This window comes from Balaenoptera ricei, chromosome 8 (genome assembly GCF_028023285.1).
Source record: "Balaenoptera ricei isolate mBalRic1 chromosome 8, mBalRic1.hap2, whole genome shotgun sequence".
Lineage (NCBI taxonomy): Eukaryota > Metazoa > Chordata > Mammalia > Artiodactyla > Balaenopteridae > Balaenoptera > Balaenoptera ricei.
The window spans coordinates 107,019,998-107,079,821 of NC_082646.1; the positions used below are offsets into that span (position 1 = coordinate 107,019,998).

The following is a 59,824-nucleotide window of genomic DNA, read 5'->3' on the forward strand; positions in this document are numbered from 1 at the left end:
TTTTAGAGCAGTTTTAAGTTTACAGAAAAACTGCTCAGAAAGTGTAGAGAATTCCCATATCCCTTTTCCCACCCGCACACAGTTTCTCCTATTAACATTTTGCATTAGTGTGGTATATTTGTTACAATTGATGAACCAATATTGATACATTGTTATTAAAGTCCATAGTTTACTTTAGGGTTCACTCTTAGTGTTGTACATTCTATGGGTTTTGCATAATGTTATGTATCCACCACTACAGTATCACACAGAAGAGTTTCACTGCCCTAAAAATGCCCTGTGCTCCCTTCCCCCACCTTCCCTGAAACCTTGGCCATCACTGATCTCTTTACTGCCTCTAGTTTTACCTTTTCCAGAATGTCATATAGTTGGAATCATACAGTATATAGTTTTCTTTTTTTTTTAAAATTAATTAATTTATTTATTTTTGGCTGTGTTGGGTCTTTGTTGCTGCACGCGGGCTTTCTCTAGTTGCGGTGAGCGGGGGCTACTCTTCGTTGCCGTGCGCGGGCTTCTCATTGCGGTGGCTTCTCTTGGTGCGGAGCACGGGCTCTAGGCGCACGGGCTTCACTAGTTGCAGCACGTGGGCTCAGTAGTTGTGGCTCACGGGCTCTAGAGCGCAGGCTCAGTAGTTGTGGCGCACGGATTTGGTTGCTCCGCGGCATGTGGGATCTTCCCGGACCAGGGCTCGAACCCGTGTCCCCTGCCTTGGCAGGCGGATTCTTTTTTTTTTTGTTTTTGTTTTTGTTTAGAGCATGACAGGATGAACTCCCAACCATGCTATGGAAGCACTGTGTTTCTTTAGAGGAACCTCATTTTTTCCAGAGGGTTGCCTGCAGTGACTAGAGTCCTGTCAAAAACATTGTTATTTAGGTATCTTCAGGGCAGCATGGATAGAGCTTTTAAAATGGGAAAGCAAGGTTTGTGCCATCAGGTCTTCTTTTCCGGTGAACTCGCAGCCGAAACCCTTCTGCTTTCTAACAAGTCAAAAAAGACTCTAGCTACACCCTGGTCCCTTGCCTGAATCAACTTTTCTTCACAGGGTGTTCTGCATGTAGCGAACTCCCTCATCCTTGGAACGCTCTATGTAGGCTATCGGGCCCTAGCCTATTCTAAAATCCTGCAGTGTTACAAAAAATCTGTGCTTTGGTTCCAGTAGAAAAGCAAGCCTCCATTCTCCTCTAGGTAAGTTGTCCTTGTGTCTGAGTTTTTTTGAAGGAAGCCGAAGCGGATTGTTTTTCAAAGTGCAGCTCCAATGAGGGCAATGAGGCAGACTTCCATGGCATGTAGCACTTGAGAGAACAGAATCCCTGGAGGTGTTGGGCAGGCGGATTCTTAACCACTGCGCCACCAGGGAAGCCCTATAGTTTTCTTATACTGGCTTCTTCTTTTTTTTTAATAAATTTATTTAATTAATTATTTTTTTTGGCTGCCTTGGGTCTTTGTTGCTGCGTGCTGGCTTTTCTCTGGTTGTGGCGAGCGGGGGCTATTCTTCAGTGGTGTGCGGGCTTCTCATTGCGGTGGCTTCTCTTGTTGCAGAGCACGGGTGCTAGGCGCACGGGCTTCAGTAGTTGTGGCACGTGGGCTCAGTAGTTGTGGCACACGGGCTCAGTAGTTGTGGCACACGGGCTTAATTGCTCCGCGGCATGTGGGATCTTCCCGGACCAGGGCTTGAACCCATGTCCCCTGCATTGGCAGGCAGATTCTTAACCACTGTGCGACCAGGGAAGCCCCTATACTGGCTTCTTTTACTTAGCAATATGCATTTAAGCTTCTGGCATCTTTCTGTAGCTTGATAGGTTATTTCTATTTATTGCTGAATAACTTTTAAACTTTTGCTGTTTAACTTTTAAAGAAACTACCAAACTATTTAACAAAGTGGTGGTATTCTGAATTCCCACCAGCAGCGTATGAGAGTTCCAACTCCTCCACATCCTTGCCAACACTTGGCATGGTTGGTATTTTTAATTTTAGCCATTCCAGGTTTGTAATGGTGGTCCTTCTAGTTGATTTAATTTGCACTTTCCCAGTGAATAAGCATTTTTTCATGTGCTTATTTGCCATCCAATATCTTCTTGGGAAATGTCTATTCATATCTTTCAACCATTTTTATTGGATTATTTTTTAAGTTGTAAAAGTTCTTTATATATTCTAAATACAAGTCCTTCATCAGATACACATATAAATATATATATATATTTTTTATAGCTACTTTATTTATTTATTTATTTTATTTTTGGCTGTGTTGGGTCTTCGGTTCGTGCGAGGGGTTTCTCTAGTTACGGCAAGTGGGGGCCACTCTTCATCGCGGTGCGGGGACCGCTCTTCATCGCGGTGCGCGGGCCTTTCACTATCGCGGCCCCTCCCGTTGCGGGGCACAGGCTCCAGACGCGCAGGCTCAGTAGTTGTGGCTCACGGGCCCAGCTGCTCCGTGGCATGTGGGATCTTCCCAGACCAGGGCTCGAACCCGTGTCCCCTGCATTAGCAGGCAGATTCTCAACCACTGCGCCACCAGGGAAGCCCCACATATATATATTTGCAATTATTTCCTAGTCTGTGGCTTGTCTCTTCATTTTCATAATAGTGCCTTTTGAAAACAAAGTGTTTTATTTTGATAAAGTTCAATTTAATGTTTTTCTTCTATTGTTTCAGCTTTTTGTGTCATATTGAAGACATCTTTGCCAAGCCCAAGATTGCTAAGATTTTTCCTATGCTTTCTTCTAGAGGTTTTATAGTCCTAGAGTTTATATTTAGGTGTATAATCCAGTTGGAGTTACATTTTGATATGGTGTATCCTAAATAGCTATCAAATCCATCTATTTCCCACTTGTGTCCACCAGCTCCCTAATTTGATCCACCCACTCCCAGGCATCCTTCTTCATTTGTACAAATCTGAGCAGCCTTCTATGTAGAACAAAATCCATCTTCCATGGCTGACCCAGATCTGCCACAACTCTTCTCTCCCTTTCTCTCTCTGTGCTCAAGCAACACTAAGAACGTTTCAGTTCCTCCATATGCCAAGGCAATTAATTCCCCTCACTGGCATCTCGCCCACCCCTGCCATAACTCCCTTTGTCTGATTTATGCCTCTTCTAACACCTAGATTAGCTAAGGCTTCAGTTATGGGCTTCCTTCACACCATTCTTCTTCCCAATTAATCGTGGGTCTAAAAGCTGAGGCGATGTCTGCTTCCTTCAGAGGGAGCCAAGGCCATAGGTCTTCACCATCTTGTGCCCAGGTGAGCACAGTGCCTTGCACATACAGGAGGTGGTCAGTGCCCATGAACAGTCAAATGCAGTCAGCAGGAGTGACAGTTTGGTGGAAGTAATTCTGAGGACTGTGGGACACGTAGGTTGAGCCAGAGGGCTTTGAGGGGAGGGGCGGCCTCTGCTACTTCTCCAGAGAGCATCTTTCCTCTCCCAGGCCCCTGCTCCCTGTGATCCAGTCACAAGGAACACTTGCAATTCCCCTTATTGGCCTGTGTTCCCCCAGCCTCTGGACCTTTGCACACGCAGTTCTTTCAGCTAAGAACACCCTTTCCAGCACCTCACTGCCTAGTTAATTCCGACTTTTCCAATAGGATTCACCTTCCTTAATCCCCAAAGCTGAACCAGGAGAGCAGCCTCCTCTAGCACGGGCTGGTCTGCCTTAGTCATGGGTCTCTGTTAGGCAAAGACCTGTCGGGGGTTTAGTCAAGATTGGACACATTAATGCCCAGTGGTGAAGAGCAAAGAGCTCAGAAGCTGGTTCTAGCCCTGACTCACCAGTTGAAGGAGCTGAGCAAGCCGCACTCTCTCAGGCCTCAGTTTTCCTCATCTGTAAACTAGGAGTGAGAATGGAGTCAGATTAGATCAGTGGCTCTTAACCTTCTTGGGGTCATGGGCCCCCAAATCCTAGGAAGGCTATGCACTGTTTCCCCAACAAAATGCTTGTGTGTACATCAGATAAGGGCTGCGACCTGCTGGGTCGGGGCCCCCAAGGTCAATCAAAAGCCCTGAGCTGGGGGACCGGACCGCTGCAGTCTCGCTCCCTCCTACTTCTCGGCTCTCCACCTTCTGCATCTCCGGAGGTGGGGTCTCTCCGGTTCCCGGGTGGGCCTACTGTCCCGCTCACAGTCTCTCCCGCCGCCTCCTGGGTAAAGCGGCACACGGGCGTTCCCAGGTGGATGGGCGAGCGAGGGCTTGGAGGAGAGGGCAGGGATGCCGACCTCGTAATTTCCAGGTTCAAGAAACCTCAGAGAGCAAGAGAAAGATGGGCTTCCACAGTTCCTCATTTCATCACAGTCGCTGCGCGAATGGGGAAACCAAGGCCGAGAGGGGCAGGGACTCACCCAAGGTCACGCAGCCAGCCCGGGCGTGGGGGACCGGTTCCCCGAGCCCCGCCCGGCGCCCGGAGCCTGCGTCCCAGGGCGCGGGGGTGGCGTGGGGGTGGGGTCGGGGGGAGCCGGCCCTGCCCAGGAGCCGGGCTGCGGCGAGGACCCGGCAGGGTGGGGCTGCCGTTTGCAGAGCGTCCGGCAGGGGTCGACTCGCCGCCAGCCCGGCCCCTCCTCCGAGCAGCTGCCTCAGCCCGAGGTAATCTCGGCCCCGCGCTTAGGACGCGCGGGGCCGGGGGCGGAGGGACAGCTGCGGCCCCGCGGAGGAGGGGCGCCGGGGGAACGGACCCGGGGCTGTGGGCGGCGGCGCCGCCGGGCCGGACTCCCGGGAATGCCCTCTGGGGGCGCCGCGTGGGGTGGGGCCGCCCGGCCCTGCAACTCGAGCTGTTGCCCCTGGTTAAAAATACCCCCTGTCCTGTCCTCTCCCTCCCCATCCCCCGCGGTGCCCTTCCGCCCGGGCCCCAGCCCTCCCCACCCCGACTGGCGCTGGCCCCTCCCCGGGGACAACTCTGCCTTTTACTAATTTGTCCTCTCGCGCAGTTGGCCCGGCGTCTGCGGAGGGAGGGGCGGGAGACACCGTGAGTGAGAGAGATAGTCTGAGAAGGTGCCCGAGAGATAAGGGAGTGCAGAGAGGAAGCGGGGTTGGAGCCCGAGGAGGAGGAAGAGAAGGAGCAGAAGGAGGGAGGGAGGGAGGAGGGCGGAGGGGCCGCGGGAGGAGGGCGGGGAGGAGCGCTCTTCCTGGTTGGGCCCTGTCCTCAGCTGCCACCGGGGAAGCCAGCCGCAGGGACCGCAGCGACCCCCCGAACACTCCTCCCCCAGGTAAGGAGGTGGGTGGCCGGGCCGGTGTTCCCGGAGCCTGGCCACTGCTCCCGGGCTGAGGGGCTACCTCTACCCCGGGCTCTCTGAGTGCCTGGGACTGGGGCGGGGGCTGGGGAAGCCGCACAGCTACGGCGCCCGCCCCAGCCTGCGTTCCTCACTGCCTCCAGCGGCCGGGCTGCGCTGGGCTGGGGGAGGGCCGGAGGGGAAAGGACTGAGGCGCAGCAGCCCTGATCATTCAACCTGTCTCAGGAGCCTGGGGAGGGGGACCCCGACGGCCTGGAGTACTCAGCCCCCAAGCCAGGGAAAGGGGCCAGTGTACAGGAGCTCGGCTAGTTTGAGGAGGGGGGTTACAAGCAGGGAAACAGTCAAAGAGGCCTTCCCTGGGGTCTCCCACCTTCCTGGTTCCTTGTGTTATTATTTCGGGCTCCGCCCTTCCCCAACCTGACTGGCTGACCACAGGACTGCAGACCCAGGACAATGGGCATCTGGGAGAAGAGAGGTGGTAGCACTGGGTGGGGGTAGGGAGATGGTGGCCAGCATACCTGGGGGGATGGGAAGCCCCTCTCCAGGGTTCTGGGAGCAAAGGGAGGTGGCAGCCCTGATTCAGTGAGAGGAGCAGTGAGGGGGGGAAACCCCAGGTCTGGGGAGGAAGGATGGCAGCGGGCTGGAGAGCAGTGTTAGCAGACAGGAGCCCCAGCTCTAGTCCTGGGAAGGCCTGGGTTCTGACCAGGCCCATCTCTCCCACAGGATGGCTGAGGAGGTCATCACTCCGGTGTACTGCACCGGGGTGTCTGCACAAGTGCAAAAGCAGCGGGCCAAGGAGCTGGGCCTGGGCCGCCATGAAAACGCCATCAAGTACCTGGGCCAGGATTATGCTCAGCTGCGGGCTCACTGCCTGCAGAGTGGGGCCCTCTTCCGTGATGAGGCTTTCCCCCCAGTGCCCCAGAGCCTGGGCTTCAAGGACCTGGGCCCTAGCTCCTCCAAAACCTATGGCATCAAGTGGAAGCGTCCCACGGTGAGAGGGGCCACCCTGGGTGGGATCCAGTTTACTCCCTTCCTGGGTGAGGAGTGGGAATAGGACTCCAGGTCCCTAGAGTGGGGTCTGGGATGGCTGGGTTCCAGTTTCTAGGAGGGGCTGGCCCAGAGACAGGACTCTGGGTCTCTTGCAGGAGCTGTTCTCAAACCCCCAGTTCATCGTGGATGGAGCCACCCGCACAGACATCTGCCAGGGAGCACTGGGTAGGCCCTGGGGTGTTTTGAGTGTTTTTTCAAAGTAGTTCCCTATACCCGTTCCTTCCTGCTCTGCCTCAGCCCCTCCCTTCTGCAAGCCCAAGCAGGCTCTGGCTATCAGTGCTGGGGCTGGTTTGCCCAGATTCCTGGGTCTTTTCTGTAAGTTGAGGGGCACCCTGCCCAGGGAACCCCAGCTTCTTCCCAGCATGGCACTCGTGTGCACCATTGGGTGCAGATTGGTAGAGCAGGCCTGACGTGGCTCTTTCCCATCCCAGGGGACTGTTGGCTCCTGGCGGCCATCGCCTCCCTTACCCTCAATGACACCCTCCTGCACCGAGTAGTTCCACATGGCCAAAGCTTCCAGGATGGCTATGTCGGCATCTTCCATTTCCAGGTGAGGAGCCCCACATGCACCTTGGGCAAGGGGGATGAGGGAGAGGGGTAGCAGGCACTGGAGGTGGTGGGGACACTGAAGTTAGGGTGGCTCAGGGCCACACCTTGCAGGGCCAGTCATCCCTCTCGAAAGTATTGTATTTGACCTCTTGATTCCATCTCCGATCTGTCATGTGTGAGAATCTGTCATGTGTGAAACGGTTGGGCAGGTATTTCGGCTGGCAGTTTTCCTGGATGCTTGTGCACATCGGGGGAAAAAAGTGCTTAGAAGAGTAGAAAGATCTCTGTGTTATGTCCTGTGGGACAAATCCTTTTCCTCCTCAGGGTCTCAGTTTCCCTATCTGAGAAACAGAGAGTGTTCTGCCGGGGAAAACCGACCAGCACATGTGGCCATCTACACCCTTGGCATCACTCCACCCACCCACCCACTCCCACTCCCAACTCCGCCTGCACTTTGGCAATCGCCAGCCTCTTAGAGAGCCTTGCAGAAAAGAAAGACTCGGGATTAAGCCTATCTGAACCAGCTTTTCCTGATGTTGTTTGCTCACAGGGCCCATTTTTCAAATTACACTAATGAATTCTCAGTAGGCTGGTTTTGAGAGAGACACACCCCCAGGAAGCCTGGATGAGAATCTCTGGCCCCCGTGTCCTCTCCTTCCGCCTAGCCAGGGAGCCCCTTGCCCTACCTCGTCCTCACCCGCCTCAGCGCCTACGGCTTGACTTGCAGGACCCACCGTGCGGTGGCAACTACTTTGGCCAAGTGCGGCACCTGCCAGCGCTGGCCCACTGGGGCGTGGCCTCACCGCCCTTTCCCCACCGTTTCCCCTCACTCCTCCAATCCGCTCCTCCCCGGCCTCTGATTGGCCCGTTCACTCCCTCACAGACAGTACGGTGGGCCCACCTCCTCCCGTCGACCCCTTGTTCCGCGCACAGACACAGCCCCGAATGCCGTAGCACTGAGTCACTTTTGGCCTCGACGGGCCGACTCCTACCCCTCTGGGGAACTTGCCCCTCAAGGCATCTATGAAGCAAACCCTGCGGTTTGCTGGCCACCTTGTGGTTGAAGGATCTGGATGACACATTTTCATTCCACACCTAATTTACATAGGTATAGGTATCTGCACCCCCCCCCCCCACACACACACACCCACCCCGGCCACCTTGTGGTTGAAGGATCTGGATGACACATTTTCATTCCACACCTAATTTACATAGGTATAGGTATCCGCACCCCCCCTACACACACACACACACACACACACACACACACACCCCGGCCTAGAATGGGGAGGGGGAAAGGCAGGGGTCATGGCCTTAAAAGGTTCCGGGAGAGCCAAGGCCCAAGGGCTTTGCAACCTCTCCATACCTGAAGAGTCACCTTGGTCTGTTTCAAAAACTATCAGCAATGCTGCCCTAAAAACTACCTTCCTAATCTTCTTTAGTTTTCCCATGAGGAAGGCATTGCTGTTCCCTTTCGTGGAGAGGGAAAGTGAGGCTCAGAGAGGATAACTTGCTCAGATCCCGTGTCTAGGGTATATGACCTAGAATCAGGTATCTAGTAAGTGGGAGAGCTGCTGAGGCTTGAGCTCAGGCCCAGGGGATCTCAAAGCAGGTACTCACTATGCCCCTCTTCCCCCAGCTGTGGCAGTTTGGGGAGTGGGTGGACGTGGTGGTGGATGACCTGCTGCCCACCAAGGACGGGAAGCTGGTGTTCGTGCACTCTGCCCAAGGCAACGAGTTCTGGAGTGCTCTGCTGGAGAAGGCCTATGCCAAGTGAGTAGGGGCCCAGCGAGAGCTCCAGGCCACCCCCAGAGTGTGGGGTCCCGCTTGGTGCAGAGTGCTGACCTGGGCCTCCCACAGGGTGAATGGCAGCTACGAGGCCCTTTCAGGAGGCAGCACCTCCGAGGGCTTTGAGGACTTCACAGGTGGGGTCACCGAATGGTACGAGCTGCGGAAGGCGCCCAGCGACCTCTACAGCATCATCCTCAAGGCGCTGGAGCGAGGCTCCCTGCTGGGCTGCTCCATTGATGTGAGTGCGCGCCATCCTGTGACCTGAGTCTCCGAGTGGTTCCCTCTCCCTACCCAGCCCAGCCTCAGACTCGCTGCAGGCTTGGCTCCAGACCCCATCCTTCACCTCACACCATCCCCGGATCCTCACCCAGCCTCGCCCATCACTTCAGTCCCATCTTCCACCTCCATGCCTGGCGTCATCCTGGTCCCCAAAACCTCAGACCTCAGCTTGTTTTCCTGACTTCAGCTCCACGTTCCTGTCATCTAAGGCCTTGCCTGTCTGCTCTCCAGTTCGCAGCCTCAGACCTCAGCTCCTTCCTAGTCCCAGCTCCCGTGGGCCCCCGCTTCTTCCCGTACTCCATTCACTCCCTCAGTTGCTTTTCCGTTCCCACGACTCATCCTCAGACCTCCTTCATCCTTGATCTCAGCCTCCACCCCCCCCATCACTGCATCCTCCACTCTAACCCCGCCCCCATGCTCTTCCCCAGTCCTACCCGACTCTAGTCGGTTCTCGGCCCTCTTCTCCACCTCACTGTGTCCCTCCACATGAGGTCCTCTGAGGACCTCGTGGCTCTGTGGTGAGGGGAGGGGCGATGCATGGCTGTATGTATGTGTTCATGCATGTTTGCACGGGGTCTGGCCAGCTCTGGCCAAAAGCAGTGTCAGTGGGGTACACAGGCCCCGCCACCAGTGGTAACATTGGTGAAGTAGCAGGCAGCACCCCTTCCAGGGGCTGAGATGGGGTCAGGTTTCCTGCCTATCACTTCCCATAGCTGTTGTGTGTGCAAGGGAATGCCAAGACTTGGGGCTCATCTGCTGACCGGGGATGGGAACACTGGCCATAGTATGTGGGTCTTTCTGCAGATCTCCAGCATTCTGGATATGGAGGCTGTCACCTTCAAGAAGCTAGTGAAGGGCCACGCCTACTCTGTGACCGGGGCCAAGCAGGTACTGCCCCACGTGGAGGTCTTCCCTGCAGGGTGGTTCCTGCTTCCTTGTCTCTCTGGCCCATGGCCAGGGCTGTGGGAGAGGCCGACTCTTCCCTTGACCTCCTGCAGCACCTTTTCTATCTCCTGGGGACTCATCCAGAGATATTTATCTTGTGCCACCCTGACTTACTCTAGCTTGTGCACATAGCTGCCGTCCTCAGCAGGTTATTCCCCATCAGGCTTCTCAGCTATACGTCCCACGGTGGGTGCTGGGTGCTGGGTGCTGAGCTGGGCTCGGCGAGGGTGAGGTGGAGGGAAGGGGTGCTAAAAGTGTGTGCCAGAAGCAGGCACTGATGGGAGGCCTGGGGAACAGGTGAACTACCAGGGCCAGATGGTGAACCTGATCCGGATGCGGAACCCCTGGGGCGAGGTGGAGTGGACAGGAGCCTGGAGTGACGGGTGAGGGGCCGCGGACACCGGCCAGGGAGGCTGGGGGAGGCTGTTCAGTGCCACTGGCATTTCTGCCGGGGGCTCTGCCAGGCCAGGGTGGGCTCGGGATTGGACAGAGGGGCCCATCTGCATGCGACTGGGTCTGAGCACTGCCCTGACAGAGCTCAGGCTGTGCGGGCCGCTGTGCCCAGCCTGTGAGCGTCCTCGGGGCGTCTGACCCGGCCCCTATAAGACAACCCCTGGGACTGGGATCTCTGGACTTGGCCTGGAGGAGGCCTCCTGACCCGGGCCAGGGGAGGACAGGCCTCAGGGACAGAGGCTGGGCAGGTCAGTGGCCGGCAGCCCCTGGCAGTGCCCTTTCCCCACAGCTCCTCGGAGTGGAACAACGTAGACCCTTATGTTCGGGAGCAGCTCCGGGTCAAGATGGAGGACGGGGAGTTCTGGTGAGCAGCCCCTCTTCAGTCTGGCCATTCTTGGGGACAGGCACCCCAACTCCCAATCCCCCCAAGCCCAGCCGTGCCACGTCGCTCGGTGCCCTGGCTGGGGGCCCTGGCTCACCTCTCACCTCGACCCCCGCCCCAGGATGTCTTTCCGAGACTTCATGCGTGAGTTCACCCGCCTGGAGATCTGCAACCTGACGCCCGACGCGCTCAAGAGCCAGAGGTTCTGCAACTGGAACACCACCTTGTACGAGGGCACCTGGCGGCGGGGGAGCACCGCGGGGGGCTGCCGCAACTACCCAGGTGACCTGGCATTGAGGGCGCAGTGGGGCGGGGTCTGGCCCTGCTGCCCCGGACATGTCTTCTCTCTGAGCCTCAGTTTCCTCGCTTGTAAGGTAGGGGTAGTTGTGCTGACCTCGCGAATTTGCTTTGAGGATGAAATATTGAATGTCCTTGTAAATTCCAAAGAGCCACATTTGATTCCCTTGCTGGGGTCTGAGCCAGAGTTCTGACAAGGGGAGAAGGCTTCGTTGCTGTCCAGCCACCTTCCTGTCACTCCTCATTCTGAGACCTTCCTCCTGGCCCACTGTCTCCCTCCTTGATCCTCTGTCACCTTTCCCTGGGCATCTAGATGCATGGGGTATCCGTCCTCTCCCATCTTGCCTTCTCTTCTTACCAAGCTAGAGTCCTCATCCTTACCAGGTTGGAGTCACCATTTTAATCTCCCCCCTGCAAATGCTCGCGTTTCCCAGCCCCTGTGTCCCTCTGCTCCTCTTACCTGGTACAACCATAACCCTAGTTGAACCCTCTCCACCGGCTCCAGGACCGCTGACTGTGCCTGGAGAGAAGTTACACACCTGGGGCAGTATTTTCCCTGTAAATTCACAGACGCAAACCTCAGTTGTGCACTTTGCATGACCCCAGCAGCTCCTATGAGTATGTTCTCACTCTCTCCTCGGACCTGCCTCCACTGTCACTCTCATCTGATTTCATGGGACACCCGTCCCATTCCCACCCCCAAATCCCCCAGCCTGTCTGGACCTGTGCCTGCCTTTGCTGCCTTGCCGCCCGGGACAGTGGCAGAACTGTCCCTGCTCGTGGGGACCCCCCACCTCTGCTCCAGACTCCCTTCTCCCTCACTCTGAAAGCCTCCTGCTCCTTCGTCTGTCACCTCTCACTCCGTGTCATGATGAGAGAACTGCCTGCCTCAAAACAGTCGCCTGTCTCTCAACCCACTCCCCCGCGCATTTCTCTGCTCCCCTTCAAAGTGAAATTTCTCAGGAGTGCCGCCCTCGGCGTTTCCTTGCTGGCTTCCAGTTCAGTGTTTAACCCCCTCCAACCCAGCTTCCACCCCACCCCGGTGCTGCAGCGTCTCACTGGCCAGCTTCGGCTGTGTCGCGTCCACCACTACAGCTCTGCTCTCATGACCTGCCCCCTTTAGCAGTTCTCAGGCTGGCTCACAGCCCTCTGTTTTCAAGCATTCTTCTCCCTCGCAGGGATCTAATTTCAGTTTTTCCCCAAACAGATGACCACTGTTCCCTGTACCACTTATTGAGAAGTCTATCCTTTCCCTGCAGCGCCAGCCCCGTCATACAGTTCCCACGTATGTGTGGGTCTGTTTCTGAGTTGCTTTTCGGTCCCTTGGCCTATCCCACTGCCAAGAGTGCATTGGTTTAGTAGCTATAGATTTATAAGTCCTGAAATTGGACAGGATGAATTCCTTCTTCAAGAGTCTCTTAGCTCTTTGTGCTCTGTGCTTTTTTTGTTTTCTCTATGTGAATTTTAGGATCAGTTTACCAAGTCCTACAAAAAGCCCTTTTGAGATTTTACTTTGGAATTGGATTGACTCTGCAGACCAATTTGGGGAGAATTGACATCTTTACAATTTTGAGTCTTCTTATCCAAGAATGTGGTATATCTCTTTATTTATTTAGGCCTTCTTTAATGTCTTTCATCATAAAGGGCTTATACATCTGTTGAGATTTATTCCTAGATATTTTATCATCTTGTTGCTGTTGTAAATGGTATCTCTTTTAAAATTACCTCTCCCAAGTAGTTGCTGATACTATAGCATGCAGCTGACCTTTTAAGTTTATTCTGTATCCAGCAAACTTGTTAAACTGTAGTTAACTTTACTCATTTTTCTGTAGATTCTTTTTGCTTTTCTAACTGACAGTATAGCATCTGAGAATAGTGATGAATTTGTTTCTTTTCCAATTCTTATTATTTTTGTTGCATTTTCTTGTGTAATGTGCTGGCCAGGCCTGCAGCATGCTGACTAGCGCTGGCTATGTCCTGGTATTACCCCTCTCTCAAAGGAAAAGTTTTTACTAGTAAATGTTGACTGTAGATTTCACCACTAAAAACTTTTCTACTCTAGGTTTTTGTTTTTGTTTTTGTTTATATATTTATTTATTTATTGCTGTGTTGGGTCTTTGTTGCTGTGTGCAGGCTTTCTCTAGTTGCAGTGAGCGGGGTCTGCTCTTCGTTGCGGTTCGTGGGCTTCTCATTGCGGTGGCTTCTCTTGTTGTGGAGCACTGGCTCCAGGTGCGCAGGCTTCAGTAGTTGTGGCGCACGGGCTTAGCTGCTCCGCAGCATGTGGGATCTTCCCGGACCAGGGCTCGAACCCGTGTCCCCTGCATTGGCAGGCGGATTCTTAACCACTGCACCACCAGGGAAGCCCCTTGTTTTCATTTTTGTATGCACCTTTTATCAGATTAATGAAGCTTAATGTTATTAAATACTTTATTATTAGAATTAGCTTTTTTCTTCTATCTGTTAAAAAGGTAAGTTACACTGATCACTTTTCTAATATTAAATTAACCTTACATTCCTGAGATAAAAACAACAGAGTCATGACATAACTTTTTTTATACAATAATTTTACATCCATGTTCATGACTGAGATTTGCCTATAGTTTTCCTTTCTCATACTTACCTTGTTTAGTTTTGGTATTGGTGCTGTATTTGGCTGGTAAAGTGAACTGGGAAATGTTTTCTCTTTTTCTGTTTTCTAGAAGAGTTTGCATAAGGTGGGTATGATTTTTTGCTTGAGTGTTTGGTGGAACTGGTCTATAAAGCTGTCAGGCCTGCTCTTTTATTTATTTATTTTATTTTTTAAAGAATTATTTATTTATTTATTTTTGGCTGTGTTGGGTCTTCGTTTCTGTGCGAGGGCTTTCTCTAGTTGCGGCAAGCAGGAGCCACTCTTCATCGCGGTGCGCGGGCCTTTCACTATCGCGGCCTCTCTTGTTGCAGAGCACAGGCTCCAGACGCGCAGGCTCAGTAGTTGTGGCTCACGGGCCTAGTTGCTCCGCGGCATGTGGGATCTTCCCGGACCAGGGCTCGAACCCGTCCCCTACATTGGCAGGCAGATACTCAACCACTGCACCACCAGGGAAGCCCTCTTTTGTTTTATTAATCCTATGAGGGGTTTGTCAATATTAGTCTTTAAATAGAAATGATATTTTTACTTTATTGATCCTTTTTAGTATTTTTTCTGTATTATTAATCTTTGCTTTCTAGCTTGTTATCTCATTCCTCTGCTTTCTTTGGATTTATTTTTAGACTTTATTTTATGACGTCTTTTTTTTCTTTCCAGTTTTATTGTGGTGTAATTGACATTCAGCACTGTATAAGATGCACAGCATAATGATTTGACTTACATACATCATAAAATGATGACCACAGTAAGTTTAGTGAACATCTATCATCTCATATAGATATAACATTAAAGAAATAGAAAAAGTGTATTTTTTCCTTGTGATGAGCACTCTTAAGCTCTTAGGGTTTACTCTCTGCACAACTTTCATATATAACGTATAGCAGTGTGAATTCTATTTATCATGTTGTACATTGCAGCCCTAGCACTTATTCACTTTAAAACTGGAAATGTATACCTTTTGACCACCTTCATCCAATTCCCTCTGCCCCCACCCCTTGCCTCTGATCACCACAAATGTGATCTCTTTTCCTATGAGTTTGTTTGTTTGTTTGTTTTTGAAGTATAATTGAACTACAGCGCTGTGTGAGTTCCTGGTCCACAACATAGTGATTCGATATTTCTGTACGTTTCAAAACGATCACTACAATAAATCTAGTTGTCATCTGTCACCATACAAAGATATTACAAAACTACTGACTATATTCCCCACACTGTACATTTCATATCTGTGACTCATTTATTTTGTAATTGAAAGTTTGTACCTCTTAATCTCTCTTACCTATTTGTCTTCTCTCTCTCTCCCCCTCCCCTCTGGCAACCACCTGTTTGTTCTCTGTATCTCTGACTCTGTTACTGTTTAGCTGTGTTTGTTCATTTGTTTTGTTTGTTTAGATGCCACATATAAACAAAATCATCCAGTATTTGTCTTTTTGAATTAGTGTTTTCATTTTCTTTGGAAAAATACTCAGGAGTGGAATTGCTGGATGTCATGATAGTTCTATTTTTAATTTTTTGAGGAATCTCCATAGTGAGGAATTCCATTTTGAGGAATCTCTGTGTTCTCCATAGTGGCTGCACCAATTTACATTCCCACCAACAGTGCACAAGGGTTCCCTTTTCTCTACATCCCTGCCAACACTTATTTGTTGTCTTTTTAATAATAGCCATTCTGACAGGTGTGAGGTGAAATCTCTTTGCGATGTTGATTAGTTATGTTGAGGATTTTTTCATGTGTTCGTTGGCCATCTGTATGTCTTCTTTAGAAAAATGTCTATTCAGTTCCTCTGTCCATTTTTTAATTTGGTTGTTTGTTTTTTTGATGTCGAGTTGTATGAGTTCTCTGTATGTTTTGGCTATTAACCCCTTATCGGATATATCATTTGCAAATTTCTTCTCCTGTTCAGTAGGCAGTCTTTTCATTCTGTTGATAGTTTCCTTTGCTGTGCAAAAGCTTTTTAGTTTGATGTAGTCCCGTTTGTTTATTTTTGCTTTTGTTTCCCTTGCCTGAGGAGACATATCCAAAATAATTTTACTAAGACCCATGTCAAAGAGCCTACTGCCTATGGCTTCTTCTAGAAGTTTTATGGTTTCAGGTCTTACCTTTAAATCTTTAATCCATTTTGAGTTTATTTTTGTATATGGTGTGAGAAAGTAGTCGAGTTTCATGTTTTTGCATGTAGCTGTCCAGATTTCCCAACATCATTTATTAAAGAGGCTGTCTTTTCCCCCATTTTGTATTCTTGACTCCTTTGTCATAAATTGCCCATATAAGTGTAGGTTCATTTCTGGGCTCTCTGTTCTGTTCCATTGATGTATGTGTCTGTTTTTGTACCAGTACCATACTGTTTTGATTACTGTAGCTTTGTAGTATAGTTTGAAGTCAGGGAGTGTGATATCTACAGTTTTGTTCTTCTTTCTTAAGATTGTTTTGGCTATTCAGGACCTTTTGTGTTTCCATACAAACCTTAGAATTATTTGTTCTAGTCCTGTGAAAAATGTCATTGGTAGTTTGATAGGGCTTGCATTGAATCTGTAGATTGCCTTGGGTAGTATGGTCATTTAAACAATATTAATTCTTCCAATCCATGAGCACAGTATATCTTTCCATTTGTGTCCTCTTCAATTTATTTTATCAGTGTCTTATACCTTTCCAAGTACAGGTCTTTTACCTCCTTAGTTAGATTTATTCCTAGGTATCTTATTCTTTTTGATGCAATTGTAATTTTATGACTTCTTAAATTAGACACTTATTTCATTAATTTTTTTTCCTGTGTATGCACCTAAAATGATAAATTTCCCTCCAAGTGTACCTTTGAGTTACACAATTTTGATATGTAATGTTTTTAAGAATTGTAATATAATTCACATACCATAAAATTCACACTTTTAATGTGTACAATTCAGTCATTTTAATATGTTCACAATGCTGTGTGATCATCACCATCACCTAACTCCAGAACATCTTCACTGTGCTGAAAAGAAACCCTGTATCCATTAGAAGTCACTCCCTAACCCTCTCACCCACCAGCCCTGTAACCAGTAATCTAATTTCGTCTTTATAGATTTGTCTATTCTGGACATTTCATATAAATTGAATCGTGCAATATGTGGCCTTTTGTGCCTGGCTTTTTTCCCTTAGCATAGCATTTTCAAAGTTCATCCATGTTGTAGTGTGATCAGTACTTCATTTCATTTGTAGGGCTGAATAATATTCCATGATATGGATATACCACATTTTGCTTATTCATTCCAAAGTTGATGAATTGTTTCCAGTTTGGGACTATTATGAGTAATGCTGCTCTGAACATTTATGTACATATGTTTGTATGAGCATATGTTCTCTTGGGTCTAAAGTAGGAGTGAAATTTTTAGGTTGTATGGTAACTCCATGTTTAACTTTTTGAGGAACTGTAAACTGTTTTCCAAAGTGGCAGCCATTTTACTTTCCATTTTACATTCCTCCTAGCAGTGTATGAGGGGTCCAATTTCCCCACATCCTCATTAACACTTATTGTCCAACTTTTTTATTATAGCCATCCTAGCGGGTGTAAAGTGGTATCACATTGAAGTTTTGATTTGCATTTCCCTAATGACCAATAATGTTGAGTATATTTTCATCTATTTATTGGCCATTTGTGTATCTTTTTTGGACGGTCTATTCAAATAGTTTGCCCATTTTTAGATCGGGTTGTCTTTTCATATATTCCTTATATATATATATCTCTTTATATATTCTGGATGTGAGCCTTATGAGATAGATGGTTTGTATGTATTTTCTCCCATTCTGTGGGTTGTCTTTTCATTTTCTTGATAGTGTCCTTTGAAGCACAGAAGGTTTTAATTTTGATGAAGCCCAATTTTTATTTTTTTCTTTTGTTGCTCATGCTTTTGGTGTCATAATCTAAGAATCCATTGCCAAATCCATGGTCATTTATCTGTGTCTTCTTCTGAGAGCATTATGATTTTAGCTCTCTTATATTTAGGTTGTTGATCCATTCTGAGTTAATTTTTGTTTATGGTGTAAAATAGGTACCCAACTTATTTCTTGTGCTTGTGGAAACCCCCGTGTCCTAGCATCATTTGTTGAAATACTATTCTTTCCCCATTGAATGGTCTTGGCACCCATGTCAAAAATCAATTGGTGGGCTTCCCTGGTGGCGCAGTGGTTGAGAATCTGCCTGCCAATGCAGAGGACACAGGTTCGAGCCCTGGTCTGGGAAGATCCCACATGCCACGGAGCAACTAGGCCCGTGAGCCACAACTACTGAGCCTGCGCGTCTGGAGCCTGTGCTCCGCAACAAGAGCGGCCGCAACAGTGAGAGGCCCGCACACCGCGATGAAGAGTGGCCCCCGCTCGCCGAAGACCCAACACAGCCAAAAATAAATAAATAAATTAATTAATTAAAAAAAAAATCAATTGGCCATTTATGTATGAGTTTACTTTTGGCTCTCAGTTCTGTTCTTTTAGTCTGTATGTTTATTTTTATTCTAGTACCACACTGTTTTGATTATTATAGATTTGTAGTAAGTTTTGAAGTCAGGAAGTGTGAGTCTTCCAACTTTGTTCTTTTTCAAGGTTGTTTTGGCTTCTGGGCCCCTTACAATTCCATATGAATTTGAGGATCTGCTTTTCATTTCTGTGGGAAAAGGTTGTTGGAATTTTTTTTTTTTTTTTAACGACTAGCTAAACTGAATTGCAGAGCATGAATTTGATTGTTTTATAGCTACTTTATTTATTTATTTATTTTTTGGCTGTGTTGGGTCTTCGGTTCGTACGAGGGCTTTCTCTAGTTGCGGCAAGCGGGGGCCACTCTTCATCGCGGCGCGGGGACCGCTCTTCATTGCGGTGCGTGGGCCTTTCACTATCGCGGCCCCTCCCGTTGCAGGGCACAGGCTCCAGACGCGCAGGCTCAGCAGCTGTGGCTCACGGGCCCAGCTGCTCCGTGGCATGTGGGATCTTCCCAGACCAGGGCTCGAACTCGTGTCCCCTGCATTAGCAGGCAGATTCTCAACCACTGTGCCACCAGGGAAGCCCCAGGTTGTTGGAATTTTGATAAGGATTGCATTGAATCTGCAGATCACTTTGGGTAGTATTGACATCTTAATAATATTGAGTCTTCCAGTCCATGAAGATGAGATGTCTTTTGACTTTTCTATGTCTTCTTTAATTTGTTTCAGCAATGTTTTGTAATTTTCAGTGTACAAGTCTTTCAACTCCTTGGTTAAATTTATTCCTAGGTATTTTATAGTTTTGGATGCTGTTATAAAGAAATTGTTTCCTTAATTTCCTTTTTGGATTTTTTCATTGTTGGTGTATTGAAACACAACTGATTTTTGTGTTCTGATGTAATCTGCAACTTTGCTGAATTTGTTATTAACTCTAAACTTTCTTGTGGATTCTTCAGGTTTGTCTATATACAAGATAATGTCATTTGCAAGTAGAGATAGTTTTCTTCTTCCTTTTTCAATTTGGATACTTTTTCTTTTTCTTGACTAATTGCTCTAGCTAGAACTTCCAATACAATGTTGAATAGTGGTGGTGTAAGTGGGCATCATGTTCTTGATCTTGGGGGGAAAGCTTTCATTTTTCTTTTTTTTTCACCACTGAGTATGATATTGGCTGTGGGTTTTCCATAAATGCCCTTTATCATGTTGAGGAAGTTCCCTTTTATTCCTAAATTTCTGAATTTAAAAAAAAATTTATTTATTTATTTTTGGCTGCACTGGGTCTTCATTGTTGTGTGCAGGCTTTCTCTAGTTGGTGGCAAGCAGGGGCTACTCTTTGTTGTGGTGTGTGGCCTTCTCATTGCGGTGGTTTCTCTTGTTACAGAGCACGGGCTCTAGGCACGCGGGCTTCAGTAGTTGTGGCACGCAGGCTCAGTAGTTGTGGCTCGCGAGCTCTAGAGCGCAGGCTCAGTATTTGTGGCACATGGGCTTAGTTGCTCCGTGGCATGTGGGATCTTCCTGGATCAGGGCTCGAACCTGTGTCCCCTGCATTGGCAGGCGGATTCTTAACCACTGCGCCACCAGGGAAGTCCTGAATATTTTTATGATGAATTTGTTTTGGAGTTTCTAAAATGCCTTTTCCATGTCAGTTGAGATGGTCATGTGTTTTTTTTTCCCTTTGTCCTATTAACATGATGTATTACATTGATTGATTTTCTTATGTTGAACCATTCTTGCATTCCTGAGATAAATCCTATTTCATAGTATGTAATCTTTTTAATATACTGTTGGATTTGGTTTGCTAGTATTTTGTTGAGGATTTTTGTATTGATATTCATAAATGTTACTGGTCTGTAATTTTCTTTTCTTGTGATGTTTTTATTTGGCTTTGGTATCAAGGTAATGCTGGCCCCGTAGAATGAGTTACTTTATCAAAAGAAATAGTAATGTAAATGAGAAATCACATAGAATAGTAATTAAAGCACTGTGTACCTATATTAAAAAAGAAAGAACTGAAAACAATTGCCTAATTTTCCACCTTAAGAAACTAGTAAATGGGCAAACTAAACCCAAAGCAAGCAGAAGAAAGCCAAATAAATGAAACAGAGAAACAATAGAGAAAAATCAATGAAACCAACAGTTGGTTCTTTGAAAAGCTCAGCAAAAAGTGCAAACCTTTAGCCAAACTGAACAAGAAAAAAGACAGAAGACTCAAATTACTAAAATCAGGAATTAAAGAGAGAACATCACTATCAACCCAACAGAAATAAATGATTTATAAGAAAATACTGTGAACCATTGTATGACAACAAATTAGATAACCTAGATGAAACTAACAAATCCCTAGAAAGAAACAAACTATGAAAATTGACTCAAGAAAAATAAAAAATCGGGATAGACCTGTAACACTTAAGAGATTGAATCAATAATCAAACCTCCCAGTTATTATTTTATTGTTGATTTTTAACTTAATTTCCTTGCAGTCAGAAAATATGATCTATATGAGATCATAGCTTAGAAATAAACAGAAACTGGTGGTATGGCCCAGCACGTGGTGAGTTTTCATGAATATTCACGTGTTCTTGAAAAGACTGGCTAACACATACATTGTGTTAGCACTCCTGTAAATATTTTAAATATAACAACCTGCTTAACATTCACACTGACCCTATGAGGGATGTACTACATTATCACTATTTTACAGATAAGGAAAGTGAGACACAGAGTGATTAAGCAATTTGCCAAAGTCACTAATAAGTGGCAGAGCTGGGATTTGAACCCTGTCAGTGTGAACCTGGAGTCTGTTCTCTTGACCAGTATACTGTTCTCTGAATGTTAGGGGGAATCTTCTATAATTGTTCATTATATCAAACTTATTGATCACTTTGTCTGCTTAATCTATCCATTATTGGAAGAGGAATAATAAAATCTCACACCATCTTGCTGGCTTTGCCAATTTCTCCCTTTATTTCTGTCAGTTATTTTTCTTTGCATATGTTGAGCTAGGTACATCAAGTTTAAAATTGTTATAAGTTCCTAGTGAATTAAACTTTTTTTTTTTACTATCTAGTGACCACCTTCATCTTTAATAATTCTTTTTACTTTCAAGTCTGTTTCAGTCTGTGTTACTATGCTGTTGCAGTTTTCTGTTAGTTACTACTAGTACTTTTGTGGTATGTCTTGTTATACCATTTGATGTCCGATCTTTCTATAGCTCAGTGTTTTAGTTATCGCTCATAAATAGCATATAACTGATTTTTTTAAAAGTTGAATTTGGAAAACATTGTCCTTTGATTGGAAAGTTTAATCCATTTACATTCGTAGTGATTACTGATATATTTGTATTTATTTCAGCAGACTTACTATGCATTTTCGATTTGTCCCTCCTGCTATGCCTTCTTTTGGATTGAATTTTTTCTTTTCTCTCTGCTAGTTTTTCCCTCTGTGAGTTTGGAAGACAGAAGAGCTTGCTTAATAAGTTCCAAAGCTAGTTGATCAATATCTTTACCCTCCACCTGAATAATGTAAAGACTTGAGAATATTTAAGTTGGATCACACCCTCCCTTTGTTCAATCTGCTATCTTTAGCTAGTATTTTAATTCTTAACAGTTTTCTGCCTGTCCTAAATTAAGCACCATCATCATCCCCATTATTTGTGATAGCCCGTATTTGTTTGATTACCCACATAATATTAGTATTTTTGCTCACTATTCTCATGAATGGTGAGACCTTTCATCTGAGATCATTTTCTGTCTGTCTGCAATATATCCTTTTGAATTTCTTTTACTGAGGGTCTTTTGGTGATAAACTTTCTCAGTACTTGTATAAAATGCCTTTATAGTGTGCTCATTCTTGACAATTCTCTGGATATAGAACTCTGAATTGACATTACTTTCACTTCCCTGAATATGCTATTACTCTTCACTCTGCTTCCACTGTCACTGTGTGAGTCGGGAGTCTGTCTGTCTACCATGCCTTCTGAAATGGTTTGTCTTTTCTCTCTTTTAAGATTCTTTTTCTTTGATATTCTACAATTTGACCATGATGTGTTGAGGTGGGGATTTCTTTTTATTATGCTTTGGATTTGTCGAGCTCCCTGTGTATGAAGATTGATGTCTTTCAACAATTCTAGAAAATTGTTAGCCATGATCTTTTAGAATATCACCTTCCTACTCTCTTTATTTTCTCCTTTTGGAATGCCAATCAAATGTAAGCTGGACCTCCTCAGTCAACCCTCCAGATCTCTTAACATCTCTTAAATGTTCCATCTCTGAATCTCCCTGGATTGCATTCTGGGTAGTTTCTTTAGATCCATTGTCAATGCCCTAATTTTCTTTTTTGCTGTTGGTTAATCCTTCCAACAAATACTTAATTTCACTTGAAAAGTTTATTTCTGGAAGTGTTAATGGCTCTTTTTCTAATCTGTTCATTCTTGCTCATATATTCAAGCATCTCATTTATTTCTTTAAGTATAGTAAGCCTAGTCTTTCATATTCTGTGTCTGATAATTTCAGTATCTGAAGTCTTGGTGAGTTGTTGTTTGTCGTTGTGGCTGCTCATTCTCAGCCATCATGAGGTTCATCCATTGTGGCTGCTGGTTCTCAACCTTCTGAGGTTTTTGGCTTATTTGACCTAGAATTTATCTTCAGGAGTTGTTTGAGTTATTGGATGAAGTTAAGTTCGTCTAGTGTTTCTGCCAGTCACCGGGGATACTCCCAACCCAGGACTCTTAAAAATAAATTTTCTCCTTAAGGTTTTTTTTTTGACCTCATGGGCAGCATGAATTAAATCTGCAAGCTCATGAGAAGGCTGGCTTGTGGTTATAAATCCTCAGAGAATGTTTCACTTCCTCCCAGTGGTTTTATTTTTCTTTCACACTTACCCTGCTGGCATTCCTCATGGGGCTTCCAGTTTTATGGCTGTGATCTCCTACTGGACCTTATCTCCTGCCCCTGAGCCCAGGCAGGACTCAAGATCTCTAGGAGTCTGCAGAAATCCTTTGGCATTATTTACCTTTCATGGCTCCCAGTTTCCATTTTTTAAAACAGCTTTATTGAGATATAATTCACATACCACATAATTCACCCATTTACAGTGTAAAATCCAATGTGGCCTTTATATATTCACAGAGTTGTGCACCCATTATCACATCAATTTTAGAACGTTTTCATTACCCCCAAAAGAAAACCTATACCCCCTGGCTCTTACTCCCAAGCCCCTCCTCCCCCTCATTTCCAGGCTACCACTAATCTACTTTCTGTCTCTATGAATTTGCTTGTTCCCGACAATAATTTAATATAAATGGAATCATACAACACGTTGTCCTTTGTGACTGGCTTCTTTCACTTAGCATAATGTCTTCAAGGTTCATCCATGTTATGTAGCATGTGTCAGTACTCCATTCCTTTTAATTGCTGAATAATATTCCATTGTTTAGTTATATCACATTTTGTTTAAATTGGGTTGTTTCTACCATTTGGCAATTATAAATAATGCTACTTGGAACGGTCACATGTTTTTTGTGTGGGTGTATGTTGTCATTAATCTTGGATATACACACACACACACACCCAGAGGAGTGGAATTGCAGGGTCATATGATAATTCTGTGTTTTACCATTTGAGGAACTGCCAGACTATTATGCAAAGTAGTTGCACCACTTTACGTTCCCACCAGCTGTGCGTGAGGTTCTGATTTCTCCACATCCTCGCTTATTTTTTTTAATTTTTTTTTTTTATAAATTTATTTAGTTTTGGCTGCGTTGGGTCTTCATTGCTGTGCACGGGCTTTCTCTAGCTGTGGAGAGCGGGGGCTACTCTTGGTTGCGGTGCACGGGCTTCTCATTGCAGTGGCTTCTCTTGTTGCGGAGCACAGGCTCTAGGCGTGTGGGCTTCAGTAGTTGTGGCACACAGGCTCAGTAGTTGTGGCTCATGGGCTCTAGAGCACAGGCTCAGTAGTTGTGGTGCACAGGCTTAGTTGCTCCGCGGTATGTGGGATCTTCCCAGACCAGGGCTCAAACCCATGTCCCCTGCATTGGCAGGCGGATTCTTAACCACTGTGCCACCAGGGAAGTCCCCACATCCTTGCTTATTATCTGTCTTTTCGATTAATGTTAATTTTGTATGTAAGGAGGGGGAAATGCTGGACTTATTGGTGCCTTTAAAAAGAAGTTTTGCGTATTCTATCCGGCACTTGGTTGTTTTAGTCAGGAGGATTGTTCAGGCAGCTGAATCACTAAATTGCCAGAAATGCAAGTCCCCCTCAGCCCTTGCAGCTCAGTGGCCTCCTCTCAGACCCTGCTTTCTCTCGCCCTCTTCTAAGTCACCGTCCACACAGCAGCCACCTTCTTTTCTTTTTTCTTTTAATATTTATTTATTTGGTTGCACCACGTCTTAGTTGCAGCAGGCAGGCTCCTTAGTTGCAGCTCCAGGGCTCCTTAATTGCAGCTTGCCGGCTCCTTAGTTGCAGCAGGCGGGTTCCTTAGTTACGGCAGGAGGGATCCTTAGTTGCGGCACGCGAGCTGTTAGTTGCGGCACGCGAGCTGTTAGTTGCGGCGTGCATGTGGGATCTAGTTCCCTGACCAGGACTCGCACCAGGGCCCCCTGTACTGGGAGCACGGAGACTTATCCACTGTGCCACCAGGGAAGTTCCTGCAGTCACCTTCTAAAATCCTGATCCAATCATGCCCCTCCCAGTGCAAGCCTGTCAGGGGGTCCTTTTGCTCTTTGATTCAATCCACACTTCTTATCACCGACCCTGCTTCCGCCAACCTCTGCCAACCTCCCTGGATCCCCTGTGCTCACTGGAGCCCCAGGTGTGGGTCTTTTCTTCTCCCTCTGCCTAGGCTTCCCAGGGCTTCCCCTTCAGGTCTCAGCTCAAATGTCACCTCGAAGATTCCTTCCCTGCCCGACTTCAGCTTGCTTTCTTTGTAATTGTTCCATTAACTAACCTGACTTGGTCATGCTTTGCCTCCGGTTCGTTCTGGCATGGGAGCTCATGAGGGCAGGGACCCTGTGTATCCCTGTGGCACATCTGTCACTTGGCACACGGTGGCCACAGTAATATTTGTTGAATGAATGAATGAATGAAAACATGGGGGAGGGAAGGCTTGGGGTGACTGCTCTGCTTCTCCTCTGATCCCGCCTCCCTACCTCCTGCAGCCACCTTCTGGGTGAACCCCCAGTTCAAGATCCAGCTGGAGGAGACGGATGACCCAGACGACGACTACAGCAGTCGGGAGTCAGGCTGCAGCTTCCTGCTCGCCCTCATGCAGAAGCACCGGCGTCGGGAGCGCCGATTTGGCCGCGACATGGAGACCATAGGCTTCGCTGTCTACGAGGCGAGTGAGCCGGCGGATCGCCCAGCACCCGGCAGAGAAAGCGGCCTCCCGGCGAGCTCCGCCAGGGAGCGCCAGCGGCACCAGAGGACAAGGCGGCGCCCGCCCGTCCTGAGCCGACTGGGGCCAGTCACACCCCTGAGGCACGCAGCCCTAGACTGAGCCTTCGGGAGGCACCTGCTGAGGCCCTCCGCCAGCACTGGGGCAGCCAAGGGCCTAAAATTCATCCCGTGAGGCGGATGGAGGATGAGGAAGATGCTAGCTAGGAGAGGGGAAGGTTCTGGGATTCTCCCCTGTCCTTAGAGGCTGCATGGCTGCTTTTGGGCAGAGGGATCTGCCTTAGCTGACACCTGGGAGAAAGACTTTGACTCAGTTTCAGAAAGAAGTGGGCAAGTGGTCTTCCCTGAAGGAGTAGTGAGCTCCCTGTCTTGGAAGTATGTATGCAGAGGCTGGCCATGGAGGGCCCTGCTTCACGCACTGTATTCAAGACAGAAACATCTGGATCTCCCTGGTGGGGGTAAAGGACAGTCGCAGCCTCAGCCCAGGCCCACAGCCCCTTGTAGCAGATTGGGGTGCACCTCCAATGTCCCTGGGCTGGAGGACTCTGCAGTTGGCCACCCCGGGGGTCAGTCCTGGAGGCTCTGGTTCAGAGCTGAGGTGCAGGGCGTTCCAGGGACAAAGAGGGCCCTGCCTGGGCCTCCCTCCTGGGGTCCTGGGGTCCCTCTCTGGCATGAATACAGGTCTGGGTCAACACTGGCCCCTGTCCAGGACCCTGTCTCCTGGTCTCCTCATCCCATCATTTTCATCTTAAGAACTCAGGGCCGTTGCCCAGCACACACCACAGCGTCTGCCCCTGGGCCAAGCAAGCATCTCTAACTTCCCTCATCTCTCTGGCAGGTCCCTCCGGAGGTAGGTGTGGCATCTGACTCGCCTGGATTTGCACACCCTTGAACACACATGGCCCGATGGTGCCCAGAGGGAGCAGGACGGCAGCAAGCCCACACGTAGAGAGCTAGGAAGTCTCCTCATTCTGGGGCTAACACGGTGCCCCCGCCCCCTGCCCACTGTTCAGTGGGCAGAGCAAACACTGTCCTCCTGGGGGTCAGAGCAGGTAATAAGTAAGGGAGCTGGATTTGAACCCTGGCCCTCAGAGCCCCACCTGACACGCACCCATGAGGCTCTTCCTGTCTTACTGTTTACACTGAGGCCATCTGGGGTGCTGGTTAGGAGCAGGTTGGTGAGTGGGCTGAGTGTCCTGTACCCTTGAGCAAGTTGCTTAGGCTCTAAGCCTTGGCGTCAGTGTCTGTAAAATGAGTTGTCATGAGTGTTAAGTGAGGTGACGTGTAAAAGGCCCTGCAGTGTCTGACACAGGGGAAGCTCCGGGTAAGGATAATGAGAAAGTTATTTCATGGTGTCGCAGTATCTACATTCACCTCATGGTGTCTCCTCCCCTCCACCCGGTGCAGTAGGCAGGGCTGTTACCCCCATTTTACAGATGAGGCAACAAGCACTGTGACTTGTCAGGGTCAGGTAGCCTGTGGGTGACTGAGCTGTGACACAGCTCTCCAGCCGTGTGGCCAGAACCTGGAGCCTGGGGTCTGGTTCTGGGTCTGGATCTGGGTCTGGGGGCAGCTCCTAAGGGTGGGCTGAGCGGGCAGCTGCAGCCCCCGCTCCCTCCTTCCCTCCCGCCAGCTGATGGGCCAGCCGGCCGTGCACCTGAAGCGGGACTTCTTCCTGGCCAACGCGTCTCGGGCCCGCTCCGAGCAGTTCATCAACCTGCGGGAGGTCAGCACCCGCTTCCGCCTGCCGCCCGGGGAGTATGTGGTGGTGCCGTCCACCTTCGAGCCCAACAAGGAGGGCGACTTTGTGCTGCGTTTCTTCTCAGAGAAGAGCGCTGGGACCCAGTGAGTAGAAGACCCCCTCCCCGCTCTCCGCGCCCCCCCCACGCCCCTCCTGCCCCACCCCCACTGCTGACTGGCCCCCTGTCTCCCCACCCTCTGCAGAGAGCTGGACGACCAGATACAGGCCAATCTCCCTGATGAGGTACGTGCCCTGCCCCCACCAGCCACCCTCCTCCTCTCCCTCACCCTGGGTGTCCTGTGCCCTGGGCTCCGGCTGGCAGCGCAGAGCCCCTCCTGGCAGGAGCCGTAAGAGTAATACTAATCCCTCATTTGCCCAGCACTTTACAGTTTGCAAAGGACTTTGTGATAATAATGGCACAGGGTCCCTGGGTTCTTGCTCTCTGCTGGGTCTGTGCTGAGCTCTTTACCTGGGTCACCCCATTTCCTCCATAACAGTTGTGTCAGGGTGCTGTCACTATCTCCCCTCTCAGTGGGAAACTCAAGTTCAGAGAGGTTAAGGAACTTGCCCAAGGTCGTGCAGCAGGGAATCAAAGCCTCACTGTTCATCATTGAGCTGACCTTCACCCTCCACATTTAGGCCACAGAGGCCTGGACAGGGATAGAGTAGGGGCCAGGTTCCCATTTTACAGATGAGAAGAGTGAGGCTCAGAGGTGAAGTGCCACATAGCTGATGAGTGGTCCCAGCCCTGCCTCCAGCAGCTGCCCATGCAGGGGCCTGGCTGGGGCACCCCTGACCTGCTCTCCCCCCGCTTCTCCATCCAGCAAGTGCTCTCAGAAGAGGAGATTGATGAGAACTTCAAATCCCTCTTCAGACAACTGGCAGGGGAGGTAGGCTGGGCGTGGTGGACGGGTGCTCGGGGGCACCGAGGGGCAGCCTTTCCCCAGAGTGGGTGCCATCCTCCCTCTTCCCCCAGGACATGGAGATCAGCGTCAAGGAGCTGCGGACCATCCTCAACAGGATCATCAGCAAACGTGAGCATCCCTGAGGGGCTGCTCTCCACCCCATGTCCTGCTTCCCAACCCCCCTACGCCCCCACCTCCGTTCCTCCAAGCTCCAGAATCTAGCCTTCCGCTCCCACCCTGGGCTGAACCCAACCCCTTGGTCTTCGTGGGTGCGGCACCCTCCACCACCTTTCTGAGCCCTGCTCACCCCCTTTTTCCTCCCAAACTCCTCATGCCGTCTTGCTGTTCTCCATGCCTGAGCGCTGTGCCTGGTGTAATTAGAAGCTTAGCCGGCTGACAGCACCTTAGGGCCAGTGTGTGGGCCCCATTTCCTCCCAGAAGGCAGGTGGCCGGCTTCACTCCCCAACGTGCAAAACTGAAGGCAACCGCCCTTCAACCTTCCCTTTGCCCCCGCCTCTGACCTCTCACCTCCGACCTCTGTCCATGCTGTTCCCTCAGCCCAGAACCCCCCTCCTGCTCTTCTCACCCTTCGGGGCCTGCAGCAAACCCCACCCCTGCCGTGACCACCTATGCTGCACGTTTCTACTGTGTTTCTTTCACTTCTATTTAGCACTGTTCCTTTTCACTTGGGTCTAATGGCGGTGTTGACGTGCCTGTTGGGACACCGGCTTGACCGCTAAAATACCTTAAACTCTTTTTTCTGATGATGGAATCCTACACACCTACTAGCCTAGATTTTACACACCACGGGACAGGAATGGTGCCTCCCGGACCCTTGTCCCGCCAGTGTGCCCAGCACGGGGCAGGCCCGGGAAGCTGGCTGGGTTGAGGTGTTGGGACTGGTTTTTCTTGCAGACAAAGACCTGCGGACCAAGGGCTTCAGCCTGGAGTCCTGCCGCAGCATGGTGAACCTCATGGACGTATCCTCCCTTTGCTTTTGCCTCCTGAGCCGGGCTTTGGGTTGGGATGTAGGCATGGGGAGAGCCCTGGGTGACCCATCCCAGGAGTAGCGCGGAGAGAGGGACAAGTGTGGACAGACCAGTTCCTTCCTGGCATCTTCCCATTGATCGGGGTGGGGCGGGGACCGAGGCACAGGCCTGTGTTGAGTGAGAGGCGGGCAGGGCCCCGTCTGCAGGTGACCCTAAGGCTGGTGCTCTGTTTGCGCCCCTCCCAGCCACCCCGATTCCGGCCTGGCCCCAGGCAGCCGTCTGCGTGCTCCTGCCCCTTCTCCCCTCCCCCTCCTCGTCTTGCTGTCCCCGGTGCTCACTCACCCGGTGCCTGGTCTAAGCTGTGGAGTTTTCTTCTTAATGGCCGCCCAGCGTGATGGCAACGGGAAGCTGGGCCTGGTGGAGTTCAACATCCTGTGGAACCGCATCCGGAATTACCTGGTAGGTGGTCCCTGCTGGCAGCACCCTCCCCTCCTCTGCAGCCTCAGTCACGGCGGGCGGCCGGGCTCCGGCTCCCAGACCAGCTGCGTGGACTAGTCCCTGGCCCTGGGTCTGCCTCTCCGAGCCCACGTATCCCAGTGGCTGACCCCCTTCGGGCCTCTCCCCTCCACCCTGGTCAGCCCTCCACCCTGGGCAGATGGGAAGGGCTGGATGCTCGCCAAGCCCTCACCCTCTGCCCCCCACCCCCACCCCCCGCAGTCCATTTTCCGGAAGTTTGACCTGGACAAGTCGGGCAGCATGAGTGCCTACGAGATGCGGATGGCCATCGAGTCTGCAGGTGAGGCCTGAGGGCTGGTGGCACTCGTGGGGCCCCAGGGAGATGGCCCTGGGTCGCTTCTCTGACAGCTACCCAGGGCGGTGGCCCACCCACTAGCCCTTGTCCCTGGAGGGGGTGATGGCAATGGTGGTGAAGTAGTAACAGCCGTCTACTGCCTTTTTCTCCTGGTGACTGAGCCAAGCGCTTTATCAGCATTTCCTTTTGTTCTGACTGCAGCCGGATGAGGATAGGGTCTTTTATTATCCCACTGAGCAGAAAAAAGTGCAGCTCAGAGAGGGGTAGTGACTGGCCTGAGGCCACACAGCCAGGGAGGCGTGGAGCTGGCCTCCAGAGCTTCCAAAGGGAGCAGTGCAGGGCTCTCCTCGCAGTCCCACGTCAGGATGAGGCCAGGGCATTCAGAACAAATGAAACTGGACCCTGGGCCCTGATGGCCAGCACCTGCTTCCCTGGGGCACTCTGGGTCCTCAAGCTCTCTCTGGACCAGCACTTGCCCAGCTCCCGGCCCTGCCCAGGAGGTCTTCATGCCCCCCAGCCCTGGGGCTCACCCTGCCCCGCCTCAGTCCCCCTCTCCGCCCCCTCTGGCCCGGCTGCACCTCCCTGGCCCTCACCTGCTCTCCTGCGCCAGGCTTCAAGCTCAGCAAGAAGCTGTACGAGCTCATCATCACCCGCTACTCGGAACCCGACCTGGCTGTGGACTTCGATAACTTCGTGTGCTGCTTAGTGCGGCTGGAGACCATGTTCCGTGAGTGTCCCCGTCGGCTCCCCCCTCCAGCTCAGTCTCCAACTCGTCCCCAACGAGCGTCTCGGGGAGGTGGAGGTCCAGGCAGGCTGAGTGCCAGGCGACAGGGAGTTGGGTGGGAACTCTGGAGGGGGCTCTCGAGCAGCAGGAAGGGCTGCTCCCCGGCTGTGAGGGTGAGAGAGCTTGCGGCGCTGTGGGGAGGTGGGGGTGAGGCAGGAGGTGGGCCCGGTCCTGGCCCTGCCTGAAGGTCCCACTGAGTTCTCCGCCCCATGTCATCATTTCTTGAACACACAGGGTTTTTCAAGACCCTGGACACGGATCTGGATGGAGTCGTGACCTTTGACTTGTTTAAGGTGGGGCTGTCCTCCGGTCGGGTTGGGGAAGGTGCTCAGGGGCGGTGTTTTCTTACCCTCCTGGGCTGGAGGCTGCGGCCTCAGTGCCAGCGCCAGCCCTAAGGCCGGCCACCTGGGTCCTGCAAGGACACGCTTGGGTGTCTGGGTCCTGGGAAGGATGGGCCAGACCCCTGGAGGCCTGTACAGGAGCCAGCAGCCTGGGCTCCCAGGGGTCGAGGAGGAAAGAGAGTGTCCCGCCCCCCTCCCCGGGAGGGTCCCTCGCCCACCTGCACTCAAGGGGGTGAGGAGATGGCGACTCCTGAGCCATGGAGCTGGGAGGCCGGACTTGGGGTTTCTGCGCTGGCTGACCCCTCTCTCCGCCCTCTGCCCGGCAGTGGTTACAGCTGACCATGTTCGCATGAGGGGCTCTTGCATGAGCCCCTTGCTGTGCTTCTCTGCCCTCCTCGTCTGCCGGGCCGTGCCTTCCCGCCACGCCACGCCAGGCCACACCAGCTGCAAGTGCCTTCCTTGGAGCAGGAGGCGGCCTCGTCCTCGTCCTCACCTCCCGGCCGCCCCAGTTCATTTGTTCTGGGCAGAGCTGTGTGACCCTCCCTGCCTCCACTGGCCACGGGCTCAGATGGACTCCCCCAGCCCCTCCGGTTGCCAAACTGGGAAGGCAGCTTTTGCTAGTTTCTGCCTCAGGATGGGGCCCCAGGGGGAGCTGACGGCCCCAGGCCTCTGGACATCCTGATGTGTCCCCTCCCCTCCCTCCACAGGCCACCCATTCCACCCCCAAGCCCACCACGCCCACCTGCAGACTTTAAACTATAACCACTAGCTCTGCACAGCCTGCCGTCTAGCCGTGCGGAGCGCCCTCCCAGCTGGGGCCTGCTCCGCAGGGCTGGGAGTGAATGCCTGTTCCTTCCTGTGCCGAAGCCCGTGCCCCCCTCTGCCCCACACTCCCCCCAGCCCTGTCCCCACTTGCCGACCAGGAGCGGCCTGGCCTGCGGGGTGGTCAGGCCTTCCCTCCCTCCCTCCTTTTTTATATTGGTGATTTTAAAGGGGCCTCTGTGGGGACTGATGTACCACCTACGGGGGTGCCAGAGGCACCTGGGCATGGGGTGGGGCAGTCTCATGTTTCCATGCAGAGAAACCCCAAATAATAAAGGAAACGGCCCCACCTTTGACTCTGGAGTGTGTTTCTGCCTAAACCTGCTGCCCAGGAGGGCACAGCAAGCCTTGTCCTGCAGGGACTGCTCAGGGCCTCACACCCGCCCCTGCCCTGCCCCCCATCCCCTTCCCCATCGCCCTGGAGGCTCGCACCTCTGCTGGAGTCCTGGGCATCTGGGAGGGCAGGATGGGGCCCCCCCCCGCTGCAGGGACAGGACCATACTGCTGAGGTCCCACATGGCCCTGCTGGTCCTACATGCCCCCCTCCTCTAAGCCCTGACCCCTTCTTTCCCCGCACACTCTGCCCGTGAGGCTCTGGCTGAAACCCAGACCCCTAACTTAGCACAAACCTGACCCCCAGGAAGCTCCCCAGGACACAGAGCCTCCTTTAAGTCTTCTCCAGGGTGGGGGAGGGGAGTTGCCCCTGTGACCCAGACACCTGCAGCTTCTATAAGCTGCTCCAGCCCCTCTGGGATCCCAGCTCTTCTTACCAGAGATAAGAAAAAGAGTAGGTTGAGGTGGGGGTAGAGGAGGGGCTGGGACAGCGTGGGGAGGGGTGAGCCGCAAACCAGGGCAGCAGCGTCTGCAGAGCAAAGACTGAAGGAGCCCAGCTGGGGGGTGGGGGCTGCCCTCGGCCACCAGGAGCCCCAGGTGGAGCCCCGAGTGGCAGACCGTCGGGCACAGGGCCTGGAATCTGCATTTTGCCGTTGGGAGTCCCTGGGCCAAGTCCTGCTAGGCCTCAGCATCCTCATCAGCAAGGGGAGTGGTCCGTCACTTCCTGGACTCCTGGGCTGGTTTGTGAGAGGGGCCAGGTGGAGGGGCGGGGGGCCAGGTGCACCAGGCCCCACCCGCTTAGTTCTCTGTATTGGGTTTCCTTTGATGAGAGGTTGGAACACTGTGGGTCTGGATGAGCGGAGACCCTGACCCCTCCCACACCCCCAGCCTGAGAGTACCTGGGATTGGGGCAGGGAGAGCAGGGCTTCCTCTTGGTTGCCCTATTTGGGCATTTTTCAAGGACTTTTTTCCAAGTGTCTCCTATGCAGCCTCTGACTTCCAGGGAAGTGAGGGAGGGGCAAGCAGCTATAATCACTGGCACCCCCTTATGTGACCTCCAAGCATTTAAGGCTCCGGCGTCAAGGGAGCCCAGGGACAGGACTGGGTTCCGTGTGCTGAGGCTGGAATTGTGCACTTTTTTTTTTTTTTTTTTTGGCCGCATCACTTGGCTTGTGGGATCCTAGTTCCCCGACCAAGGATCGAACCCGCGTCCCCCGCATTGGAAGCGCAGAGTCTCAACCTTTAGACTGCCAGGGGAGTCCCCTGGAATTGGGCTCTTGAAGATGCCTCACAGTGGCCTCCAGAGAAAAGGGGAGGGTGATGATGGTGCCACATTTACAGCTGGGGTCCCCCCTGCGAAGGCCATGGGCGGGGGGCTGAGCCTGCAGATCTGGGCAGTGGGATGTGAGGCGGCCCTCTAGGACCCCTCGCTTTTCTAGCTCGGAGGTGAGAGGCTGGGAGAAATGAGGAGAAAGGGCCTGGCAGGAGGGGGAGCGCTGCAGACCTGGGGACACCGGAGGCCTCCTGTGAGGTGTAACCCGACCCCTCTGAGTTGCGGGACACGGGGCATCTGAGGTCCTAACCCTGGCCTGTTCCTCCACCTCCCAGGGCCCCATCCCAGCCCCTTTACGTAAGGCTCCGAGGCTGGGCCTCAGGTCAGGCCCGTGGCCATGGCCTTCACAGGCCTGCTGGACGCCCTGGGTGGCATGGGCGGCTTCCAGCTGGTCTACACGGCCCTGCAGCCTGCTGGCCTGCCACCACTGAACTTCACAGCCTCTGTGCCCCGCCGCTACTGCCAAAGGCCCGCCAACCACACTGCGGCCACTGTCAATGGCTCGGGGGCCTGGCTGAGGGCCACCGTACCCCTGGACCTGCTTGGGGCCCCCCGAGCCATGCCGACACTTCACGCAGCCTCAGTGGGCCCTCCTGGGCCCCAACACCTCCGTCCACGGGGCGGCCACCAAGGGCCGCAAGGATGACTCGGTCTATGACCGCAGTGTTTTCCCGTCCACCATCGTGATGGAGGTCGTGGGGGGGGGCCGGGGTGGGGGGCCGGGGGGGCTGCTGCCCAAGGCCAAGGCTGGAGCGTCCCTCCCTTCTCCGTAGTGGGATCTGGTGTGTGAGGCCCGTGCCCTCCGAGACCTGGCTCAGTCCGTCTACATGGCCGGGGTGCTGGTGGGCGCTGCGGTGTTTGGCAGCCTTACAGACAGGTGAGCCTTTGGGGACGAGGGTCCCAGCCTCCTGCGCCTCTTCATTAACTTTTCTTTATTAAAGTTTGTGTATTTTAAAATAGATAATACATACAATACATTCACAAGGTTCAAAGTTCCAGAAGGTATAAGCGGGTGTGCAAGGAAGCGTTCTCCCCTCTGCCCCACACTCCAGTGATTTCTACAGCTGTGATTTCTACAGCCTGGTTTCCGTGTACCTTACAGAGATTTTTTATGACTTTATACAAACCAGGTGAACATGTACATGTGCTCCATCCCCCTTTTCTATACAAATTCTGACACACCCATACATGGTTTTGTATATGGCTTTTACGTCATTTGTGGCCTCTGCGTATTCCTTCAGAAAAAGCTCTCCTGTCCTCCCCGCGTCCGGGCTGCATCCCACTGTGCAGATGAGCCACAACTGACCAAAAGGGCCCCTGAGGATAGAGAGACGCCCGGAAATGCAGCACACACCATGGTTCTGATGGAGTCGGCTCCTTGCCTCCTCCATCCTCTTTCCCATTCCTTCCCTGCTCCTCCTCCCCTCTCTCTCCCCCCTCCTCTCCCCTCCCTGCAGCCCCTCCTCTCACTGTTCAGGTTCTGGGGGCCCTCCTGGACTGCAGACCCCACACCCTGGAGTGTGCAAGGTGCTTCAGGCCCCTCACGGGTGGTCCTGTCATAGCCCTGGTCGCCCCGTGTCAAGACATGTCCGGTCTTTCTGTGTATGAGCCTGTATCTTATTCATAGTGTCTTGTTCATCACCAGCCCCCAGCTCAGGCCTGCCACTTAGAGGTGATCAATGAACATCTGTGTAACAGAAGGAAGGAAGGAAGGAAGGAAGGGAGGGAGAAAGGGAGGGAGGAAGGAAGGGAGGAAGGGAGGGAATGAGTCTATCATGGGGTGTGTGGAGGAGAAATGCTGCTCACCTGGCCAAGCTGGGGCTCCAGCCCTGGACCCTCACTTACAAATGGGGCAGTGCCAAGGCCCCCCTACCCTGGCCATGGACCCCTCTGTGGTGTAACAGGGCCTGCCCCACCCTAGCCTCCCCAAAATGACTAGTCCAGTTTGTTTCACAAAAGTCAAGTTTATGGGCTTCCCTGGTGGTGCAGTGGTTAAGAATCTGCCTGCCAATGCAGGGGACACAGGTTCGAGCCCTGGTCCAGGAAGATCCCACATGCCGCGGAGCAGCTAAGCCCGTGCACCACGACTTCTGAGCCTGTGCTCTAGAGCCCATGAGCCACAACTACTGAGCCCACGTGCTACAACTACTGAAGCCCATGTACCTAGAGCCCGTGCTCCACAACAAGAGAAGCCACCGCAATGAGAAGCCTGTGCACCACAACGAAGAGTAGCCCCTGCTTGCCACAACTAGAGAAAGCCCGCACGCAGCAACGAAGACCCAAGGCAGCCAAAAATAAATAAATAAAATTAATTTTTAAAAAAAAGTCAAGTTTATGATACTGTTTATTAGAAACACTGGTCTTTGTAAGCAAGCACAAATCTGCCATGAGCTAGCCAGTGAGAGTGTGCCCGTGTACCTAGTTGTTGCTGCATCTCCCCTCCCTGTCTCCAGGTGACTCCAGACCCGGGAGGATGAGCCGTGGTCCCCTGGCTGACGGATGGAGGGAAGCAGCTCCTGCAAGGTTCCCTGCGGGGCTGCTGGTACGGAGAGCGGCGCTGGTCAGGCTAGGAGCAAGCCTGCACCCCCCTCCAGAGACGGTCACGAGGGTGTCAGGGGGTCATCCTCTCTTCCTCAGCAATTTTAGACTTGAGTCAAGTGGTCTTCACCATTTAGGAGAGATCTTTAAAGTTCTCACCCTCAGAGTGAGTGGGGCGCCCCCAGGCATGGTACGCACGTGCCACGTAGACGTGAATGAAGGTTCTTCTTAACTGCAGTTTTCTTTTGGAGGGAAATTCAAGAATGAGATAGAGGAGGGTTAACTTGGGGTTTTGTGCGCTGCTCACAAAAAAGTGAAAACTGAAGGTTCTCATTCAGTCTGAAGCAAAAGACTGGACTCTGGGGTCCTGCTCCCACCAGCCTGGGCCCTGCCAAGGGTTTGCCCCCCATGAGTTCTGGTTTGAGGGCTCCCTCCTGCCAGAGAGCTGTTCAGGGGACCCTCTCATAACCCACTGCACCTGCCTCTGAGCCTTTGCAGAATCCCTGTCTTTCCCCGACCCTGGGAGAGTAGGGGCTTGGTAGGGAGCCAGAAATATTCCTTGAGTGAAAGAACGAAGGAGGGAATACGTCTCTTCATCCCCACTTTCCTTCCACACCAGGCTTCTCCCTCCCTGGTCCTGCCAGTGCCTGGGTCCCAGCGGGTGCGCATCTATTACAGACAAGTGGCTTTCAGATGGTGAGGGGGTAGCTTCTTCTTACCCTCCCTCCACAGCCCGCATGGGGGATACTGCTGCCTCCTAGGAACCCTAACCCTGCGCCCATGGCCGGGCTCAGGCTGGGCCACAAGGCCCCCTGGTCTGGTCGTACCTGCAGCTGGCAGTTTCGTGGGCAGCCACAGCGTACTTCTGCTCCTTCGGCGCCTACTGCTTCTTCCGGTTCCTGATGGGCATGACCTTCTCCGGCATCATCTTTTTTTTTTTTTGGCCGCGTTGGGTCTTCATTGCTGCGCGCGGGCTTTCTCTAGTTGAGGCGAGCGGGGCCTACTCTTTGCTGCAGTGCCCGGGCTTCTCCTTGCAGTAGCTTCTCTTGTTGTGCAGCATGGGCTCTAGGCGCGCGGGCTTCAGTAGTTGTGGCACGTGGGCTCAGTAGTTGTGGCTCGCGGGATCTAGAGCGCAGGCTCAGTAGTTGTGGCGCACAGGCTTAGTTGCTCCGCGGCATGTGGGATCTTCCCGGACCAGGGCTCGAACCCGTGTCCCCTGCATTGGCAGACGGATTCTTAACCACTGCTCTGGCATCATCTTAAACTCCCTCTCTCTGGGTGAGTCCAGCCAAGGAGGGGCCTGGAGGGGATGGGGCTTGTGGGGGGAGGGGGTGGCAGCCCCATCGTTGGATGTCTTTGCATTGGGATTCTCATCCGGTGACCTCAACTCACAACCCCCACCAGGATTCTCGGGACACCTGGGCTCTCAGCGGTGGCCCTGCCAGCAGCGAGCCGTGGACCCTGGATTGCCATTTGCCCATCTGCAAGCTGAGAGGGCTGGGTTCACTTCCTGTGTGAGTTAGTCAGCAATAACCACTTACTAAGGACCTCCTGTGTGCCAGGCTCGGTGTGGGCTCAGTGTGGGCCACGGAAGCGAGGTGAGACACAGGGGTCCCCGAGGCGGCAGGAGCCCTGAGAGGATGTGGCTCCGAAAGGGGCGGGGTTTCCCTTTGGTGCCATGTGGAGATCTGGCCTCCTGGGTGCCAGGTGGGAATGTCCCCACCCCCAAAGCAACAGGGTCAGTGCTCACTGCAGGCTGGTTCCAGGCAGCTCGCAGGTGGCTCTGACAGAGAGCGCCGTGGACAGAGGAAGCCCACCCTGGACACAGGCCAGCCACCGCCTCCGTGTCCCTCTAATTACTTGGTTTGCTCCTGAGGACACCACCAGGCCTCAGGGAGGACCTGAGCGCTCTCACTCTGCTGACAAAGACGGGATGGGTCTTGCATCCCGGGGTAGCAGGGAACCTTGGGGCCAGAGAACCAGGATGCACCAGGCCAGCACACTGGACACCCCCCGCCCCATGTCAGGACAGCAAAGGGCACTGAGCTCACAAGGGGATCTCAGCAAATCCCAGCCCACCCGCCTCATTCTTCCAGGTGGACGTCCAGCCACGGCTCATGGAATCTGAAGGCAGGAACGGTGGTCCAAGGCCCATCTCATGCTAGAATCACCTCTATAACACACACACCTACACACACACACACACACCCACCCATATACACACACACACACACACACTCCTAACCACAATGCACAATGCACACCCCCATATACACACACACCTACACACACACACATATACACACACCCTACACACACACGCTCCTAACCACAACACACCCTCCATATACACACACCCCTACACACACACACACATATACAAACCCCCTACACACACATGCTCCTAACCACAACACACACACACACATACACACCCCCTACACACACCCTACACACACACACACTCACACACACACTCCTAACCACAACACACCCCCATATACACACACCCCTACACACACACACATATACACACCCCCTACACACACACGCTCCTAACCACAACACACACACACACACTCCTAACCACAGCACACACACCCCCTACACACACACACATATACACACCCCCTACACACACTCCTAACCACTACACACACACACCCATATACACACACCCCTACACACACACACATATACACACCCCCTACACACACACGCTCCTAACCACAACACACACACACACACTCCTAACCACAGCACACACACCCCCTACACACACACACATACACACCCCCTACACACACTCCTAACCACTACACACACACACCCATATACACACACCCCTACACACACACACACTCCTAACCACTACACACACACACCCATATACACACACCCCTACACACACACACACTCCTAACCACTACACACACACATCCATATACACACACCCCTACACACACACACACACACACACACACACCCTACACACACACACTCCTAACCACTACACACACACCCCCATACACACACACCCCCATACACACACACCCCTACACACACACATATACACATCCCCTACACACACACTCCTAACCACAACACACACACACACACTCCTAACCACAGCACACACACACCCTACACACACACACACACACACTCCTAACCACAACACACACACACCCTACACACACACACACTCCTAACCACAACACACACACCCATACACTCACACCCCTACACACACACACATATACACACACCCCTACACACACACACATTCCTAACCACAACACACACACCCATATACACACACACACTCCTAACCACAACACACACACCCATACACTCACACCCCTACACACACACACATATACACACACCCCTACACACACACACATTCCTAACCACAACACACACACCCATATACACACACACACTCCTAACCACTACACACACACACACACACACACACACACGCACGCAGCTAGGTGTGGGAGGTGCAGCAGTGAACGAGCAGAGCATGCTCCGTGGGGTCCGTGTTCTCCTGCAGGAAGACAGATAAACAACACAAATAAGCGAGTTGTGTAGTGTGTTAGAAGGTGATAAGGGCGACAGAGGAAAACTAAAGCCCAGCAAGGGAATGAGAGCGGTGCGGGGAGGGGAGAATCAGCAGTTTTATTGGCTCGGGGACCCGCCTTGTTGGGAAGGGGTCACTCTGGGCTAAGCTTGAGGGAGGTGAGGGAAGGGGACCTGTGGCCACGGGGCGGGGGGAGGGAGGCGGGTGGGCCAACATTCCAGACAGAGGCCCTGAGGGGGGAATGTGTCTAGCGGGCTCAAGAGCAGGAGGTCCTTGTGGCTGGAGCAGAGCTGGCCGGGTGACAGCTCAGGGCGATGCGGGCAGACCCTTAGGCCTGGTGGTCATTAAGGACGTTGACCTTGACCCTGAGTGAGATGGGAGCCTCTGGAGGGTTCCGAGCTGAGGAGAGGCCTGACCTGGTCTCACTTGGCATTTGCCGGGATCCCTCCGGCTGCCATGCGGCTCAAGGACAGGAGCAGGAAGGCCGGTCCCGAGGCTCCTCCGGTCACCTGGTGAGAGGCGAGGCTGGAGTGGGCCGGGGGCAGCACGGGAGGAGGCGGGAAGGGCTCAGACTCTGGTTCAGTTCTGCAGACAAACAACAGACAAACCACAAAACAAAACAAAAAAGCTAAAGGACAAACTAGTTTTTTTAATTGGTAGCTTTATGTGGTGGTTTTTAATAACAGCTTTATTGAGGTATAATTCACCTATCATAAAGTTTACCTTTTAAGGTTCATAATTCTGTGGGTTTTAGTGTATTCACAGAGTCGTGCAACCATCACCACTGTCTAATTTTATGATATTTTCATCACCTCCAAAAAGAGACTCAGTACCCGTTAGGAATCATTCCCCATTTCTCCCTTCTCCTAATACCTGGCAATCAATTATCTACTTTCTGTCTCTATAGATTTGCCTATTTTGAATATTTCCTATAAATGGAATCATATAAAATCTGGTCTATTGTGTCTGGTTTCTTTCACTTTGTATAATGCTTTCAAGGGTTATCCCCGTTGTAGCGTGTATCAGTGTGTCATTCCTTTTTATGCCCAAATAATATTCCTTTGCATGGATAAACCACACTTTGTTTAGCCATTCATCAATTAACTGTCTTTTGAGTTGTTTCCACTTTGAGGATATTGTGAATAGTGTGGCTCCGAACATTCGTGTACAAGTATTTGTTCAAATACCTATTTTCAATTCTTTTGGTTATATACCCAGGAGAGGAATTCCTGGGTCATCAGGTAACTCTGAGGAACTGCACAGTGGCTGCACCATTTTCCATTCCCACCAGCAAAGCAATGTATGAGAGTTCCAGTTTCTTCACATCCTTGCCAATACTTGTTATTTTCCATTTTTTAAATTATGGTCATCCTAGTGGGTGTAAAGTGGTATTTCATTGCAGCTTTGATTTGCATGTCCTTAATGACTAATCTGTTGAGCATCTGTTGCAAGCCTTTGATTAATTTTGATTAATTTTCAGAGTTCTGGAAAAGTTGACTTTAACATCTTTTGCCAGTGTTCACATGGTTTTATGCAGGAGAAGATTTTGCAGATCCTTACTCCGCCGTAAGGCCCACTGTCCTTGCTGACTCTTGGTGGATGACATTGATGACATTACCCTCATCATCATGATGCAAGGTTGTTTCTGTTATACGACAGAGAGTCTAACAGCACAGTGGGGAAGGGACTGAGTAAATTTTAGATCCCATCAGCTCATAGATTCTATAACTTTTACATCTTAGTTAATGTTCCATATCCTGTCTCCTTGTCAATAAAAGCTTCTAGAAGCAGGAACTGTGGGTTGCTTTGCAGCTTTCCCTCTGGTTCCCAGCACTGTGCTTTGCCTGCTTAAAACATTTAATTTAACCACTTTGGGACATTATTTGGGTCTTTACAAATATTCTAAAGTTGTTTGGGGTTACGATGTTCTGAATCTAGACTCCAGATTTAGTCTGCATTGTCCAATGTGGTTGCTATTGGGTCCCTGTGGCTACTGAGATTGAAATTAATTAAAATTAAATAAAATTTAAAACGTAGTTCCTTGGTTTCACTAGCCACATTCCAAGTGCACAGTAGCTACATGTGGCTAGTGGCTACTGTATCAAGCGGCACAGAGCTAGAAATTTCCACCATGACCCTGCTCTAGATACTTCCTCTCCAGCTGTCTCAGACCACAGGGTCATCACTGTTGGGAAGCTGAAGGGACACTGGGCATAGATTCTCCTTCATTTGCAAGGAGGCAGCTCTTTTAATGAGTCCTGATTACTTTTTTTTAATTTATTTATTTTATTTTATTTTAATTTTTGGCTGTGTTGGGTCTTTGTTGCTGCGCGCGAGCTTTCTCTAGTTTCGGTGAGTGGGGGCTACTCTTCATTGTGGTGTGTGGGCTTCTCATTGCAGTGGCTTCTCTTGTTGCGGAGCACCGGCTCAAGGCGTGCGGGCTTCAGTAGTTGTGGCTCGTGGGCTCTAGAGCGCAGGCTCAGTAGTTGTGGCGCACGGGCTTAGTTGCTCCAAGGCATGTGGGATTGTCCCAGACCAGGGATTGAACCCGTGTCCCCTGAATTGGCAGGCAGACACTGCACCACCAGGGAAGTCCCCTGATTACTTTTAAAGATAAGGTAATGGATAAAGAATATGATTTTCCTGGGTGATTTCCAACTACTAGACAAAAGTTTCCAGAGAGCATGACTGTGCAAAATACAAAAAAAAAAAAAACCTTAAATAATGCTACCATTGTTATCTCTTCGGGGCAGCCTTTCATCAGCTCCCGGCACCAGGACCACTTCTCTCTTTATCAAGCACTCACCCAAGGTCAGTCGTCATATAATCCTAGCCACAACCCAGCCTTACCTGGAGAGAGAACCCAGCCAGGTCTCCTGGTTCCCCAGCCAGGGCTGCTCCCAGAACACCCCTCCCCTCTCACAGACCAGCCTCCCATCTCAGAAGGACTTAGTGAGGATTATAAAATAGACCCATCAAGCAGAGATGAAGCAGCTGAGAAGCCCAAGTCAGGAGAAGGGCAGCCAGCCCACGTGGTCCTGGCCCAGTGCTGGCTTCAAGCAAAGGAAGGCTCTGGCATTAGCGAGAATGGCTGTGAACACAGCTGACTTCATGGGCGTGCAACCTTGAGGTTGCTCGGGACCCCACGCCCAGAAGGGTCCCACGTTTGGGCTAATGCTCTGCTGCCGCCATCTTGAAATTCTCAATCATTTCTGAAGGAGGAGCCCTGAATTTTCACTTTGCACTGAGCCTTGCAAGTTATGTAGCTGGTCCTGACCTTTTCCATGGAAGGCGTTAATCTTCGAGCAAGAGACAGGCCAGGCAGGGAGATGGGGGGGAGTGAAGAGCTGGGCAGCAGCCATGGAGAGCCAAACAGGGGTCAGCGAGCTGCAGAGCCACCTCAGGGGCCCCTGGGGTCCAGGCATTTAAGGGGTAAATGCTTGCTTGTTGCAGAAACATAACTATTCAGAGAAATTCTTTTTCTTTTCTTCTTCTTTTTTTTTTTTGGCCACATGCGCAGCTTGTGGGATCTTAGTTCCCTGACCAGGGATCGAACCCGCGCCCCCTGCAGTGGAAGCGCAGAGTCCTAACCACTGGACCACCAGGGAATTCCTCTTCAGAGAAATTGTAATGACACATAACAAAGGTTTCCACGTTGTAACTTTGTTTTACTGTGATGTTGACAGTTTATTCTCTTCCCAAACTTTTGCCTGATTTCATGTTAACAGGTAAAAGCTAAGAAGTGTTTGAAAGGAAATTCAACCAACAAACTTGTAAAGATAATTTTTCATTCAATATGCCAAACAAGACACTGCTATTTATCAGCAAGCCATACTACATGCAATACATTTTTGATGGTTTAAAAAGCAACAAAGTGACTTTAGAACATAAAGGAATACTTAAATATTACACACAGAAGAAGAAATAGCTAAATGTCCTCTTGTATCTGAAAAAGACTCAAAATGTTCTAGATTTTTTTCCTTTGGCCCAATTAGGAAAGAAGAAATAACTAATAAACTATGTAAATACATTAGTTAAAAGAAAACAAGATAAAGAAACAGGAAATAAATCAACTATACTTCAATTTAAAAAAAAAGATAAAACTTTTCTTTTATGCCCACCAAAAAAAAAAGAAAGAAAAGAAAGAAATGGGAAAGAACAGAATGTCAGAGTCAGCCTGCTAATTTTGATGAGGAAGTTCATTGTAACTACTAACACAAGTTGAAAATCTGATGTTTACTAAAGTAGGAGGATGTATAACAACTGTAGCTTTAATTCCATATAAATGGAGCTAAAAATGCACTACAGCTTGTGGTCACTTGCTAGCTACATGCACGCAGGTATTTCGGTATTTGTTTTGCTTTGTTCATTAATAAAAAATCAGCTAATTCTAAAAAACAAAACAAAACAGAAAAAAACTTGCCTTCTTGATAGCTCCATCTTCCCAGCTTGTCTTCCTGAAAGCTTATACTGTGCCCACAACCAGCCAGAAGAACATCTGGACTCATTAAACTTGCCCACCCCTCCAGCCCAAAAAGCTGAAGTGCTTGGGACAACAGCTCTCCTCTGGCTGGACCTCGGGGTGAAACACCTTAGAAGGGGAACAGCAATCCTCCTCGGCTGCTGTCCCCACCCTGCTGTCCCTTGAGGGAGAGAGGCCGGGGAGGAACAGTTCTTCTTTGACAAATGGGGGTTGGGGGGAGGCCAGAGGACCACAGTGGAAAAAGGAGTCACCTCGGGTTTCCCTTCAGTGAGTGCTTCCTAAAGGGAGAAGCACAGTTCGTCTTGTACGCTCACATGATCCTTGCAGACACAACTTATCTCCCACAGTGTCACCTGTAAGGACAAGATAAACAGCCAAACCCGGGGCCCAGCTCAGGCCAACCCTGGTTCTAGTTCACATCACGTCCTAGAATGTCTAGATGCTGAGGATCGTGCACCTCAAGAACAGGGCTGGGACGGTGAGGGGAAGAAAGATTGATGGCATTTCCATATTTTCCCTTTTTTTTTTTTTTTTTTTAATTTTATTTATTTATTTATTTTTGGCTGTGTTGGGTCTCCGTTTCTGTGCGAGGGCTTTCTCTAGTTGCGGCAAGCGGGGGCCACTCTTCATCGCCGTGCGCGGTCCTCTCATTATCGCGGCCTCTCTTGTTGTGGAGCACAGGCTCCAGACGCGCAGGCTCAGTAGTTGTGGCTCACGGGCCCAGTTGCTCCGCAGCATGTGGGATCTTCCCAGACCAGGGCTCGAACCCGTGTCCCCTGCATTGGCAGGCAGATTCTCAACCACTGCGCCACCAGGGAAGCCCCATATTTTCCCTTTTATACACAACACTCCCCAAATACACAAGTTGCCTTTTCTTCCTAAATTCTTACAGTGCAGGGCGCTTGATTCAATTAAAACATGTGAGGGGACTTCCCTGGTGGTCCAGTGGTTAAGATTCCGTGCTCCCAATGCAGGGGGCCTGGGTTCGACCCCTGGTCAGGGAACTAGATCCCGCATGCTGCAACTAAAGATCCTGCATGCCGCAACCAAAGATCCTGCACGCGGCAACGAAGATCCTGCATGCCACACTAAAGACCTGGGCAGCCAAATTAATTAATTAATTAATTAATTTAAAAAAAAAAAAGATAAAACATGTGAGTGGATTGACCACAACTGACCATAAATGCAGGGCCACCTAGTCCATACACCACACATGAGTGAACTTGAAAAAGGTACCCCCTCCAGGAAGATGCAGCATCCTGGGCACCCAGCTTGGTGGGTGAATGGTGCCCACCCCACCCCCAGGGAGATACAGCTTCACAGCAGGATGCACAGCTTGGCCAGTAAAACATAGGCTCAATTTCAGCAGCCTGCCCTCACCCATTTGGCCAGGCCTCCTTGCTCAGTGAACAGCCTGCACAACTGCACTCAGAGGTTCTGCTTAATCACTAAACATTAAGCTGTTCTACAATAGGAGGAAAGCAATTTGCCTGGCCCAATTCCTATAGTGTACAGTTTACTGATAATTCTTAAAGCCTCACAGCAATAGCTACTTTCTTTTTTTTTTAAAGAGGAGGCTGTTAAGAGAGTCTCAGGAAATTTTCTGGTTATGTAAAAGAAAGTGAACAAAATGAGACAAAACTCAGAAAGGTATTTGGGCAAAGGTGCAACAGAGGGATAGATGACTTGGTCTCTAGAGTCAGCTGGAGGTGAGTTCAGATTATGGCTACATGACCTCGATAAGTCATTTAGCCTCAGTTTCGCCATCTGGAAAATGGAGATAATAACGTGCACCTCATAGGGCTATTCTGAAGATTAAAGGAGGTAACATTCATTTATTCATTCATTCATTCATTCAACTGATACTTACTAGCACTTGTTACATGCCAGGCACTGAAACACAACTGTGAATATATAGATAGGGCCCCTACCATCTAGAATGGGGTCAAAAATAGTATAAAGTTTCCATTAAGATGAGTTATGAGAGAGTGTGATGAAGGGTAATTGGCCTGGTCAGGTGGGTCGAGGAGAGTTTCTTGTTGGTCTGTGATGTGGAGAAAGAGTGGGAGCTACCAGGCAATGAGAGACCCAAGTAGAGGGAAGGGCATGTGCAAGGGTCCTGTGGCAGGAGGAAGCTTGGCTCCTTCATGGAAGCTAGACCACTGGGGCTGGAGCACAGGAATCAAGGGGAAGAGTAATATCAGAGGCTGATAGCTGGAGGGAGGTAGCTGGGGCCAGACTGGGCAGAGGCTTGAGGCCTCAATGGGGATGTGGTTCTTCATCCTATAAGCAATGGGAAATGAAAGATTGGTCTTACGTTAGATGGGGCAAGAGGTGAGAGGTGGCCGGTGTGACAGGATTACATTGCTTTTTGAAAAGATTGCTCTGGCTGCGGAGTAGAAAATAGATTGGAAGGGAGCCAGAGTGGTGTGGGGACCAATTGGTAGGTCACTACCAGCCATCCCGGTGAGATAGGATGGTAGCCTGGACTAGCATGATGGTGATGGAAAGAGGAAGGCGGTTTCAATGGGAAGAGGAGAGTGAAATAAGCATATCTTGGAAATACTGCAGGTTCAGGTTCAGACCACCCCAATAAAGTGAATATTACAATAAAGCGAGTCACATGAATTTTTTGGTTTTCCAGTGCATATAAAATTTTTGTTTATACTGTAGTCTATTAAATGTGCAATAGCGTATGTCTAAAAGAAGTACATACCTTAATTCTAAAATATTTTATTGCTAAAAAAATGCTATCATCTGAGCCTTCAGCAAGTCGTGGTAGTAACATCAAAGATCACTGATCACAGATCCCCATAAAAAATATGACTGGGGCTTCCCTGGTGGTGCAGTGTTTGGGAATCCACCTGCCAATGCAGGGGACACGGGTTTGATCCCTGGTCCAGAAGATCCCACATGCCGCGGAGCAGCTAAGCCCATGTGCCACAACTACTGAAGCCCGCACGCCTAGAGCCCGTGCTCCACAACAAGAGAAGCCACCGCAGTGAGAAGCCTGCACACCACAACGAAGAGTAGCCCCCGCTCACCGCAACTAGAAAAAGCTCGCGCACAGCAATGAAGAACCAAAGCAGCCAAAAATAAATAAATATTTTTTTTAGTAAGATGACAATAATGAAAAAGTTTGAAATATTGCGAGAATTAAAATGTGACACGGAGACATAAAGTGACCAAATGCCGTGAAAAAAATAGTGCCAATAGACTTGCTTGTCGAAGGGTTGCCACAAACCTTCAATCTAAGTGCAGTAAAATGAGGTATGCCTATAAACAGAATAGGTGATGTGGCGGGAGGGGATGAGAGCTTTGTCGTGGGGACTCCTAGACTTCTGATGTGCGGACCTAGGTGGACACTAGTGTCATTTGCTGGGACAGACAATGCTAGAAGAAGACCAGGTTGTACGCGAAACCCTAATTTAGTTTTGGGAATACTGAATTTAAGATGCTTCCTCTCTAAAAGAGGCACCAAGAAAGCAGTTGTGCCTGTACCTCTGCCTCAGAGGAAAGGTCTGGGCTAGAGATAAAAATCCATGTTGGGAGTTCCCTGGTGGCCTAGTGGTTAGGATTCCAGGCTTCCACTGCCGTGGCCCAGGTTCAATCCCAGGTTGGGGAACTGAGATCCCAGAAGCTGTGCGGCACGGCCAAAATAAAAGAAAAATCCATGAGTCATCCGTGTAGAGGTGGCACCTGGGGTGAGACTGCCTCAACACCACTTGGATCATTTGTAAGCTTATAAAAATGATATACCTTCTTGTGTATGCTTGTTCTGTAATCAAATCACTGAATAAATATTTTAAACTTTTTATTCCTAAGATTTTATACAATATAAGAATTCATCCAGCCAAGAAGGATATGAGTTCAAGGGAAGCTCCCACGCAGAGAAATCTCAGAAAACCTGAGTATGTTAGTTACCTATTGCCATGAAACAAAGTCATCTAAAATTCAGCAGCTTAAAGCAACAAACATACTATCTCACAGTTTCTATGGGTCAGGAGCTGGGGGGAGTTGAGCTGGGTGCTTCTGCCTCAGGGTCCCTCATGAGGTTGCAGACAGAATGTTGGCTGGGGTGGCATCATCTGAAATCTGGATGGGGCTGGAGGATCTGCTTCCAAGGTGCTCATTCATGGCTGTGGGCAGGAGGCCTCAGTCTTTGCTGTGTACATCTGTCCCTAGGACTGCTTGGGTGTCCTCATGACATGGCAGCTGGTTCCCCCAGAGCAAGTGAACGGAGAGAGGCTGGCTTTTATGTCCTCGTTCCAGATGTAACACACAGGCTCTTCCATCACATTCAGTCCATTAAAAACAAGTCAGTAAGTCCAGGCCACACACAAGGGGAGGGGGATGAGGCTTCACATTTTAAAGGGAGAAGTATCAATGAATTTGTGGACATATTTTAAACCTCTAGACTGAAATTACACAGTCAAATTCTTTGACAAGAATCAGCTCCTTCCTCTGGGTTTCTCCATGGCCTTCCACATTCAGAGGGAGTGGCTGTCGAACCCACATCCACTGATTTCCCTGGCTCTTCAGTAACCACCTGTAATTAAGCCCAGGGCTTTCATTTTGTCCTTCTGAGAACACAAAAGGTGAGTTGCGAGCTGGGAACTGACACTGATGAAGCCCTGACTGTCTACACTGGTTCTTCATGGCTCCTTCATCCTCCAGATTCTGGTCCTCAGCTTTGCATGAAACAACAAACATGCATCACATGTTTGTTGTGATGGAAACAACATACAACACGTATCACATCCTCAGAGATAACCAGGATCTGGAGAAGTGGTCCCCACTAAACTCATTTTTGAGATACTAGTTTATAAATACTTAGAATAATTCATAAACCAGAACACCTCTGTGCTTGTGGCCTCCCAGGAATCTTTTAGGCCTTATGAATGCAGGTCCACCTAGGGCCATACGGAGCATCTCCAAGAGGACCTGGTCAGCCACCAGGGATTAAGTGCATCCAAACACCCAGCCTGCTGGGCTCTTCCTTCAGGAAACAGGACAAAGGAGTAGAGATGGATGCCCTCGGAGAAGCAACAATGTCCATGCCCAGCTTCCCCCAGCCACACCAAGGACCTCAAGACACAAGCTCAGCCTTGCCTGGTTCTGAACCGATCTGGACCAAGGCAAGCATGGGAATCCTGGTATCCAAGGTGCCAGCTTGGGCAACTTCTGGGCACCAGAGCTGCATGAGTTAGAGTACACAGAAAGCCACAATAACAGTGGCCTTAAAATTGTATTATTATTATGATCACTATTTTGGCTACACCGGGAAGCTTGTGGGATCTTAGTTCCCCAACCAGGGATTGAACCCAGGCCCTTGGCAGTGAAAGCACTGAGTCCTAACCACTGGACCACCAGGGAATTCCCTAAAAAATTAATTTCTTCTGTAATAAGCCAGGCATAAGCCTCAGGGCTGGGAAGAATATGTCTCTACAGCATCATACACCCAAGATTATTCTCTTTGTAGCTCTGTCATCCCTTGAGCATTTCCTTTGTTCTCAGAGTCCCCATTCCAGATGGCTACCACCATGTCCCCATTCCAGCCACAGGGAAGGGAAAGAATGCGAAGTGCGGGCATGCCCTTTCTTCCTCTTAAGGGCACAGCCCAGAGGATGCCCACTCACATGCTATCGGACGGAGCCTGGTCACATGGCCACACCTGGCTGCAAGGGAGGCTGGGAGATGCAGTCTTGATTCTGGGCAGCTAAAAAGCAGGAGTGTCTCGGCATAAGAAGAAAAATATGGATATGGGGCAACTAGCTGTTCCCACCATCAGAGTTCTGTCTAATCCCTGCCACGCGCATAAGCAGGATAGTTTACATTTATCAAGGGCATTCCAGGCACCAAGCATTGTGCAAGGGTTTCACTTACATTACCACACGATTTTCACAAGCCTTACACTTACTGAGATTCAGGAATATCGGCAAATTTTTCCAGTCCACCCAATAGTGCAAGGCAAAGCCTGCATTTGGAGCACCCAGCTAATTCCACATCTGAACCACGATCTAGAACAGCACCAGTAGAAATATAACACAAGTTACATGTGTAATTTAAAGTTTTCTAGTGGTCACATTAAAAAAAGTAAAAAGAAATTAATTTATAGGGACTTCCCTGGTGGTACAGTGCTTAAGAATCCGCCTTCCAATGCAGGGGACACGGGTTGGATCCCTGGTTGGGGAACTAAGATCCCACATGCCACGGGCAACTAAGCCCACGCACTCTAGGGCCCACGCAGCACAACTAGAGAGCCCGCGCACCACAACTACTGAGCCCGCGCGCTCTGGAGCCTGCGCGCCATAACTAGAGAGCAGCCCGCGTGCCGCAACTAAGACCCAATGCAGCCAAATAAATAAATATTTTTTTAAAATCTATTGTGACTTGTCAGAAAAATGAATAGATAGGCAGATTATTTTTTTAAAAAAGAAATTAATTTATAATATACATTATAGTAAAATATAACATTTTTAACCCAATATTTTGGGTTAAATATGTAATCAATATAAACCATTATTAATGAGATATTTTACATTCTTTCGTTGGTCTCCAGCCAACACTCCAATGCCCAGATGCTTCCTTCACGTGTCAACTCATTTCATTTTCACAGCCATCCTGGAGTCCACCTGGTTTTATACCCATTTGACAAACTGGGAAACTGAAGTGCAGATGAACTGAAGTTCATCTGTCCAAGGTCACAAAGGGCTCAAAGCCAACTTGAGTGGACAGAGTGGAAATCTGCACCCAGTCTAGGCTGGCATCTCTACTGGCTGCTGGACCCTAAGCAAGGCATTCCAACCTCCACTTCTTTCCTTTGTTTGGTCAATAAGCACCTCCTGAGAGCATCTACCTGCCACACGTCAGGCACCAGAATATAAGAACAGACATGTGGGACTTCCCTGGTGGCGCAGTGGTTAAGAATCCGCCTGCCAGTGCAGGGGACACGGGTTCGAGCCCTAGTCCGGGAAGATCCCACATGCCCCGGAGCAACTAAGCCCGTGCACCACAACTAATGAGCCTGTGCTCTAGAGCCCGTGAGCCACACCTACTGAGCCTGCACTCTAGAGCCCGCGAGCCACAACTACTGAAGCCCGCGTGACTATAGCACGTGCTCCACAAGAGAAGACACCGCAGTGGGAAGCCCGCTCACCACAATGAAGAGTAGCCCCCGCTCACTGCAACTAGAGAAAGCCTGCACACAGCAACGAAGACCCAACGCAGCCAAAAGTTAATTAATTAAAAAAAAAAACATTAAAAAACAAGAACAGACATGTGATCTGCCCCAGGGAGCTTACAGTAAAATGAGCTGGAGAGATATGAATCCAAGAAGGACAAATGTGAAATTAAAGCTGTGATAGGCTTATGAAGGAGACACTCTGGAGGTCAAGGAAGAGGGCCTGAGAAAGAGGAGTTGGACCACAGCAGGGACTAAATCTGTGTGGCAGATGGACCAGTGTGGTCTGAGACAGGAGAACAAAGGCTGGACCTTGGGGGTCCAAAGGTAAGAGGAACCCACTAAAAGGGTTCTACGCGGGAGCTGGGGCTGACATGACCATACTTGAATTTCAAACAGATAGCAGTGGCCATAGTAAGGAAACGATCTGGGCAGTAGAGGCTAGTCGCAGTAATGCACACCGGGTTGCCTTAGGAGTAAGGACTACACAGGAGAGGCACCCAGTAGGGTGAGTGCGCAGTAGGCATCAGCTGCTGGTACAGCCCCGGCCCTCAGCCCTCCCCGGATGTACAGTCTTTGTAACGCCCGTCCCCCTCCCACCATCTCCGCACCACGGGGCCAACGCAGCGCCTCAGACGTGGTAGTACGTCAATAAACTGTAGTTAATTGGTTCAAGGTTCATAGCTTTGTTTTTTAAAGTCTTGCCTCCCCCTCTCCAGAAAGCCTTAGTTTCCCATAGCAACAGCATGGGGAATCTGGGAAGGGTTTGAATAACAATCCTGCAGAAGCGCAGTCCCTGGGACTGTACCACACTACCGCCACCTGGTGGTAACATGTCCACACTGCAGAGCAGTGCCCTCCAGGCAATATGGGTCAAAAATAAATAAAAGATAACATTAATGAAGTGTACAAAAAAAAATGGTTAAGATGGTAAATTTTCGTTTATGTTTTTACCACAATAAAAATAAATTAAATAATAAAAGAATAAAATAAATTAAATTATTATATATAGAATGGAATAAATTTTTTTTAAATAAAATAAATTAAAAGTGTAAAATAAGTCCTTTCTCACTTGACTTAGGATATAACATTGCTTAATCTTGGGATTATGTTGTAGTCTCAAAATTTACTTCTCATTATTATAAATTACATTATTACATGACAGTTCAAAGTATTTCTGTCCTATCTCTACACTTCCCTCAAGCCCTTTAAAATTTCTATTTGGCAAACTTTGGGGGGGTGTATATAATTATATACTATTATACATGTATTATTAATTATGCTATATAGTATATAAAATATTATATGCTATATTTATATATACTGCTGCTCTTGGCTCAAAAGCCACCCTTTATTAAGTTTGCATTTTCCAAACATAGATTCTCAGCATCGTGTTCCATATGATTTCCACTTTGCGTCAGCTCTTGCTGGGGTACAGAATACATGTGACCTATCCACCCTGTGTGTGCCAACAGCAGTGTACAATTGGCCCTGACCTTAAGCCTTTCAATCATTTCTAGCAAATGTGAGGTCCATGAGGTCCCCATTTGCAATCAAAGTCCAGGATCCGTGACAGGAGCTGGTTTGAAATCTCACCTCATTGTTCCCTGGGAGTTCCCCACAATGGTTTTGCTACACCTACTCACAGCTGCAATATAAAAGAACTGGTCCACAGTTTAGTCTGTTCCTTACCAACAATGTAACCTCCAGCAAATTATCTAAACTCTCCAAGTTTGTAGAATCCCTATCAGTAAAATGGGACTAACAATGTCTTTCTTGCATGTGCTAAAAATGTGCTAAAAATCAAGTGATTAAGGTATAGTAAAAGCATTATAAGCTGTAAAGCACTATGCAAGTTATTGTATTCCTATGTTAAGATGGGATTCTTTTTGCTTTTTTGGTTTTGGGGGGTTTTGTTTGTTTGGGGCTGCAGTTAAAACATGAACTTGAGTTGGAGACCTGGGCTGGGCTGGATCTGCCTCCACCTTTAAGCTAGAACTCTCTCCAGACGTGTCACTTCCCTCTCTGAGTTTCCTTATTTGCATGTGGGAAATAGCGGTAACAATACCAATAACTCAGGGATTGCATCATCATTACACGACACAGTGAAGGTCAAAGAGCTGTCCCAGAGCAGGTGTGCAGTACCTGGTAGCCAAGGGCTCTCTTAGAGCACAGCCTGGTCTGGAAGGCCCCCCAGAGAGTGGCTGTTCCCTGACTGGCCACACGGCCACGTGGGCCAGAAGCTACGCCTCTCTCCACCATAGATAGCCTGGGTTTTATGCCCACAGACAGACTTTATATTGGGAGAACAGCATGTCACTACATGAAACATTGTATTTTATTCCCTGACCAAACTGTTCCTTTGAGATGACAAGCCACTTGAAAAAATAACGATAAACCCTACCCACCTTAGCCCATCAGGATATGAAGGGTTTTTTGTGGCTTAACAGGAATTATATTATTTTCTTTAATGTGAGATACTATATAACAAGCACTTATATTGGACTATATTGCTTACAAAACAGCTACATGAACATTTTTAAAATAAAAGCTTTATTGAGATAATTCACCCTTTCAAAGGGTACCATTTGATGTTTTTTAGTATATTCACAATGTTGTATATTCACACTATAGTGCAACCATCACCACTATCAACTGCTAGTATATTTTCATCACCCCAAAAAGAAACCCTGTACCGATTAGCAATCACTACCCGTTCTTCCCTCCCCAGCCCCTGCAACCACAAATCTACTCTCTGTCTCCACCGATGTGTCTATTCTGAACATTTCACATGCATGGAAATAGACAATATGTGGCCTTTTGTTTCTGTCTTCTCTCACGTAACATAATGCTTTCAAGTTTCAGCCATGTTATAGCATATATCAGTAACTTTATTCCCTTTTATTTACTGAATAATATCCCATTGTATGGATATACCATATTTTATTTGTCCATTCATGTCGATGGACATTGGAGTTGTTTCCACTCTTGGGCTATTATAAATAGTGCTGCTATGAATATTTTTGTAGAAGCATTTTGTGTATACATATGCCTTCGATTCTCTTGGGTACATACCTAGGAGAGGAATTGCTGGATCATAGGGTAATTCTATATTTAACCACTTGAGGAACCACCAGACTGTTTGCTTCACCATTTTGTATTCCCACCAGCATGTCTGAGGGTTCCAATTTCTTCACAAATTCAACAACATTAGCTGTTGTTCATCTTTTTTTGTTATAGCCATTCTATTTTGAAGTAATATGATTTGCATTTCTCTAATGACTAATGAGGTTAGGCATATTTTCATGTTTTATTGGCTATTTATATATCTTCTTTAGGAAAAAGTCTATTCAAGTCCTTTGCCCATTTCTAAATTGGGCTGTTTGTCTTTTTGTTATTTAGTTATGACTTCTTTATGTATTCTGGAAAATAGACCCTTATCAGATATATGATTTGCAAATATTTTCCCCTATTCAGTGGATTATTTTTTCACTTTCTTGATAGTGTCCTTTGATGCACAAATTTTTAAATTAAAGTGAATATTTTATCATTTTAAAAGTGTCATGCTAATATATCCATTAGTTAAAAGAGGAAATCATTCTCATGTGGTATTGAGTACAATTCAGCAGCCGTTCCTAATAAACTCTAAGGAAAATAGAACTAGAAGAAAATAACTAAACTCTGATTGTGCATTCTTCACACAAACCAGTAGCAACCATCAAGCCAAATGAGGTCATCCTGAAAACACTGCCATCAGATACAGGAAGAAGACAAGGATGTCCACTGTGACTCAATAATGTTTTCAAGGTTTGGATTAGTGTAAAAGGTAAAAGGTAAAGCAATTAAATTAACGAAAGAAATATTAGAAGAATAGTTGCATAAGCTTAAGTTGGGAAGATCTTATTTAGCAAAGTAGGAAACCTAAAAGTCATAAGGGAAAAGATAGACATAAAAGTTGTAAAACTTTGGATGAAGAAACACAGTTAAAAGACAGATTGGGGAAGAAAACACAGGCAAGATGCTCTTTGACATAGGTCTCAGCAATATTTTTTTGGATATGTCTCCTCAGGCAAGGGAAACAAAAGAAAAAATAAACAAATGGAACTACATCAAACTAAAAAGTTTTTGAATGGTGAAGGAAACTATCAACAAAACAAAAAGGCTGCCTACTGAATGGGAGAAGAAATTTGCAAACGATGTATCTGATGAGATGCTAATATACAAACTATACAAAGAACTCATATAACTCGACATCAAAAAACAACCCAATTTTAAAAGTAGGAAGAAAATCCGAATAGACATTTTTCCAGAGACAGACAGATGGCCAACAGACACATGAAAAAATGTTCAACATCACTAATCATCAGAGAAATGCAAATCAAAACCACAATATCACCTCACACCTGTCAGAATGGCTATTATCAGAAAGACAGCAGGGACTTCCCTGGTGGTGCAGTGGTTAAGAATCCACCTGCCAATGCAGGGGACACGGGTTTGATCCCTGGTCTGGGAAGATCCCACATGCCGCAGAACAACTAAGCCTGTGTACCACAACTACTGAACCTGCGCTCTAGAGCCCACAGGCCACAACTACTGAGCCCACGTGCCACAACTACTGAAGCCCGTGCACCTAGAGCCCGTGCTCCGCAACAAGAAGCCACTGCAATGCGAAGCCCGCGCACCGCAACAAAGAGTAGCCCTGCTCGCCGCAACTAGAGAATGCCAATGTGCAGCAACGAAGACCCAATGCAGCCAGAAATAAATAAATAAAATAAATAAATTTTTTTTAAAAAGACAACAAATAAGCGTTCGCGAGGATGTAGAAAAAGGGAACCCTTCTGCACTGTTGGTGGGAATGTAAATTGGTGCAGCCACTATGGAGAACAGTATGAAGGTTACTCAAAAAATTAAAAGTAGAACTACCATAACATCCAGCAATTCCACTCCTGGGTATTTTTCCAAAGAAAAGGAAAACACTAATTCAAAAAGCTCTCTGGAAAAAAAAAAAAAGCTCTCTGCACCTTTATGTTCATAACAGCATCATTTACAATAGCCAAGATATGGAAGCATCCTACGTGTCCATCAATAGATGAATGGATAAAGAAGATGTGATATAGATAGATAGATATAGATACATATACATATATATATACATATACATATATATATATATACACACACACACACACACACACTCACACATACAAGGAAATATTACTCAGCCATAAAAAAGAATGAACTCTTGTGAGAGCATAGATGGACCTAGAGGATATTATGCTAAGTGAAATAAGTCAGACAGAGAAAGACAAATACTGTATGATTTTGTTTATATGTGGAATCTATAAAACCAAAACAGGACTTCCCTGGTGGGGCAGTGGTAAACAATCCGCCTGCCAATGCAGGGGACATGGGTTCGAGCCCTGGTCCGGGAAGATCCCACATGCCGCGGAGCAACTAAGCCCATGGGCCACAACTACTGAGCCTGCACTCTAGAGCCCGTGAGCCACAACTACTGAGGCCCGTGAGCCTAGAGCCCGTGCTCTGCAACAAGAGAAGCCCCCACTCCCTGCAGCTAGAGAAAGCCCGAATGCAGCCAAATAAATAAATAAATAAATAAAATAAAAAACCAAAACAAATGAACAAACATAACAAAACAGAAACAGAGTCATAGATACAGAGAACAAATAGGCGTTTGCCAGAGGGGAGGGAGGTGGAAGGAGGAAAGAAATAGGTAGGGGAGATAAAGAGGTACAGACCTCCAATACAAAATAAATGAGTCACAGGAATGAAATGTACAGTGTGGGGAATATAGTCAATAATTTTGTAATATCTTTGTATGGTGACAGATGGTAACTAGACTTATCATGGGATCATTTTGAAATGTACAGAGATATCGAATCACTCTGCTGTGTAACAGGAACTAGCATAGTGTTGTAGGTCAACTATACTTCAAAAACAAACAAAATCATAGAAAAAGAGATCAGATTTGTGGTTACCAGAGGCAGGGGTGGGGTGATACGGAAATGGATGAAGTTGGTCAAAAGGTACAAACTTCCAGTTAAGATAAATAAGTCCTAGGGATGTGATGAACAACATGATAAATGTAATTAATGCCATTGTACATCATATATGAAAGTTGTTGTGATAGAAAATCCTGAGTTCTCATCACATACACAAGTTTGGGGTTTTTTTTTCTATTTCTTTAACGTATCTCTAGGCGAGATGGATGTTCACTAAACTTCTTGTGGTCACCATTTCATGATGTATGTAAGTCAAATCATTATGCTGTACACTTTAAACTTATACAATGCTGTATGTCAATTATATCTCAATAAAACTGGAAGAAAATAAAATAAAAATATCTTTGCTAAAAAAAAAAAAAAGACAGGTTGGGAAAAAAATGTGTGCAACACATTTGATGGACAGTGGTTATTGTCTATGGCAGGGGTCTGCAAACATTTTCTATAAAGAGACAGACAGTAAATGTTTGAGGGCCACAAGGTCTCTGTCACCACTGTTCAAGTCTGTCTCTGTAGCACAAATGCAACCATAGACCATTCATATACAAATAAGCATGGCTGTGTTCCAAGAAAACTTCATGGATACTGAAGTTTGCATTTCATATGATTTCCATCATACATCATAACATCATGGAATATTATTATTCTTTTTTCTCCAACCATTTAAAAATGTAAAAACTGGAAATTCCCTGGCAGTCCAGTGGTTAGGACTCCACGCTTTTACTGCCACGGGCCCGGGTTCAATGTCTGGTCAGGGAACTAAGATCCCGCAAGACACCTGGCGTGGCCAAATAAATAAATAACTAAATAAATATGTAAAAACTATTCTTAACTTACAGGCCTCATAAAAACAGGTAGCTGGTCAAATTTGGCCTAACGGCCATAGTTTACAACCCCTGATCTTTGATATACAACAACTCCTGCTACTTGGTAAGAAAGGCAAAGGACAAAGGATGTAAACCTGCAGAAAAGGAAATCCAAATGGTCAGTAAGCATTTGTAACAGGATGTGGAGAGATTTTTTTCCTGTTATCAGAGTAAATATATGACAAATAATCCCACATTCTAGAGGAAGGGTCTTGACATGCTCTTGAAAGCTTTCTAGAAGAGGCCAGAACCAGTCCTTTGACTATCAACCTCCATCACCCACTTCCAGATAATAACAGACACCTAATGATTCAGAAGAGGAAAGAGAAGGGGGTCAGTGTCATACTTAGCCTATTTGACACCCAGACAGATGATTTTTTAACTCTCTCTCCACTTTACGAGACTATTTTGGTAATTATCATGAAATGAAGCTATACCCAATATTGAAGACATTACATATTTCAAAATAGATCATGCCATTGTTCCAGTAACTTCCTCTTTTGCTTTTTTTCTTTGTTGCGCTCTATTGGGCCAATGTCTTTTCCTGTTGGAACAGTGCCCTCTTCACATGCTATAAAGGGATTCTGCAGATGTAGTTATGTCCCCAAATCAGCTGACCTTAAGAAAGCGACATTATCAATGTGGTCCTAACCTAATAACATGAGCCCATTAAAAGCAGTGTCTCTGGCTGGTGGAAGAAACCTCTAGAAAGGAATGCAACTTAGCCGACACTTTGATTTCAGCCTTACTGAGAACCCAGACATGCTGTGCCCAGACTTCTGCCCTACAGATCTGTGGGCTAATAAATGAATGTTGTTTTATGCCACTAATTTGTGGTAAATTATTACATAGCAATAGAAAACAAATATACGCTCTACTGCCCATACCCAGGTGGACCGCTCCCACCCTCTGCCTTTGGTACCCACCAGTAAGAAGCCTTAGGGGAATGTAAGGTGGTTTTACCTCTCCAGCCCTCCCCCAACTGTGGTTAGTATGCAGACTACACCCTGTTTCACACGGCTGGACTGAGGCCAAGACAGGGCTCTGCCTGGCTCTTCCTCCCTCATCTCATGTCCTGAGGTGCCCCCTAAAAGTCTTTGGTCTCTTTAGTGCAGTCGTGAGAATCACTGCTCTAGAGATACCCTATACTTTCCTACCTTTAGATGCTCAGTTTCCATTTTTTAATCGTATTTTTTTATCGTAAATTAAAAAACGAAGAGCATCTTTGTTCATAAAACTTTGAATTTTGGCTGGTTTTCTTAGGATAAGAAATGCTGAGTCAAGGCGGATGAACATTTTTAAGGCTCCTGATATACACCGCCAAAGTTTTCTAGAGACTCTACCAATCCACCATCCCATTAGTCAAGTATGATGCCTAAGGTTATTTTATCTAAGCTGAGCCAGTGGAGATTTTGGGTCAAAGAATTAGGAGATATTTCGGGGGAAGACCCTCTTCTCATTTTACCTCTGAACTCTCTCCCCCTTAGGGACCCATCTTCACTCCCGTTTCCAGGCGCCTAATGGAAACCTCTACCTGGAAATTCCAAAGGCACCCAAACTTGATGTGTCCAAAACTAAATCACTTCTGTTATCTTTCCACCTCTTTTCCACTGAAATGCTCCAGATCCAGAAAACTGACCTATCGCTGTGGCTGGGACCAC

General features: G+C 48.8%; 2 protein-coding genes across 2 annotated transcripts; both read left to right on the forward strand.

The window, feature by feature from the left end:
* Nucleotides 1–4,554: 4,554 nt before the first annotated feature.
* CAPN1 (calpain 1) lies at nucleotides 4,555–32,110 on the forward strand. The gene is made up of 22 exons (XM_059931969.1): nucleotides 4,555–5,191; nucleotides 5,939–6,206; nucleotides 6,361–6,430; nucleotides 6,697–6,815; nucleotides 8,454–8,587; nucleotides 8,675–8,843; nucleotides 9,689–9,772; nucleotides 10,127–10,212; nucleotides 10,572–10,646; nucleotides 10,786–10,946; nucleotides 25,194–25,372; nucleotides 26,267–26,278; nucleotides 27,062–27,273; nucleotides 27,373–27,412; nucleotides 27,994–28,059; nucleotides 28,146–28,203; nucleotides 28,990–29,054; nucleotides 29,454–29,522; nucleotides 29,781–29,859; nucleotides 30,485–30,601; nucleotides 30,893–30,951; nucleotides 31,326–32,110. The coding sequence occupies exons 2-22, from the start codon at nucleotides 5,940–5,942 to the stop codon at nucleotides 31,350–31,352; spliced, it is 2,148 nt and encodes a 715-aa protein (XP_059787952.1). The 5' UTR covers nucleotides 4,555–5,191; nucleotide 5,939; the 3' UTR covers nucleotides 31,353–32,110.
* A 1,714-nt stretch (nucleotides 32,111–33,824) lies between these two features.
* LOC132370246 (solute carrier family 22 member 20-like) lies at nucleotides 33,825–44,592 on the forward strand. Its single transcript, XM_059929972.1, is given in 5 exon segments — nucleotides 33,825–34,037; nucleotides 34,039–34,179; nucleotides 34,261–34,384; nucleotides 36,833–36,968; nucleotides 44,442–44,592. Coding segments are annotated over 5 exon segments (765 nt in total).
* The last annotated feature ends 15,232 nt before the right edge of the window (nucleotides 44,593–59,824 follow it).

What these genes read in the sequence shown, in the direction of transcription:
- CAPN1 (XM_059931969.1), top strand. Translation starts at nt 5,940, where the DNA reads ATGGCTGAGGAGGTCATCACTCCGGTGTACTGCACCGGGGTGTCTGCA. An exon ending in GCATGGTGAACCTCATGGAC is followed by an intron (nt 29,055 to 29,453) that starts GTATCCTCCCTT and finishes ATGGCCGCCCAG; the next exon opens with CGTGATGGCAACGGGAAGCT. An exon ending in GCGGCTGGAGACCATGTTCC is followed by an intron (nt 30,602 to 30,892) that starts GTGAGTGTCCCC and finishes TTGAACACACAG; the next exon opens with GGTTTTTCAAGACCCTGGAC.